This window comes from Salvelinus sp. IW2-2015, linkage group LG14 (genome assembly GCF_002910315.2).
Source record: "Salvelinus sp. IW2-2015 linkage group LG14, ASM291031v2, whole genome shotgun sequence".
NCBI lineage: Eukaryota > Metazoa > Chordata > Actinopteri > Salmoniformes > Salmonidae > Salvelinus > Salvelinus sp. IW2-2015.
The window spans coordinates 19,391,146-19,455,323 of record NC_036854.1 but is presented as its reverse complement, the minus strand read 5'-3'; the positions used below and the strand labels follow the sequence as shown (position 1 = coordinate 19,455,323).

Genomic DNA, 64,178 nt, shown 5'->3' with positions numbered 1-64,178 from the left:
ACTCTGTCCAGGCGCTCAAACACCTGTCTGCAGCCAGCAATGTTTCCAGCATCTCCTCCATAGTAACTGTACTTGTACAGAAACGAGGGGAAACAAAAACATAAACAGATGAGGCCGCACAAATTTTTACCACCACGTGCACACTCTCATGCTTTAAGTCATTATTCTGCAAAAAGTCTGCATTCATTGAGGATGAATACACAATCATGTGACCACATCAATCAAGATAAAAAAAAAAGGTTTTAAACAGATATAACAGTTTTAGGAGGTGAAGTTGTTTCAGTACCAGAACTGGTTGACACGAGGCAAGAATGGTGATGGGCCCTGTCCCAGATGTTGGGCGGGCGTGGGTTCACTTGCCGTTCTTCCATCTCCATCTCGCATACTTCAGCCATAGAGCATGTTCGCGGTGGTCTACATCCAGTGCCCGCTCGTAAAAAGAAGCGAGCCTGGGGGGGGGAGGGTTAGACAACAAGTATGCCAAGTCCAAAATCCATCTGTAACATTCACACAGATTTCAAAAGGTATGGTTCACAAATCACTCACCTTCACAAAGTGAAAATGACAAGCATTAGCTACACTCTGGACTTCTTTCAGGCTCTCCTCCCATTGTGCGTATTTTACCAGTTGCTGATAACAGTACGATTCTTTCTGATGTTGTCTTCAAATCCCTATGAAAGGAGAGTCCAATATGCATCTAATTAAGATCAATGTATTTACTGTATTCTTCACAGGATTCGCAGACAATCGGAAATGATGAAATTGGCAGGTTGGCAGACCAACAGAATATCAACAGTAAAAGTGAAGTTTGAAGTGTAACCTATGTGTCCACTGTCACGGGGTTTACCTTCCGCTTCTTCAACTTGTAATCGTTCAACTCTTCTTCATCAGTGATTTTCTGTTTGGGCGGCGGTGGCAAAAAGCTCGAGCTCTCTCTCTTTGCCTCCCTGAGCAATTGCTCAGCTGTGATTTGTACCTCTGCTGGAAGCTTTGTTTTCACCTAACACCAAAACAAATTAAGACGTTAACTTTAAGAATGGGTGAAATTATTTGGAGACAATACTAGCTAGCTACATAGTACATGTTCCAAAAGGAAACCGTTCGAACTCGCAAGCTAATTACGTAACTAGCTAACTTCCTCACAGACATGACTTGGGTCAGAGTATCTAGCTTAGTTACGTTAGCTTGCTAAAATACAATTATTTGCTGTGCTTAGTTACCTTCGTTCGTCTCAAGTAGCTAAAAGTACTTGAACTACATTCGTACCAAAACGAAGGACAGGTCTTGTTGGGTTAGCAGCTTGAACCTGGCTAGGCCCATATAGACAATGGCTAACCAATAACTTACAAGTTCGCTAACGTTAGATAGCTAACTGTTTTTAAATGTTTTGTTACCTTAGCCACTTTCGGTATCCTCTGTTTCCTGCTGCAGTGGATGCCATTTTGCTCGGTACTATGGCAGAGTCAATGAGAAACTACTATTACAATTGAATCTATAAAACACAACGAACAGATAATAGTTTAGAATATTTTACAGCCGCCGTGGGCTCCGCCATGACACCTTCAAAACGTGCGTCAAACGTAACCTATGAACTGTAACCTTTCACCCCAAGACGTCACTGACGGTCTGTTTCTATGGTTACACACACAACCCCATCAGCACAGTGCCTTTACTTTCTTTGTTCGTTTATTACAGGAGGACAAAATATGTATTGACACTTTATGTTTCAATAATTAGCTAACCGTTAAGAGAGGACACCCTGATTGCATCCTTGATGTAAATTCAGAAGAATACATAGAGCTTGAAAAGGTTTCCATGATGCACATTTTACAAGAACGCTGGAGTTCTTCAAACGTAAACACTTGTTGATATTATACCCCATAGCTATTGGATTGTTAACTATTACAGAAATGCATTTGTTATGTTTTGTTAAATTTCCCAACTTGTACACCCTGTATCCTGTGCACGTGACCAAATAAACGTTGATTTGATGATAATTTAGTTGGTTTGCTTCTCATTTGCTTTCTCTCCAAAATCAGAAAAAGATGAGGACCATAAACTTCCTCAGATGGCAAAGTTAAGACTGTGACTGTGAGGAGAACAGTGTCATGGATGCACATGAGATCAATAGCCTGATTAGATCTGCCACAGTACCAGTATTTGAAGAGTAAACGTCATTCATCTACTGTGAGTATGCCTTAACCTTACTCAAAATGCATGCAACAGATATTGACACTCAAGGTGGACAGATTTTTCGATACATCATTCGTTTACTTTTATCATATCAGAATGCATGAACTTGCACGCGTCATCCATTACATTAGCCACAATAATTTATCCTGGCCTCAATGTCTGTATGTTGGTATCCTCAGAGAAGAAGGCTAATCTGGCAGTGACCCTGAACAATGCAAAGAATGAGGTGCTGGCCCATACTGCCTTCTCTGTTCACCCCATTGGAGACATTGTGGATCAAGCTTTTTGGAACCATTCGACAGCCACACTCTTCCTGCACCTCTTTTACAGCCCAGTTGATCCTCTCCATCGGAGTGCACAAAGAGATTTGTAAGGTATTGGAGATGATGAATGTTTCAATGTATGGTATGAAATCAGCAAAAAAACTGAGTGGCAGAGTGAGCAAGCACTAATAAGTGTTGGCATGGCATTGCTCAATAATCATGTAACAAGCCCTTTCATAAAATAGGCTCAAAATATAACATGAAAAATGTTATATTTAATAATAAGACTGTTTGAATCCTGTTTGTGATACAGCAGTCTGACATTCCTATACAAAAATGCTTTTCCAATTTGATTCCACAGCCATTCCATCAAATTTCAGCATCAATAATTAGATTCTCATGATGTATATTGCATGCATTTCAGGTTCTTGACAGGGTGATGGATTGTGCAAAAAGGAAAGTAAACATCTTCTTCCAGAACTGTGTTTAATGATATCATTGAGCTGCAATACATCTGTTTGGTCACCCCAACCAGTGGATGTCTAGGTAAGAAGTGGAGGGTGGAGGAGAGTCTCATGTATTCAAAAATATAGGATTCTGAAGGATTCACAGTATGCCCACTCCCACTGTGTTTTCAGAGCCTGTCCTGGTGGAGATCTTTGAGCCTATGAAGAGTCTAAAGCAATGGTCACCAACCAGTCGATCGCAATGAATCAAGTGCACCAAGTGTATGTCCAAGGCATTCCTAGTCGATCACCAAACATTTATGTAAAAAAAAAAATGATAAAGCCTAAGTTCCTATTTTTTTTATTTGTTTCGTGCTGTTGGCGGTAGGTGCTCTTGATTCAGCAGCCCTAGAGCCGGAAGGCAAAGTGTTCCATTTTGAACCATTTCATATGTGTGAGTAGAACTCCCGCCTACCCGGCAGGCCCAGAGAGCAAATCAAGTGCACCTATAGTTCTACTGCTGGCCAATCAGATAGGTCAGATCCCCATGTCTGCAGTTTCCTTGAGCCGTAGACTGTAAAAAGGAGCCTATATAAAGGTGAAATATATATATATTTTTTTTTCATGTCCACCGAGTCAGGTCCTCATAGTCATTTTAACACACCTATGTTCTGTACCCTTTTGCTTTTAATGAAGGAGTACTTTAGCAATAGATTTACTCTCAAATTTGATTTGCAGTTCTCTGGTATGATAAATTACTTTTTGGAATTGAGGAATTTGTTTATTTCAACATGTCACACGTTTTTCTATTCTAATTTTGGTGAGTGATGAACGATCCTGGGATGCTCGTGGCGTTCAGCAAATGATTGAGGCTTCTGTTACAAGGTGGAGGATCATGACAACCTCGCACACATCTCACGGAGCGGAACAAAGGTCCTCACAGGATCCTATGGACCTTATCTCTGGTGAGCTCATCGAGGCTCAGGATGAGGAGAATTATTCAGCTGTTTGTAAGGTTAGCTATGTTTAAAGTTGTATTTCTTTGTTGTCATGAGAATATCTTTGTTTTCTCTTAATACAACTTCAGCCAAAACCACAGGCGAGAAGAAAAAAACATCATCCCTTATGATTATAAGCTCAGATCAAGTCAGCCATGTTGTTGTTTCTGACGTTCTCTGTTTGTTTTATCACTGGCATCAGTAATCTCTGATCCACTGTCAGAGCGGTAAGGCCATTTAAAATGTAATAGCGGCTGTGCAGATGCTATTGCCTGTTCACAGAAATCCTGCTGGGTGCATTCCCACAGGACTTGAAGATGGCAGATCTTTCCTCCCCTCCCTTCAACTCAAGCTGACATGTGTTCACGGCAGCATATGGCAGATGAGAGTTGACACTCTGCCAAGACATGCTCTCACTAAACATATTGTGTTCAGACATCTAGCATTTTTTTTTTCAGGATGTGTTCTCCATTCAGAGAACAAACAGCACAACATTGCCCAAGAGGGTTGTCCTATTCAGCCCTCTCCTTCCTCTTAGGAACATCGTACATTATTTACTTTAATTTGCACACCCCGTGGTACCATCAGTTTATAAAGGTCTAATTTGGACGCCAGTCATCTTTAATGTGCCACAGCTCAAATGAAAGTTGTAGCCTAGGAACAAAATATTGATCAACTTTAATAATATGCATATGTATATTACTAGTGTTCAAACTTACAGAGGAAATATACTATCTATTTAATTACAAATGGCATTACAGTATAATGACTGTGTCTGTCTGTGCAATGTCTTCACAGAATGAGGAACTGCAGTGGGTTTCATCAGTGTGAATGGTGACGTAAACTTGAAGCTGCTCAAGGAGTGCTTTGAGCTTGGGCCCTTCAACGGTCTGTATAAGCCCAGCCCAGAGACCTGATTGAGACGGCCCCTGAGCCAGAGGTAAAGGGGCCTCAGGGAACACCAATACCACCAGCCCACAGGGATGAATACGACCCAGGAGGATCCATGTGTCCAACCTACTGTAAGCTATAACACAATACTGCAATACTGTAAGTCTATAACACATACTGTAAGGCTATAACACAATACTGCAATACTGTAAGGTTATAATGGATATGCCATTGTCAGGCACAATGTAACATATTGGTTTGATTACGTGAAAATTGCAAGGTGTAATCACATGATGTAAACCAGAGAATGGATTTGAGGTAAATCAATTATGACGTCCTTACGGTATACCTTCATGTCCACCTAGCTCTGTGCCTCCTTCATCTCCTATTGATATATTACACCGTGATGCTCTCATTGAACGGGGGACACCAGGCTTGTGCTGCAGAGCTTCGGATTCAGAAGTGACTCTGCAACCAGAGTCTCAGAAACACCTAATGTTTTCTGCATTCAGTTAGTTGTTATCAATAAGACGTTTGAAATGAGGTAAGTTCAGGGGAAGATCACAAGCGTAATTTGATTACTAAATAATTCATTGATGAATTAATTACCTAGTCATTACAGAAGGGTTACTATTTCGAAAAATAAAGAGGAAATACATTCCCATTAATCAAAGGTGATCAGATTTAATTGTCTTTCTCCATTTTATGAATATGTGGAAACTTTCACTTATCATGGCAGCCCTCCAGTGTGTATCAGTCTTGTGCTGTGTGAAGGAGAGCGAGGGAATTGTTAGTTGGCTCCCGCTGGGTCCCTCTCTCTGTCGCCTTGCTGCCCAGCTGTTCAGGAATATGAAAGCCAGTCACTCCCCACCGAGAATGAGCATGTAATTAATGAGTATGGCGTTAAATGACAGTGACTTGAAGGAGAGAAGTTGAGCCGAGACCAACAGGCATTGTACTGAGACGGGCAGCTTGCTTGGCCAGTTGTTCCACCGGCTATGATCTCCATATTGGCTCTGATTAGAGCTTTGGCAAAGACACACAGTTTCACTTAACTTCCCTCATTCAGCTACAGATCGGTGGACTTCCTGCCCAATATATTAAAACCTTTCCCTGTAAGTACCCTCTATAAGTCTTATTACTAAACCCAATTTATGACTGACTTCCTATACTCAGTTGATTGCCTTATTGTGGAGGGTCTTTGAAACTGAGGTTATGTGATAAGCATGAAGCCAATCTCCTTGTCTCATCCAGGACCTGCATCATCTCTGTGCCCAAGCTGCCCCCTGAGTTCTCCCTCCTCCAGGTGGTACCACACCACACCAGCAGCCTGCCCCAGGAGCTCTACATCTTCCACTGCTCTGGTCTGCTTAAGTGGGTGTAATATAAAAACGTGATTGGGTACAAAGTGCATTGTCTTAGCATGCATCTAATTGTTTATCTTAGGATCAAACCGAGATGGATGTTAATGGGAATTGAAGAGAGACATCCCCAGATCAGTGGTCACCAAACCTTTTGAGTCCAGATCACTTTCTGGAGTTGAAATGCAAGGCGAGATCTACCGCTCTGATAAAAAAAAAACATGACTTATAAAATTTAAGCACATGCAAAATTAACCAATTAAAAACAGTTATGTAGCAATGAGGTTTGTGCAGTAGGCTATAGGCCCAATACATTACCACTACATTTGGCCATGATTGAATTGCCCCTGCAAAGTTGTTCTTCTAAGACCATTTTATAATTATTGAAAAAAATGTAGGTACATGATCACACTGGTAATAGATAATTTGTTGTATAACTTGTGAGGCACAGCTGAGTGAGCATAATAATGTGCTTTTAAAAAAAACTGAACTGATGGCCAGTAAAAGAGGAGGAGCAGCAGTGAGGCTGCCTCTCACTCGACTCACCATTCCTCCACTCTCCGTCCCTCGCTGACAAAAAGGGACACAGATGGCGAAAATCAAGTCGCACTGGCGTTATTTCTGCCTCATGTACTAATCATGTTGTTACTCCTATGACAGAAGAGAAGTGAAATATTCCTCGATATTAAAAAAGACACGAGCCGCTAATAATAACAACGCAAGCTTATCGGAAGACTTTGCGATACTCATTCATTGCAGCTGCAGTGCTGGTTGAAGCATGAGTGGAAGTAGGGAGAACGCACATTTAATGGATTATAAAAGTGCTGAGTAACAACTTAAACATGAACTTACTCATCAAAACAGCAACTCTTGCTGTATTGATTGAGTCTCTCTCTAGTCTTGGTTTTAAAAGTTTTGAAATCTCACAGTATCAACAAGGTTTCTTTTTACAGTCTATGGCTCGAGGAAACTGTGCAGACATGGTGATCTGAGCTATCTGATTGGCCAGCGGTAGACCTATAGGTGCACTTGGTTTGCTCTCTGGGCCTGCTGGGTAGGCGGAGTTCTACCTTCGGACACATGAAATGGTTCAAAATGGAAACTTTGCCTTCCCGGCTCTGGGCTGCTGAATCAAGTGCACCTACCGCAACAGCGCAATTTTTTTTTTAAATAGGAATGTTTTTTTCCCCAAAATGTTTGTTGATCGACTAGAAATGTCTTGAGAATCGACCAGTTGGTGACCACTGCCCCAGATGTACTGTATATTGCTTGTGTAATGTCAATCATGGTCTTGTTGTCTTCTCAGGACATTTGACATGAGGCTGGCAGTGTCTGCAGATAGGCCTGCTGTCTGTGACATGGTGAAGAGACTCAGTCTGCATGTAGCCCTGCTGGAGGACGTGGACATGTTCTTCAAGGCCAACAGAGACATGGTCAGTGACAGACACATAGGGAATACTACTGCAAATAGGACAAAGGATAGTACAATAGCCACTAGCTCCATTTACCTTAGCTAGTCTCCGTTTATCAATCAGTCACACAAAACTGTTCCAGTGATTACAATTGTTATGTTGGAAGACTTGGAGTATCACTGATTGATTGATGGTTTTTGCAAGGAACCAACTAATTACCATGTAAACCACATTACCATGGTGATACCCCAGATGTCAAACATGCTATGGCAGAGCTCCAACACAGATAATTACTTTGGAAATGAAAATGGAACCACATCTCATCTCCCAACCTATCTTTCTCTTGGTCTGTCTTCCAGGATGGAACACCCTTGCAGGTGTTTGTGGCCCAAGTTCCAAACCAACTAGTTGGGATTTTAATTATTAGAAATTAGGAAGCAATTTTATTTTTTTATCTTCACTAGACAGACTTCAATGGTATTTTGCGTTCATAGATTTAGTCTCTCTCTCTCTCTCTCTCTCTCTCTCTCAGCACTACGCCGAACACTTCCCGAAGGAGGCGCTGCAGCTCGCCCACAAATCTTGCCTCTACCACCCAGTCTACCCCTCCTACCACAGCCAGAGGGTGAGAGAAACAGCCTAAGGACCGTAAAGCTTACATTGAGTGACTCCTCAATGTGCTCATTCCAGAGTGTGTGCGTGCGTTCAGTACCAGATAGCGCCTGCCCAGCCACCAGCTCTCTCCAGGGTTAGGGCAGCAGGTGCTGATATAAGACTGCCAGCTCCAGCTCTCTGGACTGTGAGAAGACATTTCCTCAGTGTGTAGAGGCCTCCTCCTCCTGCTAATTACCTTCTACAAACATGCACCAGATTGGGAGATGAGGTGTAAATAGAATTATGGAATTATGGAAATCATCATTTGTAAGGAATCCTCATTTGGGCAGTGGATGGTGGAGCATTGGGTTGGCCAGCCATGAAGGGGTTTATTTCTATTCAAGAGCACGTTGAAGGACGTGTAAATCGTGTAACCCAACTTGTTCATCTGAACTAATTATGTCTGCTTCCAAAATGGCACCGTATCCCTTTACAGACCTTTTATGGGTCCTGGTGAAAGGTAGTGCACTATATAGAGAAAAGTGTGGCATTGGGATGCATCCTATATCACCTTAGACTTGGCACCTGTTAGTCACCACCCGCCCTTGCCTCCATCAATAGTATAGCTCATAGGTATCACCTCAGCTGACCTTTGCCCCTTTTCTTCTCCCCTCAGAACTCCTGTGCCCATTACCTGACCTCTGTCCTGAACTGCATGGTCCCGGTGCGCCCACGACGCCAGATTGTTTACCCTCTGGACGAGCTGGGCGTCAACACCCCGTCCAAGCAGATCACCAAGGACCAGGTGGGCACAGCAGCAGCTGGTGGACATGTTTTAACATGTCAGGGAATGCAAAATGGGAAATACCCACTGTCTCCAGGTTAACAGAATGAGCGTTAGAGTGATGATATGAGACAGAGCTAGAGTAGGGAGAAAGACAGGAAGCATCTTTAGTGTGAGTAATTTACATGCCCACAAGAGGGTGCTGCTTTAAAATCGATGGATTCCCCACTTAGCATGGAGTGTTTATAACTGATATTTGTGTCAAACAGTAAAATATTGTGATGGATAATATGATTTTATGTGACTGATAATTATTTAATCAAGAGTAAGGCGTGCCATGTACAAACAGCATTGCAGTTTTGAACATTGCATATAATGAGTTGTAGAGTTTTTTCAGTGGTATTGTATATGCACAGCTTTTCTTTAATAGTCTTTCCAACCCAACCTTCACAGGTTATTTTTAAAGGGCTTATATTTATATAGATGAGGGCAGCAGATGGTTGCTCTGACAGACGGTTGGGGATGTTTGCCTCTGCTGTTTAACAAGGTAAAGCAGCATAGTCCACTTATCACACTGTCATAAACCAGTGTCTGCCGCACCTGGGCTATATCTCAATAGTTGTAACTAGCTTCCTCTCCTTGTGTCCTTTTTCCTCCATGATCACTGATCCGGCCGGACAGAACAGGTGGAAGCAAAATAGTCGAAAGTAAACCTAACCAGTCTGTTCACCTATAAAAAGGTAGGTCATGGAAAAAAGGAGACAAGGAAAGGAAGCCATTTCAGACTAACAAAACATAGCCCTGGACTGGTCTTTATCCTCTTAATGAAACACTCGTGTTGGATATGCTGCCAATGTAACGTTATTCTAAATCAGAACTTTATAAAAGGTAATACTTTCACCATTGGACTTTTGCTAAATCACGGCACATTCTTCTTTTACATCAGTCTATATTCTCAACATTTTGTCAAATATAATGTCAATGGAGCTTTAGTCCACAGCATGTTCTGAACCATAAGATGGAAGCAGCACAGTTATGCAACATGTTGCTGTGCTTTTTAATCTTAGATTTAAATCGGAGGCTAATTGTTCCTATGTGTCACGTCTATCACGCATCACTCCCCTCTCCCTCAGTGCATTTGCAGATACACCTGCATTCGCCCATTCCAGCCCATCCAATTTAAAATCTCTATTTAGTAACACGGCAACCATCATATCCAGGCTGCCATGTAGATAAGAGGAGAGCAGAGCGCTGCCCCGCAGCTTTGTCTGTCAGGGTGCATCGCAAATGCCACCCTATTCCCCATACTTTTGACCAGAGCTCTGTGGGCCCCGGTCAAAAGTAGTGCACTATGGGAATAGGGTGCCATTTAGGACGCAGCCTCCGCTTTGTGATGTAAGCCTGGTGTCTAGCACAGATGTATTAATCAGATTTAAAGCACCTGTTCCCTCTCTATCAATACGGGATCATATTACACAGTGCCATGGTCACAGCACCCGGCCATTATGTTAGAGAAAAGGTTAGGCAGCATCTCCACAGGGATAGGAAATAGGGACAGCTGCACCTGCCCCACGCTATACCTACCTGCACATGACAAATCACAAATCAGACCTGCCCTGTGTTTGGTTGTCTGGAGTATTTCAGGTGATTCTATTTGAGGGTGTTCTTTACAAAGCTAAATAAAGATGTCAATAGCTGAACTGACAATGTTCCTTGCACTTTAATTACATAGGTTTGATAACATTTGCTAATTTTCACATTAAGAGTTTGCATTTACGTTTTGTTTACATGTGTTCTTTTAAAGAACAGAGCAGGCACTGCCGGAAGTAACATAAATATTACTCAAAGGTTAATTCCACCCCCGTTTCCCCTTCCTTTGTGGTGTGCTGCCATTTTCCATCCAACAAGGTGTGCAGGGAAACCAATCTAGCTAATTCTGAATGCTCAAGGACCAGTTAGCACTCTAAGATCACTGTGTGGTTATTAGTGATCCATGGAAGCGTTTGGAGAAATGGACAATTCTGTGGATAACACAATGTTCTCTGCAACCATTCTCACTCTGTACCTTGTCAGAGCATTCAACACATTTGGACATTTATTTTCAATAGAGCCAGTACCCATAATAAATGTGTTAGTATTTAAGTAGGAGCACTTGCACTTATGTTTCACTCAGTGCTTCCAGTGGCGCCATCTAATACTAAGAAATGTCCATATTGTTTGGTATGAACACTGCTAAAATAATAATAGAATGTTTGAGCTGAAAGCTGGTACTCTCTTTTAGGTGGTTTAGTGCTCAGGGAAATCACTGCAGAATGCTGTGGTAGCCATGCTGGTTAAGTGTGCCTTGAATTCTAAATAAATCACAGACAGTGTCACCAGCAAAGCACCCCCACACCATCACACCTCCTCCTCCATGCTTCACGGTGGGAACCACACATGCAGAAATCATCCGTTCACCTTATTTGGTTCCAATCGGTTGGAACCAAAAATCTCAAATTTGGACCAATCAGACCAAGGGACAGATTTCCACCGGTCTAATGTCCATTGCTCGTGTTTCTTGGCCCAAGCAAGTCTCGTCTTCTTATTGGTGTCCATTAGTAGTGGTTTCTTTGCAGCAATTCGACCATGAAGGCCTGATTCACGTAGTCTCCTCTGAACAGTTGATGTTGAGATGTGTCTGTTACTTGAACTTTGTGAAGCATTTATTTGGTCTGCAATCTGATGTGCAGTTAACTCTAATGAACTTATCCTCTGCAGCAGAGTTAACTGGTTCTTCCTTTCCTGTGGCGGTCCTCATGAGAGCCAGTTTCATCATAGCGCTTGATGGTTTTTGCGACTGCACTTGAAGAAACTTTCAAAGTTCTTGACATTTTTCAGATTGACTGACCTTCATGTCTTAAAGTAATGATGGACTGTTGTTTCTCTTTGCTTATTTGAGTTGTTCTTGCTATAATATGGACTTGGTCTTTTACCAAATAGGGCTATCTTCTGTATTCTGTATCTTCTGTATTCTAGAAAATAGTAAAAATAAAGAAAAACCCTTGAATGAGTAGGTGTGTCCCAACTTTTGACTGGTACTGTATATTGGTTAAAAATACTGACTGAAATATTAACATTTTAGGAGAGTCATTTTTTGAGGTAATCAAACAAATGATTATTTTACTTTTACGGACACTCTCTGCCACGTCGCCTCAGGCAGCATATGCACTCAACCACATCAACCGAAAACTAACCATGGAACCAAACGTCACCATTATTGTGGTAGTGGGGTCATCAGACACTGGCTTCACTTTTTTTTTGAAGTATTGAGAAACTCTATACAAGCATTCATGTGTGTTTTGGTACAGTTGAGAGGTGCTTAGATTTTAACCCATCTCTGAAGGGCACAATCGCCAGATTATATGATTTAATACAGAACATTAATCTGCCTTCCTGGGCAAATACAAAAACTGCATGGGAGCAAGACATGGGTGCCGACCTACCCGATGACATATGGCAACAGAGTATTGGGCGTATTCACACCTCATAATTTTGCACACCGTCTCCATTCTCGAATGACAGATTTGCAAACATATATCCAAATGTTGACCTCAAGTGTTTGAGATACCATCAGAGTCAAGTGATTGGTGGACAAATGTTTTGGTCGTGCCAGTCTTTGAGTGGCTTCTGGGACCCCATTTTTTTTAGCCATTCTCACACGTGTAACAAAACTATTAGCCCCAACCCATTCACTGCTATTTTTGGAGTACTTCCCCTAAATCAGAATGGCATGCGACAGCTTTTGCCTCGCTACTAGCTCGCCACCTTGTCCTCTTTCACTGGAAGACTGCAAAGCCGCCTTCCTTTATGCAGTGGGTTAAGGAGGTGATGTCATCCCTGCCTCTGGAAAAGGTTAGGTACACTGTGCATGGGTCGCCAGTCATACAATATGTGGAAAGCCTGTCTTTTACATAGTGCACCGTGTATATTTTAGTAAGCAGTCATGTCTGATCTAGTGGCCATATATTGTGCTGATAAGATTCAACTATAATTACGATACCGATTTTTGTATTTTATATACTTTTTTCCATTGGTTTAGGTTATGTTTCTATCATTGTCTATTTTTTGTCGTATTACATTTTCTGTGATATATTTGTATGACGCCTTGGTGGGGTGGATGGGTGGAGGGATGGGTGGATGGGATGGGTGGATGGGAGGGAAAGGTGGGTGGTTGGGGAATAAGGGGTTGTACGGTTATTGTACAGGGTTTCTTTCTTTTCTCATATCTGAAAATCGATAAATAAAGTGCACAAAAAAAGAAATGTGTGTTTTAGAGGAAGCTCAATGACATCCAGATTCTCTCCGCAAGGCAATCAAACAGGCCAAGTCTCAGTACAGAGACAAAATCGAGTCGAAATTCAACAGCTCAGACACAAGAGGTATGTGGCAGGGTCTACAGTCAATCACGGATTACAAAAAGAAAACCAGCCCCGCCGAGGACCAGGATGTCTTGCTCCCAGACAGGCTAAACAACTTTTTTGCCCGCTTTGAGGACAATACAGTGCCACTGACACGGCCCCCTACCAAAACCTGCGGGCTCTCCTTCACTGCAGGCCGAGGTAGTAAAACATTTAAACGGTTTAACCCTCGCAAGGCTGCAGGCCCAGACGGCATTCCCAGCCGCGTGCTCAGAGATGCGCAGACAGCTGGCTGGTGTGTTTACGGACATATTCAATCAATCCTTATCCCAGTCTGCTGTTCCACATGCTTCAAGAGGGCCACCATTGTTCCTGTTCCCAAGAAAGCTAAGGTAACTGAGCTAAACGACTACCGCCCCGTAGCACTCACTTCCGTCATCATGAAGTGCTTTGAGAGACTAGTCAAGGACCATAGGTAGGGCGCAGCACGCCTCTTCAACCTCAGGAGGCTGAAGAAATTCGGCTTGTCACCAAAAGCACTCACAAACTTCTACAGATGCACAATCGAGAGCATCCTGTCGGGCTGTATCGCCGCCTGGTACGGCAACTGCTCCGCCCAAACCGTAAGGCCTCCAGAGGGTAGTGAGGTCTGCAGAACGCATCACCAGGGGCAAACTACCTGCCCTCCAGGACACCTACACCACCCGATGTCACAGGAAGGCCATAAAGATCATCAAGGACAACAACCACCCAAGCCACTGCCGTTCACCCCGCTATCATCCAGAAGCGAGGTCAGTACAGGTGCATCAAAGCAGGGACCGAGAGACTGAAAAACAGCTTCTTCTATTCAAGGCCATCAGACTGTTAAACAGCCACCACTAACATTTAGCGGCCGCTGCCAACATACTGACTCAACTCCAGCCACTTTAAAAATGGGAATTGATGGAAATTATGTAAAAATGTACCACTAGCCACTTTAAGCAATGCCACTTAATACAATGTTTACATACCCTACATTACCCATCTCATATGTATATATACTGATACTCTATATCATCTACTGCATCTTGCCATCTTTATGCAATACATGTACCACTAGCCACTTTAAACTATGCCACTTTATGTTTACATACCCTACAGTACTCATCTCATATGTATATACCGTACTCTATACCATCTACTGCATCTGCCATGTCCGTTCTGTACCACCACTCATTCATATATCTTTATGTACATATTCTTTATCCCTTTACACTTGTGTGTGTGTGTAAGGTAGTATGTGTGGAATTGTTAGGTTAGATTACTGTTGGTTATTACTGCATTGTCGGAACTAGAAGCACACAGCATTTCGCTACACTCGCATTAACATCTGCTAACCATGTGTATGTGACTAATAAAATTTGATTTGATTTGATTTGAGATGATTGTAATTAGGGAGTGACTGGTCGGTATTAGAGCAGCAGCTTGTGCGGCTTTAACAGCAGTGATTAGTAGAATATGAGTAGAGAGGCTAATACTATACCCACCCAGAGCAACATGTGTGAACACACACCATCCCCTTTCCACCAAGCAATTTACACAACCAGCGTACTATCAGTATTACTCTGAATTCATGGTTACCTTCAAACAAACACCAATACAACACCTTTTGTTAGTACAGTCTTTTTTGCATAGTCATAAAAAGCCGTTTAAAAAAAAAAAACTCTTCTTAATCTATCTGCACATGCAGTGTGTGCAGATTCTTGCTTCTCAAAGTCTTGGTGTTTAGTTGATTGGATAAATGAGGCTTTTGTAGTATTTAGCTTGGGTGAAAGCCTGAACACACACGACAACGCTCCATGGCCACGGGTAAAAACACTTGTCTAAAGTGTATGTCAACAGCATTCACTTGCAGAAGAGCTGTCCAGCATTTGTCTTTTATTCCAGGAATCCAATCTCTGGAAATGTCACCAGACCTTTGATTGGTTAGAAAGTGGAGCGCTGTTATGTTGCATTCATCCCATCTTTGAGATTAACCGTTCCTCCAAACAATTTGCCGTTTAGGCCTGCTCATTCACCATGGCCGATAACTGCCAGGCAACGGGTCATTGTGTGTGGATGTAAAGCAGCGCGGAGGGAGGGAGTGTGCATAACGCAGGGAGGTTGGCAGGCAGGAGCGGCGGAGCGATGGGCACACAGCTGCCTGGGGCTGGCATTCAGGAGGCCGAGCGCTGGCCCTTTATTAGCCACTCCACTGTTCTCCTGTCAGGATCTTCTGGCGATCTGTGTTTGCTGTCACTAATGACTTGACTAATGAGGCAGTTAGTGTCCACTAAAATAATGGTGAGGCTCTGCTAGCAGTGGGCCTGGTGAGTGATGGATCAGTTTGGACCTGCTGGGCCCCCTATCAGGCCAACCCAAACGCTGGCCCTCCAGCTTTCCATCCTCCCCATCCAGCCCACCCCCCTCCTCCATTACTCAGTGCGACAGGGTCAGAGTTGGGGGGGGGGGACAGGGCAACAGATAAAGAGGTGGTGGGCTGCTCTGCCTCTCTGCCTGGGGTCAGTGGGTGGGTGAGGGTGGGGAGTGGGGCGCCGGGTCACAGCGGTCTCTGTCAGCGTCTGATAACAGACAGACAGAAAGCCAGGAGCTGTGATTTGGTCGTGTCCAGAGCCCAATCACAGGCCTTAATGCTTCAGTGCTGGGAGTAAACCCACCTTCTGTGCTCATATAACGGAAAGTTGGATTGAAATGACTCCGATTATTCTCTGTTCACCAGAAAAAGTAACTGTATGTACTAAACTACTGTTCCCTGAAGAAAAGGAAAACAATGTACAACATACTATGGGGGATCGCACTATCGCAATTTCGGTTGGAGAAGCTGGAAGCCCGCCTTCCACAGGTGATAAGCGTGAGGCGCGGATTCATTCCTTCAATTAAATACCGCTCTTCACCGAGCCCAGGAACGGGCAGCGCTGGGCCAAAGAGGTTTGTACCTTGTTTCCCTCTTCAGGAAACAGTAGTTATAGTCATAACGTTCCGTTCCCTTTCAGGCAGTCAACTAAAACCTGAACTAAATCTTGTAATAAATAATGTGGAAATTGAGCACGTTGAAATGACTAAACTGCTTGGAGTACCACTAGATTGTAAACTGTCATGTCAAAACATATTGATGCAGTAGTAGCTAAGACAAGGCAGGTCCTACAGGCCCTAGTTTTGTCGCACCTTGACTACTGTTCAGTCGTGTGGTCAGATGCCACAAAAATGACTTAAGAAAATTGCAATTGGTTCAGAACAGGGCAGCACGGCTAGCCCTTAGATGTACACAGAGAGCTAATATTAATATATATGCATGTCAATCTCTCCTGCGTGAAAGTGGAGTAGAAGATTGACTTCACATCACTTTTATTATGAGAGGTATTGACTTGTGAATGCACCGAGCTGTCTGTCTAAACTACTGGCACACAGCTCGAACACCCATGCATATGTAACGGATGTGAAATGGCTAGCTGTTAGCGGTACGCGCTAATAGCGTTTCAATCAGTTACGTCACTTGCTCTGAAACCTAGAAGTAGTGTTTCCCCTTGCTCTGCAAGGAGCGATGCTTTTGTGGAGCGATGGGTAACGATGCTTGTCGTGGTGACTGTTGTTGATGTGTGCAGAGGTCCCTATTCGTGCCCGTGTCGGGGCGAGGGGACGGTTTAAAGTTATACTGTTACATTGATGCTGTTGACCCGGGTCACTGGTTGCTGCGGAAAGGAGGAGGTAAGAAGGGGGGTGAGTGAACGGATGTGAAATGGCTAGCTATGTAGCGGGTACGCGCTAATAGCGTTTCAATCAGTTACGTCACTTGCTCTGAAACCTAGAAGTAGTGTTTCCCCTTGCTCTGCAAGGCCGCGGCTTGTGTGAGCGATGGGTACGACGCTTCGTGGGTGACAGTTGTTGATGTGTGCAGAGGGTCCTGGTTCGCGGCCCGGGTCGAGGGGACGGTTTAAAGTTATACTGTTACACATACCCCACAAGACATGCCACAAGAGGTCTCTTCACAGTCCCCAAGTCCAGAACAGACTATGGGAGGCACACAGTACTACATAGAGCCATGACTACATGGAACTCTATTCCAACATCAAGTAACCGATGCACAGTAAAATAGTATTAAAAAAAAAAAAAAAATAGATTTAAAAAACACCTTATGGAACAGCGGGGACTGTGAAGCAACACAAACATTGGCACAGACACACACACACACATGATAACATACCACTATACATACACATGGATTTAGTAATGTAGATATGTGTAGTGGTGGATAGGGGCTGGAGGCACACAGTGTGTTGTGAAATCTGTGAATGTATTGTAATGTTTTAAAATTGTATAAAGTGCCTTAATTTTGCTGGACCCCAGGAAGAGTATTGGCAGCAGCTAATGGGATCCATATAATAAATACAAGAAGCGACAGAAGTGTGTAGTGATGCCCAACTTGCCGCAGCACAAATTCCTATAGTCAACCCTTTAAACAATGCGCAAGACACTGCCAGACCCTGGTGGAATGGGGCACGTACACCGTTAGGTAACCCTGGTTTGGGATGAGTTTGGGATGAGTTGGACCGCAGAGTGAAGAAAAGCAGCCAGCAAGTGCTCAGCATATGTGGGAACTCCTTCAAGACTGTTGGAAAAGCATTCCAGGTGAAGCTGGTTGCTAGAATGCCAAGAGTATGCAAAGCTGTCATCAAGTCCAAGGGGCTACTTTGAAGAATCTCAAATGATTTGTTTCACACTTTTTTGGTTCCTACATGATCCATGTGTATTTTCATAGTTTTGATGTCTTCAATATTATTTAACAATGTAGAAAAATATAAATAATAGTAATTAAAATGGAATGAGTAGGTGTGTCCAAACTTTTGACTGTACTGTAGGTCTAGAATGGACCCAATGTTCCGTCCATTTCCGGGAACCAGGAAACACTGGCTGTACACGCGTCCTGGACCTTCGACATAGGAACCACACGGATTGCCTGTTTCTGTAAACGGGAGGATATTTACTACCTCAAACCGGGCGCTGATGCTCGAGAATAGTCAACCTGATGACACTGCAGAAGCGTGGGGGGGGGGGCGCACATAAATTGTAGCCTGTACCCTGGCATCACTGTTCACATGATCATGGGTGACACTGTTTACAATTGGCTCATTCATCCCCTCTCCTCTCCCCTGTAACTATTCCCCAAGGTCGTTGCTGCAAATGAGAACGTGTTCTCAGTCAACTTACCTGGTAAAATAACGGTAAAATAAAAATAAATAAATAAAAAATGGGTGACACTGCACATGCGCGCCACTGGACGGCGCAGACAGCGAGCCTCCCGATAAGTGCCATCTGAATGGACAGGACACCACTTTGTGGCCTGGGAGAGATTGGAAATGGAAGAAGAACCACCACTCTTGACAACCATCAAACTCACATGTGGAAGACAACACTTTTGACACCCATGAACACTGTGGATCTTCAAGGTTGTTAAAATTGTGCCAAGGTTACCCTAAAGCCCAGCCCACTCTGGGTACAAGGGCTACGGTGATCAGTGATGTCCCCGATTGGCAGTACTGTCACAATGAGCCTCACTCGTTTTAGGTGGTAAGATGCATTCCGGTAACTGGCTGGCTCCCAGCACTGGACCATTTCGAGGTTCATATGAATCCCAGAGACTGTGTGTTGGATAATAGCATTGTCGTGTCCAACCCTGCTTGTTCCCTCGACTTCGCTACCAACACCCAATCGCCTAACGGGCCCATAAACTGTATCACTAAACACCTCATAGGGAATAGTGAGCTACAGGCAGGAATCAGCAATGAATCCCAGTAGTGAGTCACCTATGGGGAGGGGTGCCCCCTTGTGGACAGAGAGCTTATTACTCCCACGCTGGGGAGATTGATATACACTTTGAACCCCGTGAACACCATGGGACACGAGAGGAGCATTAAACATAGACAAGCTTCCAACACGCGTTGTGTTTCCGTGAGATTGTATAGCCTGCATGAACCCCGGCCCCCTTGTGGGCACAGAGGACTGATGTAGCACCCAGTTTGACATAACAAAATGTGGGGAGGAACTGTCATCACAGCAATGTTTTTTTGTGGAGCAGCGCAGATTCCCCAATCCGAGGAACATGCAAGCCCTGCTCTCTCTACTTTCTCAAACTCCAGGAATTGAAAATAGGAATGGGGTTGCCATATTCCTGGGGGAACGCTAGTAAGTTTCATTCAGTGGGAGTTATGCATGCTAGCAGATGTAATGTTTTTTTATTTATTTCACCTTTATTTAACCAGGTAGGCCAGTTAAGAACAAGTTCTCATTTACAACTGCGACCTGGCCAAGATAAAGCAAAGCGACAAAAACAGCATCACAGAGTTACACAAACGTACAGTCAATAACACAATAAAAAACTCTATGTACAGTGTGTGCAAATGTAGAAGAGTAGGGAGGTAAGGCAATAAATAGGCCATAGAGGCAAAATAATTACAATTTAGCCTTAACACTGGAATGATAGATGTGCAGATGATGATGTGCAAGTAGAGATACTGGGGTGCAAGAGGGTAAGTAATAATATGGGGATGAGGTAGTTGGGTGTGCTATTTACAGATTGGCTGTGTACAGGTACAATGATCAGTAAGCTGCTCTGACAGCTGATGCTTAAAGTTAGAGAGGGAGATAAGTCTCCAGCATCAGTGATTTTTGCAATTCGTTACAGTCATTGGCAGCAGAGAACTGGAAGGAAAGGAGGCCAAAGGAAGTGTTGGCTTTGGGGATGACCAGTGAAATATACCTGCTGGAGCACGTGCTACGGGTGGATGTTCCTATGGTGACCAGTGAGCTGAGATAAGGTGGGGCTTTACCTAGCAAAGACATATAGATAACCTGGAGCCAGTGGGTTTGGCGTCGAATATGTAGTGAGGGCCAGCCAACTAGACCATACAGGTCGCAGTGGTGGGTAGTATATGGGGCTTTGGTGACAAAATCCAGGAGGCTCTTTAGTCTAAGCTAGGCTAGCCAGCCTCTTTGACCGCTTCACGGTACGTTTAGAATAACCAAGCGAATTAACACTACGTTAGTTAAACAAGAGAGTTACCCAAGCAACTCTACCGTGGGGAGGTACAAATAGCTAGTAGTAGCTAGCTTGCCTCGGTGATGCAGCACTTGTTAGCTAGCCTAGTCTCGAAAGTGTAGGTAGGATCAGTGACAGAGCGCACAGAAACCAGGAGACAATCGACTTGACCAACGACCCAAACCATCTCTGCGTCCCGCAACTCGGACGAGGTACGTGCATGCGGGAGAGGAAATCACTACCGAAACAAAGCCCCCTAAAGAATGTTACACTATTGTGAAGAGAAGCTGCGCCACGGACTAGTAGGGGAACATTGCCAGCCATCCCCTAGTCTTACACACAAACTGATTTGAGCGAGGGCAGCCTGAGCATGCACCGAGCCGAGACATACAAGACAATCAACGTGAGTATCTTTGAATTCCCTGGGACATGGTTGTTAATCATCCCCAGTTTACAATTGGCTCATTCATCCCCGCTCCTCTCCCCAGTAACTATTCCCCAGGTCGTTTCTGTAAATGAGAATTTGTTCTCAGACAACTTACCCCATAAAATAAGGGTTACATACAAATAAAAAACCGAAACCGGCTTGTTAGCTTTCGTCGTTTCAGGTACGTTAGCCATCTTACTTATTGCTATAGCCAGGCCAATCAATTACAAGAATAACTAATTGTTCATTATTAGGAAACTTTTGAGAACCATACAAACTTCAGCACACAACTTCCAGTCGGTGAGCACAGCAAGGGACAATTTAGTTGGCGCAACGTAAAACAGTCTCGTGTTCCAATTGTTTGTTTTAGTAGTGTGCACACTGAGGTGTAATGAATCCGAGCCTCACTGTTATCACCTGTGGAAGGCGGGGCTCACAGCGAGGCGCGGAATTCATTGACATTTGGCAGGCGTGACTGTAGATCCTTCAACCCGACGCCGCGAGAGTGCGAACCCCGCATAGTATGCGGGACCGAAGTTGACTGACTGAGAGGGAACACACTGGATTAGGCTGCCATTGTGAACAAAGACTATGGTCGAGTTATTTATTCTATACATCAAACCGAGTGTTAAAATCTATTGACATTAAAGGGTTGTAATAAGTATTGTGTTGACACGTCTGTTTGTGTTGCATGAAAAGGTGTTTTTTTTCCACTTCATTCACAAATGTGCAACTTAGACCAGATCTATGCTTTCCCTCCCAGAGAGAGGCAGCAGACTCGCAGGCGATCTAAAGCTTGACATGACATGACATGGCTCAGCTCAGTGTACATCTCCTTTTCACTCAGCACCATTGAGGCTTTCTCTGTTGTATTACCAATGGGAATAATGTCCATTTGGCATGGAACAAAGGAGGACATTTACATCACAAGAGACCTTGTACACTCCTGATAGTAAACGCATAAGAGGAACACTACAAGCTGGGGACAAAACCAGACAAAACAAAGGAAGGGCTTTTACTATGAGGCTTAGAAAAGAAAGGATTTTTAATGTATACTGATGTAGATGAAATGCAATAAGGGTATTAGATGGAGGCATTCAGTTGCATCTGCGCCCTCTCACTCAGCTCTCAGAGAATAACAACACACTGCAGATAGAGCCTTAGCTCATATCTCTGTGATCCCCTCTGTTCTTCCTGAACCAATGTACTGCATGTCTAGTATTAGATTATTCTGCTACTACAAAATGGAACAGGAACTCTGAGAACTGTTGCCGAAATACACCCATTTGATCATCAGGGCAAGACCATTTGTGTTTAGGTATGATGAGGTCATCATCTCTCAGAAAATACACGTTCTCGTATTCTGCACTGGACATTGTTCATCTATCTATGCATTATTCCTAGGCTGGCTGAAGGCCACTGAATTGTCAGAAGCAAGGTCATCTTCCCAGAAAGTGTTGTGTTTCTTTCCTGCTCGAGCCCACACCTGCAGGTTCAATAACATGACTCTGATCTCTACGCAAGGCTTCCCGGGCTACTACACAAATGAAAAGATGAGATTCCTGTCCACAAGATGCGATACCTGCAGCTTACCTTACTATCATTCAAGGTCTACATGGAAGACAGTCGTCATCAATGTCAATGGAAATCAGAGCTTGGGAATCATTTTGATCTCACGGACACAGAAATGGCCTGTACTACAAATGTACCCAGACACAGAATATATACTGCATCTGCCTATCAAACACACCTTTCAGAAGGCTCTATAAAAGCTTTAACATACTACATAATGAACATCTGTTGTAGACTGTGCCAAGCTGACTAACTCCACTCTCCCTGTCCACTACCCACAGCCATGGCTACTGTGACAGGGACAATACCCATCTGTCTCTCCGCTCCTGGATCAACGTCGTGACGGGCAAGATGGTGGGCATCGACAGGGCAGTCAGGCACGTGCTGATCTTCTATACAGGCCAGCAGTACCAGGTTAGAGGGAAATATAACACACTGGTCTACTACAGGGGTGAGAACAAATTCTGCCTCCGGAGCTGCATTCGGTCTTCAGTGAGGTCCGCAATGATAATTTCCTCGCTGTCAAAATTTGCAAAAAAATTGTCCTCTTAATATCAATATTTTTATTTATTTTCTATGCCCCCTGACTGTCTAGATTTAATTTAGGGGATTATTAGTGAGCTGAACACTGTTGGCTTTAGTTATTTTAAAGAATAGAAAGTTTGAATTGGACCCCCTCGCTGTCACGCCCTGACCTTAGAGCTTTTTATGTCTCTATTTTGGTTTGGTCAGGGTGTGATTTTGGGTGGGCCTTCTATGTTCTATTTTCTATGTTTTGGTATTTCTTTGTTTTGGCCGGGTATGGTTCTCAATCAGGGACAGCTGTCTATCGTTGTCTCTGATTGGGAACCATACTTAGGTATCCCTTTTTCCCTCCTTTCGTGGTGGGTAGTTAACTGTGTTAGAGGCTTCGTAGCCCTGTTAAGCTTCACGGTCGTTTTGTATTGTTTATTGTTTTGTTGGTGACATCCAAAATAAAATGAATATATACGCTCACCACGCTACACTTTGGTCTTCTTCCAGCATCGGCCGTGAGTCGCGGGCCGGGTGTTTGACACTTCTGGTCTACTAGGTAATAGTGTCAGGTGAAAAGCACACTGTGCTCTATTTTTAAAAAACGCAATGGTAAATCTTCATGCTGGTGGTAGCGTTATAGGGTTCAGAGGTGTGTCAGAAATATTTTTGCTATTTTCACAACCGTACAGTAATGATGGGCGCAATAGCTGGCGGTGGCGCTAAAGGACTAGATGTTGATGAATAAACAAGTTGTTGGTGTGTCGAGGCGTGGCCCCTGACTGGCCAATCAGAACGTGCTCCATGGCTAAATATGTGGTTGCTTCAAGTTGTGTATTTACCTTTTTTTATGTATTCAATTGTCATCAATTCCAATTCAAAAGTTAGTCCGTTATAACCTAGTTCGTTAAATAGCCTTCGCCATATTTGATCATGTTGAACATGTCTGTAGTCCACATTGATCTAATTGCATTGCTTCAATATGGAAATACATTGTTAAACAGGCTATAGCATTCACACTGACGTAGGGGCTAGGCCTACTGTAAATTGCCGTCTGGACATGGACATGGCAAAAGTAGTCAATCATCAAGATTAAATTATCTAAGCTATTGACGAAACAAGAACTTGCTTTAAATAGGCTAAATACAGTTACAGGCACCATAATTGCTCCGTGGGCGTATAATACAGACAAGGCAACTAAGACTATGGAGGGTTTTACGCACATCCCAACTTTTCATAGGAGCTGGATAAAGATCCAATATAAAGACAAATGGGGAATGTCCACTCTCCATTATACTGCTTGCAAATGTAATGTTTTACAAACCTCATGGAACCATCTTACAGATCGTATTTGCACTTCTCCAGAAATAGCAGACGAAGTTGCATTCCATTCGAGTAATGTACATACTCACCATAGACGGGTTGGCAGAAGGCCATGTGGTGTTGTGATTCTGAACGGTCAGATAGCTAGCAACAACGACAAGAAGCTGCCACGTGGGGAATCGTAGGTTGGCTCGTTTCTGCGCGTTGTATCATGTTATTGATACCGTGTCTTGTTTTGAGGTGTTTTGACTCATGTCAATGCTAATACGGCTAAAATGAGCTATCTCGATAACCAGCAACTTTAACGATGTATTGGAGAGACAACAAGTGGTCATGGTGCAAATGTATTTATGTTTTCAATAAACATTTGGAGAGAAAATAGTTTACATGACGGTCAACAGTCTAAGCCAACCCCGCCCGATAGTTGAGCATGCCTCGGTTTTGTTACTAAACAACCAACCCGTCTATAAACCCATAGACAGTGAATCTTTATATTAAGTGTGTTTTTTTTTATCAAATTAAATGAAAAAACAAATCTGTTTTTCAAACAAATAATATTTCTAAATAGGATTTGGTCAGAAACACGATATCATATACGGCTTCTCCCGTTCCATGGCACTGTAGGCTTACATTTCTTTATGTATAACATTCACATGTCTCTACGAAATACTAGCTCCTCTCACTTTGTATCATTGCCAATGTGCGAGGCAGATTCTCAAAAAAGTCTGCCGTTGATATGGCATTATAGGTTGAATAGTTTGGAGGAGCTTGTCTTTGCTAATCAGACGAGGGGCACTCTTTGAAAATGGGGATGGATAGCCTACTTCAACAAGCAAAATGCAGTTATGTGAATAATAAAAAAGGGGGAAAAAATCCCAAATACTTCAAAGCACTCTCAGTAATACCCCTCTATTCATAGGCTACTTAGCTAATGGACAAGATAAAAAAGACAAACCAATGCTGCTAAACCAGCCTTAAATGAGGGAAGGGTAGGCTATGCTTCATTATTTGTAATTTCTTTTTATTAAACAAAATGGGAAACAAATACTTATTTTATGTTTCTAAATATGAGATTCACCGGCACAAAAGGCACATCATTCCTTCAATGGGCACTGTGTGTCAAGGCTGGCTAGGCTGCACTTCCGCTCTTAAAATCCATGATACCATTATCAACTGCTTTACCGTTAAGACCTGCTTTTTGTGGTTCTTAAAACTCCCCATTAGCACTGCATGAAATTGTCACGTTTGCGTTTGTTAAGGACAAACCTCAAATATTGGCACCCCTCCCACCTCAGCTCAAGTGAGCTGATGATACACAGGTAAGTTTCCAAACCTGGTGTTTGGATGGGAAATGCCAAAAGCGGCAGCTTTTACATGACAAAAAAACGAACGTGCGTTTAACACTGCCACTTCCTTAGCGCCAGACGAAAATAGAGCCCTCTGTTTCTATAGGTAGAGCAAGTTATTTCGTCATAATTTCTTAACCCCCTGATGCTGTACTGATGACATACCCTTCTTTTTCTGTTTACGTGCACAATGTTGAATGATTGCTGTGAGGATTTCTAGATTCATCCCTGCTAGGTTCCCTGTGCCGCTGGTGTGGACATAAGCCAACTTCTTCGCAACAGCCAGCTCCTAGCCCCGCCGTAGATAGACCGGGCCCGTCCCATCCAACCTCTTCACCCTCAACAACCACCACGACTGTGTGACAGTCTACCAGTGGCTGCTGATGAACTCTGTAGAGCTGGAGGGTATGAATGTAGCCTGGGTACCAGTCTGTTTGTGCCATCATTCCAGTCCTTGCCACTCCTTGTCATGCCAAGCAAATGTTGAGGAGTGGCACAAACAGACTAGTAACCAGGCTAGCTCCTGAGAGTATTCAGACCCCTTGACTTTTTCCACATTTTGTTACGTTACGGTCTTATACAGAAATGGATGAAATAAAAAATGGTCCTCATCAATCTACACACTATACCCCATAATGAAAAAGTGAACAGGTTTTTATACATTTGTAAAAAAATAAATAAACAGAAATACCTTATTTACATAAGTATACAGACCCTTTGCTATGAGACTCGAAATTGAGCTCAGGTGCATCCTGTTTCCATTGATCATCCTTGAGATATTTCTACAACTTGATTGATTGGAGTCCACCTGTGGTAAATTCAATTGATTGGACATGATTTGGAAAGGCACACACCTGTGTGTGTATATATAAGGTCCCACAGTGGACAGTGCATGTCAGAGCAAAAACAAAGCCAGGAGGTCGAAGAAATTGTCCGTAGAGCTCCGAGACAGGATTGTGTCGAGGCACAAATCTGGGGAAGGGTACTAAAACATTTCTGCAGCATTGAAGGTCCCCCAAGAACACAGTTGCCTCCATCATTCTGAAATTGAAGAAGTTTGGGCCCACCAAGACTCTTCCTAGACCTGGCCACCTGGCCAAACAGCAATCGGGGGAGAAGGGCCTTGGTCAGGGAGGTGACCAAGAACTAATGGTCACTCTGACAAAGCTCCAGAGTTCATCTGTGGAGATGGGAGAACTTTCCAGAAGGACAACCATCTCTGCAGCACTCCACCAATCAGGCCTTTCTGGTAGAGCGGCCAGACGGAAGCCACTCCTCAGTAAAAGGCACATGACAGGCCGCTTGGAGTTTGCCAAAAGACACCTAAAGGACTCTCAGACCATGAGAAACAAGATTCTCTGGTCTGATGAAACCAAAATGTAACACTTTGGCCTGAATGCCAAGTGTCACGTCTGGAGGAAACCTGGCACCATCCCTACGGTGAAGCATGGTGGTGGCAGCATCATGCTGTGGGGTTGTTTTTCAGCGGCAGGGATTGGGAGACTAGTCAGGATCGAGGGAAAGATGAACGGCGCAAAGTACAGAGAGACTCTTGATGAAAACCTGCTCCAGAGTGCTCAGAACCTCAGACTAGGGCGAAGGTTCACCTTCCAACAGGACAACGACCCTAAGCACACAGCCAAGACAACGCAAGAGTGGCTTCGGGACAAGTCTCTGAATGTCCTTGAGTGGCCCAGCCAAACCTCGGACTTGAACCCGATCTAACATCTCTGGAGAGACCTTAAAATAGCTGTGCAGCGACGCTCCCCATCCAACCTGACAGAGCTTGAGAGGATCTGCAGAGAAGAATGGGAGAAACTTCTCTAACACAGGTGTACCTAGCTTGTCGCGTCATACCTAAGAAGATTCGAGGCTGTAATCGCTGCTATAGGTGCTTCAACAATGTACTGAGTAAAGGGTCTGACTACTTATGTAAATGTTATATTTCAGTGTTTTTACTTTTAATACATTTGCTAAAACCTGTTTTTGCTTTGTCATTATGGGGTATTGTGTGTAGATTAATGAGGGGGGAAAACTATGTACTCCATTTTAGAATAAGGCTGTAACGTAACAAAATGTGGAAAAAGTCAAGGCGTCTGAATACTTTCCGAATGTACTGTATGTAGGAAGTGCCAAAGGCATGATAACCCCCTTACATTAATTCCCACTGATGTGCCATTATTCAATAGGATATGAATAATAACGGTAATTAGTGAGAAGGGGGAAATCTTTCATCTCTCTCAACCAGCTCTGCCTCCTCCATCTCCCTTCATTTACAGGGTGATATTAATTTCTGAGAGGTTGTGTCCCAAATGGTAATCTATTCCTTAAATAGTGCACTACTTTTGACCAGAGCCTATGGGCCCTGGTCAAAAGTAGTGCACTATAAAGGGAATAGGGTGCCATTTGGAACGTAGGCAGAGAAAAGGTTTTCTGTTTTCTGCTGATGAAAAGACTGATGTCATTAAGTGGAATTAATCTTTTTCCTCTGAAGGAATATGAGATGTGCAGTGATCCAGATTAAGCCTATTATATTCACTAATTAGGGGATCTGTTCATTATGGAGGATATCATTACAAAATGCAAATGACTGTTACTACGAATTGAATGTTGTAGACAGAATGAAAATGTGTTGGAAATGGCTGTATTTTATTTGTTCCTTATTCCCCCTCGAAAAATTTGAAAGGAATGGAAGAATAAGAAAGAGGAAGGAGGAATAATAACGAATATAAATCATAGAAATATAGCACGCATTTAAAGTGCAGTATTGTACTCTGCAGTGGCTTTGCTGTAGCTATCCACTTCAGCACCATGGACAGGGGCACAGAAAATAACTGGAAAACAGTGAGGGCCTTCAATAAACTGCTTTCTGTTTCTACAAAAGTGATTTTAAATAAATTACTTTATTCAGGCACAAGCTCTAATCAACTGGGACGCAACCATTGTTGTTCCTCCCTTTTAGGATAATACGCCCATGGGTAGGGATGCCTACCTCGAGCAGAAAGCTGTCACTTCCGAAGCCTGTGCATCAAAGGACCCATTCACTGAGGCTAAACTCATTTAGATCCTCCTTTTGCTGTCATTATTAGCATAATTGTGTTTTCATCACCAAGGCATGTCTTACATACAGAGGCTGAGCTGTAAGAATTCAGAGGTCACTGGGATAGCTGCTCTCATCTCGTCCCCCCCCGTCCCCCCCACAGCTCTTCACTGACAAGGAGAAGATTAGGCAGTCTTTGTTTGGTTGCCTTGCCCCCTTGTTGGCAAGTGACCTGATCTTCCCCATCCACGTAGCGTCTGAGTAATTTGGTTGGCTGTAGTATATTTCAACCAATCCTCTTTTTGTGATTGTAAATTGCATCAAGCTCACTATTCATTCAATCTCTGTTCTTTGTTTGAATGTCTAGTTTTTATGTTGGCGCGACAGGTAATACCATCATCACAGCAACACCATCGATGTGTACACCCGTGTGGGGATTCTGTAAAGCCTGGGTGTTGAAGGCTTTCGTATCCACTTGCCCACTGATGAGGCTCTAGCTGCAGCCTCAGCTCCTGCTTCAGTAACCACACGTGGGAGAAGGCCTTGGAGAACAGTGGGGTCCATGTTCACCACAACTGCTTTCTGGCCCAGATGAATGACGGACAGCACCCTGAGTCAATCACCTTCGTATCGTTCACCAGTGACAGTCAACCTCTCAGGCTGGAGTGCTCTTTAAGTCCAACTCAACAGCTCTGAGAGAACTAGGGTACAGTACTAGGGTACAGTAACCTTATACTTGATTCAGTGAATTGTTGAAGAGATCTCTAAAAGGGATTGTACAAAAGTGGTTTTGTGGTCTATTTTTCTCCAAAGTGCTTCAATCGTTGTTGTTTTCTTATTGCCCATTTTTATTGTCGATTTCATCCTCTTATGAGCAGTGTAAAATAGCTGGTAGAAAAGGGTTTTGATACAAATTTAGTAAAACTGTTCACATCCTTGATTTCTTGTGGGTTTTCATGAACCTCTCCTCCAATGGGGTGGACTACGATGCCTTTCAGGCCAACAACAATGCTTGTCTGGTGTACAATGGTCGACTGGTCATAGACACCACCTACCATGCCAGCGACTCCACCATCCGTGCCGTTGGGCCTCTGACCAAGTTTCCCCGGCACTACCACTCAGACCAGTGGTCCCACTCCAGATTCAACTCCAGGGAGGTGGTCCAGGAGCTGGCTGCCCTTCTTCGACCTCACCCTGGAACCGGCCATCAACCCTCCAGCCGACCTGGACCGCCTCATCACCAACTACACACAGGCCAAGATTTAAGGCCTGATGCCGTCCAACAAGTGCCTTATGATGCTTATCCAAAAATAATGCATTAAATCACAGATTGGGCACATGTTGGACAGTACAGCAGATTGGATAGAACAGCAGCCTCTGGTAAGACACGGGGCGGGGGACAATGCATTTATGTAAACAACAGCTGGTGCACGATATCTAAGGGAGTCTCAAGGTTTTGCTCGTGTGAGGTAGAGTACCTCATGATAAGCTGTAGACCACACTATCTACCTAGAGAGTTTTCATCTGTATTTTCCGTAGCTGTCTACATACCACCACAGTTCGATGCTGGCACTAAAACCGCACTCAATGAGCTGTATACCGCCGTGAGCAAACAGGAAAACGCTCATCCAGAAGCAGCACTCCTAGTGGCCAGGGATTCTAATGCAGGGAAACTTAAATCAGTTTTACCTAATTTCTATCAGCATGTTAAATGTGCAACCAGAGGGGAAAACTATTCTAGACCACCATTACTCCACACAAAGAGACGCGTACAAAGCTCTCCCTCACCCACCATTTGGCAAATCTGATCATAATTCTATCCTCCTGATTCCTGCTTACAAGCTAAAATGTAATCAGGAAGCACCAGTGACTCGGTCTATAAAAAAGTGGTCGGATGAAGCAGATGCTAAACTACAGGACTGTTTTGCTAGCACAGACTGGAATATGTTCCGCGATTCTTCCGATGGCATTGAGAAGTACACCACGTCAGTCACTGACGATGCACTTCAATAAGTGCATCGAGGACGTCATCCCCACAGTGACTGTACGTACATACCCCAACCAGAAGCCATGGATTACAGGCAACATTCGCACTGAGCTAATGGGTAGAGCTGCCGCTCTAACCGGGAGCTTATAAAGAACTCCCTCTATCCCGATGAGCTAAATAACTTCTATGCTCGCTTCGAGGCTAGTAACCCTGAAACATGCATGAGAGCATCGGCTGTTCCAGACGACTGTGTGATCACGGTCTCCACAGCCGACGTAAGACCTTTAAACAGGTCAACATTCACAAGACCGCAGGGCCTGACGGATTACCAGGACGTGTACTCCGAGCATGCGCTGACCAACTGGCAAGTGTCTTCACTGACATTTTCAACCTTTCCCTGTCTGAGTCTGTAATACCAATATATTTCAAGCAGACCACCATAGTCCCTGTGCCCAAGAACACAAAGGTAACCTGCCTGTATGACTACCAACCCGTAGCACTCATGTCTGTAGCCATGAAATGCTTTGAATGGCTGGTCATGGCTCACATCAACACCATTATCCCAGAAACCCTAGAAACCCACTCCAATTTGCATACCGCACCAACAGATCCACAGATAATGCAATCTCTATTGCACTCCACACTGCCCTTTCACACCTGGACAAAAGGAACACCTATGTGAGAATGCTATTTATTTACTACAGCTCAGCGTTCAACACCATAATGCCCTCAAATCACTAAGCTAAGGACCCTGGGACTCCCTCTGCAACTGGATCCTGGACTTCCTGATGGGCCACCCCCACATGGTAAGTGTAGGTAACGACACATCCGCCATGCTGATCCTCAACACGGGGGCCCCTCCTGTACTCCCTGTTCACTCATGATTGCACGGCCAGGCACGACTCCAACACCATCATTAAGTTTGCTGATGACACAACAGTGGTAGGCCTGGTCACTGACAACGATGAGACAGCCTATAGGGAGGAGGTCAGAGACCTGACCGTGTGGTGCAAGGACAACAACCTCTCCCTCAACGTGATCAAGACAAAGGAGATGATTGTGGACTACAGGAAAAGGAGGGCCGAGCACGCCCCCATTCTCATCGACGGGGCTGTAGTGGAGCAGGTTGAGAGCTGTGTCCACATCACCAACAAACTAATATGGTCCAAGCACACCAAGACAGTCGTGAAAAGGGCACAACAAAACCTATTCCCCCTCAGGAGACTGAAAAGATTTGGCATGGGTCCTCAGATCCTCAAAATGTTCTACAGCTGCACCATCGAGAGCATCCTGATGGGTTGCATCACTGCCTAGTATGGTAACTGCTCGGCCTCTGACCGCAAGGCACTACTGAGGGTAGTGCGTACGGCCCAGTACATCACGGGGGCCAAGCTTCCTGCCATCCAGGACCTCTATACCAGGCGGTGTCAGGCCCTAAAAATTGTCAAAGACTCCAGCCACCCTAGTCATAGACTGTTCTCTCTGCTACCGCACGGCAAGTGGTACCGGAGCGCCAAGTCTAGGTGCAAGAGTCTCCTAAATAGCTTCTACCCCCAAGCCAAAAGACTCCTGAACAGCTAATCAAATGGCTACCCAGACTATTTGCTACTCTGTTTATTATCTATGCATAGTCACTTTATTAACTCTTCCTACATGTACATATTAACTCAATTACCTCGACACCGGTGCCCCTGCACAGTGACTCTGTACCGGTACCCCCTGTATATAGCCCCGCTAATTGTTATTTACTGCTGCTCTTTAATAATTTGTTAATCTTATCTCTTACTTTTTGAGGTATTTTCCTAGAACTGCATTGTTGGTTAATGGCTTGGAAGTAAGCATTTCCCTGAAAGGTCTACATCTGATGTATTCGGCGCATGTGACATAAGATTTGATTTGTCTCATATCATGAAACACATTTGAGAGAACTATTAGAGACAGCCTAGACGCAAAATAGAACTCAATTGATTGAACATGAAATTGATTTCAATATGATTCAAAGAGCTGATATAGGCCCATGTAGCCCATGTATCTTTTAATACAGTCATCTCAGTTTTCATTTGAAGAATAATTTTATCCTTCACTTGTTTGTAACAGTTTCAAATACTTTAGCAACTTTGTATTTTTGGTTGTGTAATTTATCGGCAGTCACTGTCAGACGGATAGAATCAAGATGTTTAGGCTATGTTTAGAGGATATCTGTGACTAATGTGACGAGGAAGGGCAAAAAACATCTAACGATGCTCTATGAGTGGTCAAGATGAAAGTTTTTAAGAGCCACGTTACTAACAAAGGCTCTAGGAAACCCTTCAGCTACTGAAGATACATCGTAAGAAGGTTCTAACAATTGTCTTAATGCTACAAAGGCTCTGGGAAACGAGGCCCTGATTGAGTCATAATTCTGATTAGAACTAATTGTACTTTTTTCTATCACTGTGTTGATGTATTGAAAACCACACATTAGCACATTGTCTATCCTGTTATGCAACGTCTGTTCAGGAGACCGTACTCCACATTTTTATGCAATGTTCCATTGTTCCCTGGTAATGGAATCTCTGAGCTACTCAGTTCTTTGTCATTATACTGTGTTTGATAATCAAACAACATTGACCTATTCTGTATTAGGTTAGTCACATGGTAAACAAGGTTATGTCAAGCAGTGTGTTTACAATACAATCACTTCTCTTTGTCCTTTTTTCGAACGAATGAAATAGCTTTTTACATTTTTTAGTGGTAGAAATTCAATATCATCACCAGGCATTTCACTGCTCATTCTAAAGCATTTTCTGTTCCGCAGTGGTAGTCATCCACACATACACAATTCTGTTCATTTGAAAATGCATACTGTAACTATTTATTGCTCGTCAAGTTACTAAGTTCCAAGTTATTATTATTTGTTTTATTATTATTACTAATATTATTAGCAATTATTACCATTTGTTTTGGAAATATTAAACTAATTAGGTACACTACATGGCCATAAGTATGTGGACACCTGCTCGTCAAACATCTCATTCCAAAATCATGGGCATTAATATGGAGTTGGTCCCCCCTTTGCTGCTATAACAGCTTCCACTCTTCTAGGAAGGCTTTCCACTAGATGTTGGAACATTGCTGCTGGGACTTCAATTGAGCCACTCAACCATTTCTGTATGGACCTCGCTTTGTGCACGGGTGCATTGTCATGCTGAAACAGGGAAGGGCATTCCCCAAACTGTTGCCACAAAGTTGGAAGCACAGAATCGTCTAGAATGTCATTGTATGCTGTAGCGTTAAGATTTCCCTTCACTGGAACTAAGGGGCCTTTCCCAAACCATGAAAAACAACCCCAGACCATTATTCCTCCTCCACCAAACTTTACAGTTGGTACTATGCATTCGGGCAGGTAGCGTTCTCCTGGCATTCGCCAAACCCAGATTTGTTCGTTGGACTGCCAGATGGTGAAGCGTGATTCATCACTCCAGAGAATGCGTTTCCTCTGCTCCAGAGTCCAATGATGGCGAGCTTTACACCACTCCGGCTGACACTTGGCATTGCGCATGGGGATCTTAGGCTTGGTGCGGCTGCTCGGCCATGGAAACCCATTTCATAAAGCTCCCGACGAACAGTTCTTGTGCTGACGTTGCTTCCAAAGGCAGATTGGAACTCGGTAGTGTGGTTTTTTCCCCCAGTTTTTTTTCCAGCTGAGCCAGGGCAGAAATTTGACTAACTGACTTCTTATGACGGTGCCACGTTGAAGGTCACTGAGCTCTTCAGTAAGACCATTCTACTGACAATGTTTGTCTATGGAGATTGCATGGCTGGGTGGCCGATTTTATACACCTGTCAGCAACAGGTGTGGCCGAATAGGCCGAATCCACTAATTTGAAGGGCATCCATATACTTTTGTATATATAGTGTATTTCACACCATCCTACATTTCTTAACATGGAAGCATTATTTTCAAGCCCACTGTAAGCAAGATACTGTATGTCTGTATTGGACCCATGCCTGGGTTTTCATTGTCTATTGGCATTAGTAAACACATAAACCTCTGTTTAGCTGTACTATCTGCTTTTAATATCTGTACACCAAGAGACTGCCAGGAAGATACAGTTATCTCCATGCTACCAAACCAGACATCGAGCAAAGGCCATCTTGACCCTGTAGAGGTAAGTACTATTTTAAATGCTCACTAGAAAGTGTATGGCTTGATCATTTTTTTCCACATCGTTATGCATTTTTCTTTGTGACGTAAGTCAACTGCTCATTTTGCAAAGTAAGATCTAGGATTTCTCTCTCAATTACTTTGATCATTAGAACATTTTAGTAAGAGATATGAAAAGGATAGGGATCATTTTTTGAAGTTCTCGTACAAGTTGTGCTGTTAACAGCAACACTGGAATCTATCTGATCCGTCCTATTTTCCCCAGGGCCGAGAGATCCTGACTGGCCGCATAGAGACTGGCAACTACTTCCACCTGCACCTGAACCAGTATGACATGGTGGAGACCATCACCTGTTTGTCACTCAAGCCTCTCCCAGTGTCCAACTACATGTGTCTCTATGGGAAACATGAGCTGTTGCTCAACCACCTGTGTTCCCGGTATGATGAAGGCCTGGTTCACGACCTCTACAGGTAGCTGCTCTGGCTGTTTACATTACAGAGAGGAGAGGGAGGAAGTGGGGATGTTCAGGTCACTGGAAAGATATAGTTACATTTCAAATGTTTACAGACAAGTATGGTATAGCGAGTAGTAAAGCAATGCTTGTCTTTATTAGTTGTATAAATCAGCCTCTTGAAGTAGGCAGCTCTCTCAGATATTATCCCCTGTCAGTGTTTCCTGGTTGGCTATAATTTGAAGATCTGTGTGTGAATGACCTCATTTCTGATGTTTCAACACAAGCGACCCCCAGATATAGGAGCCATTGTCCCTGGGTCTAATCTGTTTATGCAGGTCCCTAATCTGCTTTTCTGCTCTATGGAGGAGACAATGGCTTAGCCACCCTGCAGTGGTCATAAGGCTCTGTAACACATATTAAATCTGGATTTTTCACTGGACCTTGTCATGGCTCTGAATAAGGCCACTCTCAATGTCATTATTGAAGCTGACTGAACACATCATGAACCGGTAAAATAATTGATTGACAATGTTGCTGCTGCTGTTGTTGGGGGTTATTAGATGAACGCACTAACTGTGTGTGTGTGTGTGTGTGTGGACGTGTTTAGCTATACTTGTGGGGACCAGAAAAATTTGACCAACTGGTGACATGTTGTTAGTCGTCACAAGGAAAAATACTATTTCTAAGGGGTTAAGGGTTAGAATTATTGTTAGGATTAGGGGTTAAGGTTAGGTTTTGGTGTTAAGGTTAGTGTGTGTGGGTATGCGTACGTGCGTGGTTTTGTAGTTATTTCAAGGAGAAATGGTGCTTGCCAATATATCATGATCACTTTGCGGACTTTGAGCAGGAAATGCACCCACTCATGGAATCAAGTGCAGGTTTGATTTCTCGCATCTTTCTCGACTCATATTAATAAGGATAATGTGTAATACGTTTTAGTGTTTGCTTGTCATTTAGATGACTATTTGTCTACCAATATTATTTGTTATATTTAGGGGCTTTTTTGAACTGGTAAGTAAAATAGAAAGGACACTTTTAATGGAGCCTTTCTCCTTTTCTCCGGGACCACAATGATGTGTCCATTCCAGAGCGGATTCAGAGAATGGTGGATGAAGCTGGACATTATTGAGCCAAACATGTTTCTCAAGAAGGTGTTTGAGGAAAGTGGAGGTCTGTCTTCCCTGAAGACCAGCTCTCTGAATTACCTAAGGTACAACAGATACCATGTATTACCAGCCTGGACTACTGTAATGGGTCCTCAATGTTATCTTGCCTCAACCCACTTTTCCAATTAAATATTTCTCACATGGAAATGTTGCATCTTTTTTATTTAATTAAAATGTTCTGGAATCAACTGTAGTGAAAACATTGACATTAAAATGAGTTAATTGAACTGAAAATACAATAGCCAATGTTCTAAATAAGTCTGGCCTCAAAGACTAGAAGTAACGTAGTAAATGTAAATCTGTGACACTCAAATTAGTATGATATGTTTGGTATCATTACATAACACAGAAGGTTACCAAAAACTAAATGTGGGATGTTTGTCGGGGGGATGGTTGGGTGTATAACGCGAACGTTTAGCAACCCAAAGGTTGTGTGTTCAAATCACATCAAGGACAACTACTTGGCATGTTAGCTAACCCTAACTCCTAACCTTAACCCCTATATAATGTCCACCTTGCCAACGTTAGCCACAAAAAAAAAATGAATTTGTAACATGTCATACATATTGCAAATTGGTAACATATTGTAGTAATTGCAATTCGTAACATATCATTCAAATCGTAATTAGTAACATCTCATATGAAATGGATGATGGATATCCATAAATTAATAGATACCATACAAACACAACATTTCATACTAACTTGAGGGAGACAGATTTGCGTTTTCTATTTATATCTACCCCAGAGAAAACAAAACAGAATCCTAAAATAAATATTATCTTTAAGTAAAAAAAAAAGTGACAAGGAATTGTCAAATTCAGCTTTCTCACAACAAGTCAACAGTTTTTTTCTTCTTCTGAAATTCGCCTTGAATAGGCTAGGCCTGCTCGAAGTTGTGACTGTAAAGGTAATTGGAATGACTGATAAGGACCTGACCTAGGCCTGGAGATGAAAGTGTGAGGGCAAGGAGGGGGTTCTATATTCTACAGCTGTATGGTAATGTGCCCAAAATCTTCACTGCCTCTCTTTGCGCAGCACACGCCACCAAACAAATAGCCGCACACGCGCCTCAGTGTATGGGGTCGCTCACGCGTTTATCACATAGCTCGGTAAGATCAACGTTAATGGGGAGAACGAGAATATATGAATTTATAAAATGACACGGCTCAATGACATCCAATGAATTGTGTCGTATCTTGACTCGCCAGTTTTAATGCAAACAATTTTACGGAGGAAGGCAATGTAGACCTATAGGTCATGTAAGAATAAACATTTTCCAAACACTTTAAGAGTTTTCCCAATGAAAAAAATCTTTGCATCATATGGTCCTAGGCTAATTACCCTTTTCCTAACTAAATGAAATCTTCCAGATGTGTGTGATTTGTTTTAATTCGTAGCTTATTTGTGTGATTTCATTAGGCCTATTTGATAATTATGTTGCCGAAGGCCTACACTTAATACTCAAAGGCGCTTTTGCCTCGACATATTTGCTTTTTCTGAATTGATCATAAATCATTTCACGTAGCCCCATTTCAGATTACTTTGACCAACTTTTTTGTTGTTGTAGCCTATACATATTTAGGCCTATTAACAACTGGTGAAGTCTAGGCCATTCCAATAACCAATTCCATTGCATACAAAAATATATTATTGGGTGAAATTCTGTCAACAGTGTGTCATCGCAGTAGACACAAAAACACTTGCAAGACATGTGGTTTATGGCACAGTGGAATTAAATCTTGCCGCATTAACCAAACTAGACAAATCTTCTCATTCATCGCCATGGTGGTGGGTAGCCTAAGCTATATTTTAGAGATGGGATATGATTTGACCCTGAAGGAATTGGGTTTGACTGTTTTAACGGAGAGATAATCATGGTTTGGCCCATTTAGAGACCGTCCGCTTTGTCCAAACTGCACTGATTACGCACAGCACGCGCCGACAGTATCTCTTGGCCAGATTGCTTTTGGGGCCCATTTTACCGTGCAATTTCCTTTTCAATCACAAGCGGTATAGGCCTACAGCTTGCACAAGCGCGGCCATTGTAATGCAAAACAGGAAACCCCTTTTATTAATTATGTATGCGTAAAATGACTGCTTCATATGTCCAGAGTTCAACTGTCGTATCCAACACATGTCGCTATGAATGCCTTAAAATGTTTATTTTGTCGCTGCTTAATATATTTGCTTGTTTGGGCTTTTAAAATTGTGTGTTTTTATGGGATAGCCTATGCTATACAACTTGTTTGAATATAGGTTACCAATAAATAATTTGCCGAAATGGTTTAGCCTCGAATAAGGTTGAATATGTATGCAATTGAAGCAGACTAAAACATGCTACTCAACATTGTGTGTGTGCGTGTGTCTGCACTGAACATAATATTTTGAGTAGGGCCTACTAATAAACAACACCAACCTCAGAATCTTTGTCATTGTCCGTTAATCAGGCACCCCTACCTAATTTAGATTTTAGATTCTGATGGTTGTTGTGTAGTGATGGACGTCTCCTTTTTGGCACATCAGAGCCCCCCCCCCCCCAAAAAAAGGAGACACAAAGCCGAGGCACGTGTGCATTTCTATATAAACTCATCAGACCGTAAAAAAAGAGGGTCCCGGCGTGTGCCTTTAACGGGATAGGGAGGGGGGCAATGAGCGCCTAGTAATATAATACAAACTCAGGTACATCTGTTTAGAAATCTGCAAATCCTCCTACATTTCCACCCGAAACCAAGCCCACCTCTCCACCCTCCCCACCCACTCGCAAATCCATAGGGATCTTGGTTCCATCTGATTGGTTGGGGATGAGGCAACAAGGGGCGAGAACAATGTCATCATGTCTCCTTAAAAAGAGTGCAGCTATGTCGTGGTAAAAGCATCTCGGGAAGAGAACGAATCAATAGCAGGGGACGGTGAAAATCAAAGTGTCCGATGTGTCTGTAATAATAACCTGAACCTGGATTTTATTTCAACATCATCTGTGGGTCCAAAGTGCCTTATTCGTTCCGTCCATCGCAAAAATGCCAAGAGGCTTTTTAGTGAAAAGGAACAAGAAAGCGAACCCTGTGTCTTACAGGGTGCGCTCTGACGAAGAGGAGCAGGGACAACAAATACACGCTTTACAGAGTCCAAAAGACGCACTACAGTCGGAGGCTCTTGCATCCTTCCCTGAGCGCGCAGCAGCAGCATCCGTGTTCTGCGAGGCATCAGCCACAGCAGCGGCACCCGGACATGACGCTAAACCCGTTCAGTTTGGGAACCCGGAGGCATTGTACCAGGCGCTCTACAGCCCCACCCGGCCCGTCAGTAAGGACCATGAACGGGCATATTTTGAGAGAAGTTTAAATCTAGGCTCACCTGTGTCTGCTGAATCCTTTCCCACACCTGCAGCGCTTACCACTTTAGATAATCTCTTTGCCCCAGTGGACCTAAAAATCGGTACCAGTAACAGCAACCGGACCGGGACAACCACGAACCCAATCCCACCCGCTGTCACCGGGAATGGCACCAAAAGGCCTTCGAGCGACACCGAGCGTAAAAACAAGCCTCCATCKAAAAYAAACAAAGCTATCAYGAAACTACARTTCGAAGACGAGATGACCACATCACCCGTGCTTGGSCTKAAAATTAAAGAGGCMCRRYTCGACCAAAAACCCAGACCACAGCCGGCAGCAGGTGACAAYCCRCTCGGTGAGTTCGTCTGTCAACTGTGCAGAGAAGCATATGGCYACCCSTTCGCGCTGGCCCAGCARAAGTGRTCCAGGATWGTGAGYYTTGAYTACAGATGCCCTGAATGRGATAAGGTMTTCAGCTGCCCGGCYAACCTAGCCTCCCACAGGCGCTGGCACAAACCAAAYCCWCAYAATAKKGCGTCAATYTCTGGRGCYCAAKATATTAAATCKSAGYGTGATAAGATGRSCYCGKTRGARAAGGCTGTYTCTGAWGAAATAAAGSMCCGGAGRGAWAGAGACACACCCAGCCCCGGGCTGTCAGAGTCGGGATCAGTTGGATCAGAGGAGGGTCTCTATGATTGTCATCACTGTGGGAAAAAGTTTAAACGCCAGGCATACCTGAGAAAGCACATCCTATCTCAACATGCCACATCCTCCCACAACACCAGCAGCGAGGACCAGGATGCCTATCCATCATCCCAAAGCGAGGGAAAGCCCAGTGACCAAACTCCAAGCCACGCACCATTGAATCTGAGTTCCTCAGGGTGCCACCTGTGCCCTGTTTGTGGAGAGAACTTCCCCAACAGAGTCAACCAGGAAAGGCATATCCGTCTCCTCCATTCCTCGCAGGTCTACCCATGCAAATATTGCCCTGCCATGTTCTACAGTTCCCCGGGACTTACACGGCACATCAACAAATGTCATCCCTCAGAAAACAGGCAGGTGATCCTCCTTCAGATGCCTGTGCGCCCAGCCTGTTGAACCTGTGCCTTTACGCATGGAAGTCATGTGCGTGAAGTTCGACTCCATCATCAGCCTGTGCATTTAATAAAGGTGGATTTTAAATCCTGTTTGGAGCTTGAATTCTATATTTTTCAGACTCATCTTAGTTGATCTAAAGAAAGTAAAGCATTAGACTGTTAACTTATTTTTCTAGTATCTCTGCACAAGTGCTTTTGCATTAGCTTCTAGACCTAAGAAAGGGATATCCTAGCTGTACCGTTGTCATAAAATTGCCTTTTAATTCACAGGCTGGAAATGTATCTATTAGCTTTATTATAGCTTGTGAATCTGTGGACATTCCATTTTAGCTTTGTCTCTGAACATAATACAATTTGAAAGGTTTTCCCTATCCATCAATGCCTTGGATTAGAGCTCTTGTACACACCTGCTGTAAAACTGCCTTAATTTATGTGTCGAATAATGATTGTTTTTAATGTCTTATTTATCATTGGCCAGATATTGTATCATTACTGTTATTTACATACTGTATTGCCAATATACTACAAGTAAACCATCATGATTTTTATTTATTTATTTATTGAACTTGTCTTACGTAAATGATTGTTTTGTGTGATTTATGTGTGACTCATTAATGTATTTCTTCATGACATAGCAAAAGTATCCTTTTTACTTATTTATATCAAGTTTACATAGATACCGAGAATGGTGTATGAGTGAATTAGGCTACAATCTAATGACCTTGAGCTTATAAAACATTCTCTTCAATGCTCTTAAATGCAATCATATTTTTTCCCCTCTGATTGTTTTGTATCTATAAGCTCTTACCGCGTTTGTATGTTTCTGCAGTATTTGCTAAATGTCCAAATAATAAAAGCAAAAAAATCCATATTGTTTGACTAACTTGGACTAATTTATGTTTTCTGACCTGAGCTTAGGTAGGACCTTGCAGCCATAGTGCTGGTGTCAACACCATATTGTAGTGCATGTCACTATTGTCAGTAAGTAAATGGACACAGCCTCGACTTGGCACTGCATGGTCGGTCAGTGAGGGAGCACAGGGCAGTGCAGGTGTTTAGCAGATGGCCAGACAGACACTTGACTGAGTTTGAAAGGCTCCCCCTCACTACACTGACTTTGTGTCTCAGGCTATCGTCTTCACACAAGAGGCAGCCTCCATTAGCGACATCCCATCGCAGCCTAGCAGCACAGAGCAGACCAACAGGGAGCAGAGATGGCACTACTGCACCAGATAGTGGGGGCGTGTATGTTTAGTCACTGCATCCCATCAGCACAGCAGAGGATAGTTAGAGAGGATACTGTGCTACTGTAGGTCCTGTCACTACTAGGGCTACTTAGAAGTCACATACATGTTTTAGATATTATCAGACATTTAATTACAATCCACATAATAAACTATAAAAGTACATTTCCTAAAGAAAATATGTGTGCTTGCTAGCTTGTCTTAAGGTATTTACGGTTGTGAAATAAGTTCTAGCAGTGGTAGCGACTACTGTAGTATTAGTAGTGACCTTTTATAGTTGAAAAAGTAGGTCGATGGAAAGATTGATTGATTGCTTGATTGACTGATAGATAGCATGCCCGGAACAAGTGAAAGTTGGTTTGGTGTCTGTAGCTTGAATGGTTTAAGCGTTACTATAACTGTGGGTTATTATTTTATGCTCATGTTAATAGTTATAATTGATCTAGTTTAGAACATGTTAAAGTTGATTTAATGTTTGAAGCTGAAATGGTTAAAGAGTAGTAGCATTTAAAATGTCTACCACTGTCTTCTTGTGGTGGGCATCAATGTTATTATAGTAAACTAAAGCTGAAATCAAAACTAACACTAATCGTGAAAAAACGATGTAGTAAACTGAAATAAAATAATAAACAAACCTGCTTGAAAAACTACAACTATATTAAACTATTATCCTTGACTCCAAAACGAACTAAAATCTGGTGGGTAAATGTGGCCAGGATTCAAATTGGCCTAGTTTGTGAATCACTATCACTGGCTTAACGGAAAACATTTTCTAGGTAACTAACTTGATTCTTCTTGCATGTACTACTAAAATTAAAAAGCATTGGATTGGTGTAAACATGGGCGAGAGAGATTTTCCTTACACCATGTTTTTTTTGCACCAGTCTCTGCGCTATTCCTTTTAAATCCAAGTCACATTGAGATTGGGTATGTTCCTGACGCATGCCAGAGCTTTCTATGCCTGGATAGGTATTTTAGAAATCAGCTAACCACATCATATGTTATAGCAATCTGGTGCCAAACTGCACATTAGATGACATAGCATGCAACCATTGGTTGATGCATGCAACGTCTGAGCAAGGGACCATTACCATTATAATTTAAACCTAACCTATGACCTGACCTATGACCTGACACATCACCTTATGTATTACTGTTTCCTAGTTGCAAAAAGTGACATCCCGAAAAACACACAACAGACACGAATGGCTTCTAGCCTCCCAGTCATGCTTTCTGTCCCTAACACTACAGTTAAAACTGAAACCAAATAATAAAATACAAATATTTTTATACAACTGAAACTAAATAAAACTAGCAAATCAGGTCTGAAAACAAACTGAAAGTAAACAGAATTTCAAATAAAACTAATAGAAATAAAAACGAATATAAAAACAAAAAACTAGAATAACCTTGCTTGGCATTGAATCTATGAAGTTGTATGCTAATTTATGCAAATTACAATTAGTAATAGTTTATAGAAGTGTTCGAGAATTTGAGCCGGGATGTTTTAAAATCGTGTAGCTTAATTGGCAGGGGCATTTTGAATAGCTACCATTGTACTCCTATGGTTCTCAATCAAACCCATGTTAATTTATGCAAATTTCAAATGGTTTTATTTTAAAAAGGATAAATAGCATAACAATTCTGAATCCAAGCACACTAAGTTGAGTCAGTCTGCACATTTCAACTTTGGTTTGGAGTTGATTGCTTAAAACGGAGGAAATAGGTCTATATTTGTTTTTACCATTTAAGTATGGCTGTAGCATAAAAATTATAAAAGTATCACTTTTCAGAAAGCACATTAATAATCATGCAATGACATTGTATTTGGCTTAGTGATACTGAGTATAGTGTTTAAAAAAAGGAAATAAGGGACCTTTTTAACATTGCAACTAAGGGGGTAAGAAAAATGGAGAAAATGGCCCCCTGGTTCTTAATAGCTGAGCACGTCTGCACAGCTCACACTACGCTTCACACCTGGGCTGCACCTGGTTCTCCATGGCAACCAGATCTCTGGAGGAGTAGAAAGGTGTGATGGCTGGGCCAGCTACACCCTCACACAGTACCTGCTGCCTGTGATAGAGGCTTACAAGCTGTCAATCTGTCACGTTCCTGACCTGTTTTCCTTTGTTTTGTATTTGTTTTAGTTGGTCAGGGCGTGAGTTGGGTGGGTGTCATAGATTTGATGTTCTAACTGTTGGATTTTGTGTTCGGCCTGGTATGATCTCAATCAGAGACAGCTGTCAATCGTTGTCCCTGATTGAGAATCATACTAAGGCAGCCTGGGTTTCACTTGTGTTTTGTGGGTGTTTGTTCCTGTGTCAGCATTTGGCCACACAGGACTGTTCGGGTTAGTCACTTTGTTGGTTTTTGTATTTTGTAGTGTTTGTTTTTTTCCATTAAATAATGAACTCTTACCAATCCGCATCTTGGTCCGATCCATGCTCCTCCTCGTCTGAGGAGGAGAACGACTACGACAGCCGTTACACAATACACACATATGGTCATTGCCACTGGGAGTGGCATGGGTCAGGAACTTAAGGCATGGCCCTATTATGGTTGTCTAACCTCAGATTATAAAATGAAGACAAAAAAACTTGCGCTGGATGATAAAAACAGAAAATGTATACATTAAGATCAGGCACCACACTCTAATAGGATTTTTTAAAACTTAATCTCACAATCAACTTTTACCCAGCTGATGTAGACACAAATATAATCCGTTTTTGTATTTACATTTTCTGAATTTTTTATGATCGGATATGCAAATCAGTTTATATTGGTCCCGTGTGGCTCAGTGGTAGAGCATGGCGCTTGCAACGCCAGGGTTGTGGGTTCATTCCCACGGGGACCAGGATGAATATGTATGAACTTTCCAAATTGTAAGTCGCTCTGGATAAGAGCGTCAGCTAAATGACTAAATGTAATGTAAATGTAATTAAATATGTACATATTTGCATATACAGTTGGCCTAAAACATACATGCTAAGACATGTACGTAAAATGCATTTTGGGAAGAGAATTTGGTCTAGAATAATAAATTGACAACATATCAACAATTCCCTCTAAGCCTGGAGAATGTTTCTAAGGATGCAGTGTTGAAGGATAGCCACACGAACTTTGGTGAATGACGATGCTTCCGAAGCTGAGAATAATGAGTGGCATGTGGGAAGAGCCTCACTATCGGGAAGTGGCAGTTAAAGACAAGTCTATTGAATTTAGCAATAGCCAAATGCCTATTTTGACCCAATCACCATCTCTTCAAAGTAATTTCCTACATGTAGTCCAGTTTGCAAAATTCTCTATGAAATGGACATATGAGTAATCACTGAATTTGAAATTTGGATACCAATCAAAGTTGGATAAACACCTACTCATTCAAGGGTTTTTCTTTATTTTTACATTGTAGAATAATAGCGAAGACATCAAAACTATGAAATAACACATCTATGGAATCAGGTAGTAACCAAAAAAAGTGTTAAACAAATCAAAATATATTTTACATTTGAGATTCTTCAAAGTAGCATATTAAAGTAAATATGCTGGCACTTGTTGGCTGCTTTTCCTTCCACCTGCGGTCAACTCATCCAAAACCATCTCAATGAAGGTTGAGGTCGGGTGATTGTGGAGCAAGGACACCTCCTGGTCAAATATCCCTTACACAGCCTGGCGGTGTGTTTTGTGTCATTGTCCTGTTGAAGAACAAATAATAGTCCACTAAGCACAAACGCAGAGTGGATCAAATCAAATCAAATTTATTGGTCACATACACATGGTTAGCAGATTTTAATGTGAGTGAAGCGAAATGCTTGTGCTTCTAGTTAACTGCACAGAATGCCAGTAAAAATATCTAACAAGTAATCTAACAATTCCACAACAACTACCTAATACACACAAATCTAAAGGGTTGGAATAAGAATATGTACATATAAATATATTGATGAGGGATGACCGAGCGGCATAGGCAAGATACTGTATATACATATGAGATGAATAATGTAAGATATGTAAACATTATTAAAGTGGCATTATTTAAAGTGACTAGTGATCTATTTATTAAAGTGGCCAATGATTCAAGTCTGAATGTAGGCAGCAGCCTCTCTGTGTTAGTCATGGCTGTTTAACAGTCTCGCTGCTAAAACAGGGATGGCGTATCGCTGCAGAATGCTGTGTTAACCATGCTGGTTAAGTGTGCCTTGAATTCTAAATACATCACAGACAGTGTCACCAGCAAAGCACCCCCACACCTCCTCCTCCATGCTTCACAGTGGGAACCACACATGTGAGATCATCCGTTCACCTACTCTGCGTCCTCACAAAAAAACTGCGGTTGGAACCAAAAATCTCAAAATTGGACCAATCAGACCAAGGGACAGATTTCCACCGGTCTAATGTCCATTGCTCGTGTTTCTTGGCCCAAGCAAGTCTCTTCTTCTTATTGGTGTCCCTCAGTAGTGGTTTCATTGCAGCAATTCGACCATGAAGGCCTGATTCACGCAGTCTCCTCTGAACAGTGAATGTTGAGATGTGTCTGTTACTTGAACTCTGTGAAGCATTTATTTGGGCTGCAATCTGATGTGCAGTTAACTCTAATAAACTTACCAGTTTCATCATAGCGCTTGATGGCTTTTGAGACTGCACTTGAAGAAACTTTCGAAGATCTTGACATTTTCCTGATTGACTGACCTTCATGTCTTAAAGACAAAGGTTGGCTACTTTGAAGAATCTCAAATATAAAATATACACGTATTTTGATTTGTTCAACACTTTTTTGGTTTCTACATAATTCCATATGTGTTATTACATAGTTTTGATGTCTTCACTATTATTCTACAATGTAGAAAACAAGAAGAAGGTCGTGGCAAAACGTCACATAATCATACTTAAAATTCTTGGACTCTCTTTAAAAAAAAATAAACACTGACGAGGAAATGTCCTCAACTGCACTTCACAAGCGCCCTGCGGTGACCACAAAGTATGTCCTCACTAAATCACAACACATTCCTTCAGTTCCCCCTGAACCCCAAACCCCACTCCCTAGCACAAATTATTGTTACAAGAAACAGCGAGGCCTGCAACGAGCCCCCCCCCCCCCGCCCCCCCCCCCCCCCGCCACACACACACATACCCTCCTCTCCTGACAGACAGACAGGTGTAGGGAGGCAGCTGGGAGCGGCAAAGATAAGGAGCTCCAGAATAAGATTTCACACACCATTACAGACCGCTGCTGCACTATAATAGAGGCTGTGTCGGAGTCTACATCTACACAGAAGAGAGAAAAACACTTTGGGGAAAGATAAAACTGTAGCGTTTACAATAGTTACACGTCTACTATTCAATAGGAACAGCTATCTGATCTCCATTGAAAGGAGAGAGGAGGAGCTGTTTAATAAACAGGGACATGGAGTATGTGTATCCTGGCACGACTGACTCTGTAATTAAGGAAGGGTTATGTGTCACGGAGCTGAAACCCAGTTCTTGTTTACAATTGCATTGTGTGTTGTCTTTAAGTGTGCATAGAAGAGGCTTCACAGTCCGCATCCAAAGGCAGTTCTACCCCTCTCTGGTCCTGTTCAAGACACCTTATTTTTCTCCTGTGAGCTGACTTGATATCTCACATGAAGCAACACCGAGTTATTTCATTTAGCTGATGTAATCAGACATCCATCGCGGTGTAATGCGTTAGCCAGACCTGGGGAGTAGTGTTACATGGTAGGAGTTGTTACTGTGTGGAGGGCATACATGTGGGTGTGTGTGTGTATGTGTGGGTGTTTTTTTAACCTAACACACACACACACACAACGGTGGTGGAAGTTACACCTGCCTTTGCTTGTCAGCCACACCCCCAATTTCCTCTCCTCTCTTTTCGATTCACATCCTCTCTACTTATCGTCCATCCCTCCATCCCTCTGAGAAAAAGGAAAAGTGAACAGACAGTCTTTCAGCTATGTCCGCAGCAGAGCGCGTGCCTCTTTCTTCACGTTCTGGAAAAAAGACAAAGAAAAAGTAAACACACTCTCATCCACTCCCCCGGCTGCCCATGGCAAGTCAAACAAACCTCAGGCATTTTCCAGTATGGCAGTGTTGGTGTCAGGTCCAGGCAACCCAAGGAGAGTCACAACAAACACACACACCAACACACACACACACACACACACACACACACACACCACACACAACACACACACACACACACACACACACACCACAACAGAAACATTGTTATGACTACAACTGCATTGCTTGTTTTGGGGGCTGGTAACTCGTGTGTCATTAACAGCCTGCCTCCTTTTTTTACAATCACATTTTAATATTTCAATTTCCATCGTGAAAAATGTCCTATAATGTTTCAAGTGTTCTGTATTCTTTTTATGTCGCGCATTATGTGTTATGTATTTTAAATGAGTGTTTTGTAATTATCAGTGTTGTAAATTCTGCATTTCTTCAGTTTTACCTGTGAGCAAGAATAAATAAAAAAAATCTAACTCAGCATAATCTGGCTGTAATGAATGTGTATCTGACCCTGTTAAATGACATTATATACAGTATGTGGTGGCAAAATTGGAGTGAGCTGTTGTAACTTCTCAAGGTTTGTGCTCTGTTCTGTGTTGAATTGTGACGAACTGCATCTCATACAGTCCGACGCCTGTTACATGTCTGCACCCTAACACAAGGCCATTGTTGTCTGTTAATGTTGCCTGTATAACAAAAGCTATTATCACCTCCCTCTATATGAGTGACATGCAACCATCTCCCCTGTGAGTTCTTCCCTGACTGTAAATCAGAGACAGATCTCCCTGCAGCTGCTTCTATTAAAGATTCACTATTGTACCTTAAATAGTCTCTGCGTAGATCTTTGGATCAAGTTTTCCACAACATATAGAACAGGTGTAGGAAGAGGCTCCTTGTTTTTGCTGTTTCGATAGGACATGTATCTCTACATTATTTACTTGTCCATAGTTTTATAAGGTGAGTTGTGAGAGCTTGCTCCTGCCTATATAACTCTAGCATGTCATTTGGATGTTACGGAGAGTGGAACATCAACCACAGGAAAATTAAGACACCATAGAGGAGCTCACGAAACTTGAATGACTGTTGCTCCTAAAGAATTAAGTCCAATTTCCACTCTTACATATTCATGTCTATGCCCATCCCCCCACGGCCCTTCCTGTCCTAGATCCCTGACACAGCTCAAGGCTGTTGGAGTCTAGTCCTGCAGATGGCTACTGATCCTCTTTGAAGCGTTCAGGATACAGGTGGCTCTGATACCCATCTTTCTCTTTGGGACTAGCACGGCTCAAACAATAAGCTCTAATCACCCTGTTGACCTGACATACTCTCAAAGTGAAAGGCTAATTATTTCAACCAAGAGACCAACGAGGAGAGAACAGTCTGTTTGGATCCTAATGACAAGAAAGATAGGCCTCCAGGCAATTGTTGTGACACTGTCATCGGGTGATGTGAAGGTATACTGTCTCAAACCGTCACGACTTTTAAGTATTTTATAGTTTTAAATATCTCCATATATTAAAAAATCCCGACATCCTCCCCCAACCACCGTTCAACCCTCCAATCTCAAGCGCATCGCCCGCATTTATTTGTACATGCACATGAGTCTGTAGCCTACGTGTTAACAGCTTGCTTGTTTAGAGCGAGACACAGTCTAAAGCTGGCACATGTCTACTTGGTGATTCCTGAAAACACCGCAACACATTTCTCTGTTGTGTTCCTCCGAGCAGACGGCTTTTGTGGAGGGGACAGCTGATTCCAACCCCAGCACACACAAAAGACCCCGGACGTCCTCCACACATGCCCCTCACAATGCCCCGGCCCTAATGCTTGTAAATCTATTCACACACATCCAGAGGCCAAGATAATAACAAGCTATTCAGAATGAATTTTCAATAAGGCAGGAGAGGCCTCTCACATTAGAGCCTGATTATGTTGCAGACGTGGTCCTGTTTTATGGAGGGATGAGAGATACAAATCCTCCATTTACCATCAATGCAGATAAATGTGTATTCTTAGACTAACCAATGGCTGGGTGATCGTCCTGACAGCCAATAGTGGCTTGACTACAAAGGAATCCTACCTGAATTAAAGACGCAGAGATAACATCCATGAAACACCTAGGCAACACATACCGTAACTAGCCTAAACAAACTGACGCACACACACACACACACACACACACACACACACACACAAATACAACTGAATAATACCGATTTTTGGTAACCTCTCTTTATTTCCCTCTTTCTCTCCCTCTGTCTCTGTGCTGTTCAGTATTCCAGTTCATGAAAGGTCGATAGAGGTTAGAGAAGTGTTTCTCATTGCCTCTCCAGGAAGCAGGGGCATAATTATGCAAATAGCCCTGGCTCCCCTCTGCTCCTGCCAGTCTGCTGTTCTGGCCTGCCCTCTGCTCTGTGAGCCTGTACAGATGATCCACTGACATGCACACACACTAATAAACACACACACACACACACACACACACAGATATGGCACGTGCACATACACACTTACAGAAACAAATGTGTCATATTATATGAAAAAGCACCCAAGTGTACAAAGACTGATTTTATTAGTGGTTGATTGAATCTGTGCAAATTCAATAACTCAATAACAAATAGCTTTTATGGCATTGATGTACGTTTTTGGTAATGTGATGTGAGCGTACATGGGGAATGTAAGCAGGTGACTGACAATGTCCAATGTCAGGATGGTGGCAGAGTGGAATGGACCAGACCAGAGCAGAACAAAGACCATGTATGCGTACCACATGGCACGCTATTCCCTATTTTGTGCACTACTTTTGACCAGGCCCTGATTGAAAGTAGTGCACTATATAGGAAATAGGGTGCATTTGGGACATACCACACATTATAGAGTGCTACATTTTAGTATAGAATTCCGTTGTAAACTGTAGTATACTGTAGAATACTATACTACACTGTAGTGTCCCCCGATCATGTGTAGTGCTACTATAGCATGTTGTAGTATACTGTAGAATACTAGGGTAAATACTACAGTATACTGCAGTCCACAAAAACACTGCAGTAAACACTACAGTAATGTCAGCAAAAACACTGCAGTAAATACTACAGTAATGTCAGCAAAAACACTACAGTCCACAAAAACACTACAGTAATTACTATAGTATATACTGTACTACAGTATTTAATTTGCATATACCCTGCTCATTCCCCTCCCCAATATGCGCCACCCATAAGTGAGAAACCTACATGCCAAGTATAGACCATATATTGTGTTCACTACAGGTTATAGTTAACACTTAACTATCTGTTCAGGCCTATCCATGGCTGTAACCAGTGGCAATTTTAGCATGTAAGTCTTGGTGGGGCATGCATGGCAGCAAAGCCACTACACAACACAACACTAAACAATACATAATTACACTATAACTGTGACAAACCGTGTCCATACACTGTTAGGGCCTACATAAAGCTGTCCCAACAGCAGAGTCCCAACACCTTACCACTGCTACACCTGGCTATCAGGGGAGCCTTGTCTGGCAGCAAAACAGTTCATTCAGCCTCATTTACTGCCTTATAAAAAAACATAGCTGATATGGCTGACTTGCTTAAACAAATGTGGTTTCTACTGACAATTGAGATGTACAAACTATGGCATAAGGGGACAACAAGCGGATAAGAGGCAATCTGTAGTTTCGATTAAGACATTAATGAGCAAGCTAGGACAGACATAGTCAATATAACTATTTGTTCAGCACTTTTGAAATGTACAGCGACAGAATTCTAAAACAGGCTATAGGCTACATGTGCACCACCAAGTCAGAACAGTAGGTGAAATTATGAGGGGAAAAGTGTCCAAATTATTCGGATGTGCTGCTAACAGCTTACTACACAACATACACCCAGTATTACTTTCTTAGCCACAGACAGTGTACATATCTCCCTGGCATATTACATCAGTTATGCAGCAGCATACAAGACATTTTCGGACTCACCTTGTTGTGCTGTGCTCACTTGAACAGGAAGGTGGCGCGGCGGTCCTTCGTGGGAAAATGTTGTCATCAAAAGTCTGGTATTCTCTGGATTTATGGTGCTTTCAAGACAACTGGGAACTCGGAAAAAAACAAGGTTGAATCATGATAACATTAGTGATCTTCAGGTCAGAGCTCTAGAAAGAGGCCTGAGTTACATACTTGCAATTCCGAATTGGATGACCGTTTAAAACATATTTTTCCAGTCAGAGCTCGTTTTTTCAGAGTTCCCAGTTGTCTTGAACTCACTGAAGTCAGATTTCCTAGTTCCGAGTTGTTTTGAGCGCGGCAGAAGACATGCTGGATTGACAGCATGGCCAATGTTGAATTCTGTTGACCCTTTTAAGCTTGGAAAAGAGAACTTTAAACCCAGACTTGGGACCACACATCCACTCCACTGAATAGCAGGCTAGTGATTACTTTGCAATGCTTGCAGTTAGCCACTGATTCCTTCCAAACCACTCATTGTTGAATTTGCGATTTCCAACTTGTTGTGTGAGGTTTATGTCCAATGGCCGATGAGCACCGATACGTTTTATCTATAATTTCTCTTCATTATTTCTCTTCACATGACAAGGAGTAAAAAGGATTTGCCAGTAGATTGTCGACGTGATTCATGATGATGACTGCTAGCTTGCTAGCTAAGATTTTGAAAGTATGATGCTGACATGTCCAATCAAAGCTACTGTAGAAATAATATGATTTGACGTCATTTTATCTGTGGCCAATGACCTTGAGCCTTCTTGGATGGGAACTTTTAATCTAACTCAATTTCTCAGTACAAGAATAGACTGACAAGTTTCACAAGAAAGTTATTTGTTTCTGGCCATTTTGAGCCTGTAATCAAACCCACAAATGCTGATGCTCCAGATACTCAACAAGTCTAAAGTTGTATTGCTTCTTTAAATCAGAACTACAGTTTTCAGCTGTGCTAACATAATTGCAAAAGGGTTTTCTAATGATCAATTAGCCTTTTAAAATGATAAACTTGGATTAGCTAACACAAAGTGCCATTGGAACACAGGAGTGATGGTTGCTGATAATGGGCCTCTGTACGCCTATGTAGATATTCCATCAAGATCAGCCATTTCCAGCTACAATAGTCATTTACAACATTAACAATGTCCACACTGTATTTCTGATCAATTTGATGTTATTTTAATGGACAACATTTTTGCTTTTCTTGAAAAAATAAGGACATTTCTAAGTGACCCCAAACTTTTGAACGGTTGTGTGTATACCTGTTTTTTTACTACAGTATTTATACTATAGTAAACTGTAAATACTACAGTATACTACATCCATGTCCACGACACTACAGTAAAGTCCACAAAAACACTACAGTGAATATTATAGTATTTCTACCATAGTATATTTTAGTCTTTTTTTATGTGGGACCCCATGAAGGGTCTGATGATGTTATGCATACAGCCAGACGGACAGGGGGGGGCGGGCATCGACACCATGAGGGGACCAGCTGGGCACCCCATGCCACCTCATGCCACAGGCTTCACACCAGACCCAGTTCAGCCAAGAGTCATATCTCTCTATAAACGGTAAATTAATGCATTTGTACATTTTTATCATTGTAAAATTGTTGTTGTTGGTTGTTGATGTTGGTTGTTTCAGAATTTGCTTTCTTGAAAAAAATGATGCAATATTATTATTTATTGAACGAAACAGATTGTAGAATCCTTATATTTCCTCCTTTAAAAGACAAGCTATAATCCACCTGATATGACAGCAGACAGGATTTGACAGACCTTGTCCTCATCGACTCTGATGTTCTGAACCACCTCAGTGTTCTATTCATATAGCTGTGTTCATCACCCCAGCAGAGTGACCTGTGACTGTAGCCGTGACCTTTCTGACAGAGATAGCTGTTAATCACCACAGAGCAGCGAACCCAGTTAAACACTCCCTCTCCGCTATGTTCCTCGCACAGCTCCGATTCTAACAGCCACTGTCTGTCTGCTCTCTCTGCAGTGTGCATTTGGTTCCCTCCACTTGTCCTTGTCTCATTCAGACACTGAACTCCTGATGACTCGGGCTAATGAATAGCCTGCCGAGCTGCAGGGGAGAATAGAGGCCCTTCACCTCCTCCTTCTCCTCCTCTTCTTCCAGAGGGGACCCTCCATGCCCTTCGGGGCTCTGCCTATTCTTGTCCTGGGGTTGGGCGGGGCAGTGGTGGGGTGGTGAGGCTGCCGGGCCGGGCGGTTGCCAGGGTCCCTGTGTGTGACTCCTGGCTAAAGTCTGGCACGTGCCGGCGCAGCAGGCCTGGCCCAAGGCATAACGAATCGCTGAAAGAGGTTGCTGCAACTCTGAGCCAAGGAGCACCTGAGCCTGGGGTCTGGACCGCCACAGAGGAGGCCACAGAGGGAGCCACAATGGGTGCCACAGAGGGGGGCCCTTCGGTCTGTCAGATCAAGATGGTCCACTAGAGAACAAGCGTTTCACAGTCCACTTCCAGAACGACCTTCCTGCTGTTTAAGAGAATCCCTCAAATGCATGACACCACTGTCCGAGGCTAACTTGTCCCCTGCACAGTGCACACTTTGCGTTTGTAAGAAATGGTAAAAGTAAAGTAAAGGGTTTTAGGTACAAAGGGTACAAACAGACAGGTTTGTTCATAAGCAATACTAACAGAGCAAAAGATAGCTCTACTCACTCCATTGTTTGGTTATCATTATATGAAATACAGGACAGATTTAAAAAGCACTAAGTGGCAATACGGAACAATAGAGTTGAAAGCACCTGCGGAGAGGCTTTTTATCCTGAGGGTTTTGTACAGGGCTCAGTGGTTTCATAATCTGGCCACTCTGGATTTCACAGGGTGAATTAGGACACCAAAAGAGCATCACAGGTTTAGCTGCCATGGTAACCAGGGCCATATCACAACAGCAGGTTTTCTGCAAAAATATTTCCTGATGAAATTAAATGGTCTTCATTCTAAAAATGAACTGCAGTTTTGCTCATGATTTGTCATTTGATATTGTAAGCTATGAGGCAATGAGAAGATTCAGTTCAACAACAGAAGTTGGATCTTATCTTTGACAAGCAGCCTGCCTATCCATTACCTGGAGTAAGGAGGAAACCAGCAAACCTGTTAATCACACTCCCTTGGGCAAATATTGATCCCGGACAGACGCATGCTTTCAAGTCACATCAGATGAAATATGAAACAAACATCAAATCACTCATTCGAGTTATCAACACTGGTTCCTTTATTCGGTCCTGTGGTCGTAGGACACCATATCCTAACTGTCCTGTCTGAAAAACCCTACTTTGGGCGGATGCCGGATGGACCACAAAAGGTACCACTCAGCAATTAGAGATGGATCTCCCCTGTCACGGCCAGACAATGAAAGGGTTCAGTAATTGAAACATTACGGCACCCCATTGTTGTAGCCCGAGGGGCAGGGCTCTTTGGTGACTGCAGGGGGCTGTTTGGTGCCGGCCACAATCAATAAAGGTCAGCGGAGGGGGTCTGGAATCTCCATAAACTGACAGAGGTTGTCAAAGGGCCGGGATGGTGGCAGCTGATGCTTTTTGAAGAGATGCTGACGGCTCAACCCCCTTTAGCCCCACAGTGGGACGACTGTTTTCATTGCCTAATGGAGTCACTGAGTGTGGACCCCATGCACCAGGACAGACATTCTGTCTTTCTACTCAGAATATAGAATATAGAATTAAAAGGAGTCATTCTTGATTGCTAACACAGTTCACTCAAGGTTACTTCTTTTGTATTCAGGTTTTGAAGGCCCTCAAGATTCATCCTTGGTCATTTTAGATTTCTTTCCAGGAAATTTCTGGAAATTCCCTCACTACCTTAGTATACCTCAATGTTGTCCTCAGTCGATGTGCAATTCAAATAAAATCCAATTTTATTTGTCACATGCTTCGTGAACAACAGGTGTAAACTAACAGTGAAATGGTTACTTACGGCCCCTTCCAAACAATGTAGAGAGAAAGAAAATAGCGAAATAATAAATACACAATGAGTAACAATAATGCCTGGTTGATTACTCATACCAGGTAAAAACCGAAGGTTGCCCAAAAATGACAAACAGGAAGCCATTTATTTCTGTAAGAAGCAGTTCATTCCTTGAATGGCAGAAATGAGAAATTCCCCTGATGGCAGAGGGGTTGGGGCTGGGGACAGAGGCTGCTCACACTCGACCGTCTCTTGAGCTACGGTTGGTTAATTAACCCCCGTCAATCGCATTGACCTTCCCTGCGACGCGCTCAAGAGGCCCACGACCACGCCGACCCTCACCGAGAGGGATAATTGGCTTATAAAAGTGCAGCCAATCATAGACAGGGGCCAGAGACGGTAGCTAGCTAGCTATCGGCACATCGACACAGACTGTGCCCCAAATAGCACCCTATTCCCTATATAGTGCACTACTTTTGACCATGGGCCCTGGTCAAAAGTAGTGCACTATATAGGGAATAGGGTGCCATTTGGGGTGCAGACACAGTCAGCCATAGAGCACACTTGCCCTTCTTCCTGAGAGAAACCTCTGAATGTCATTAAGGAGGCTGAAAGCATCCAATTAACCTCATCAGCTCCCGGCTACTAACGAGGTGCTAAAAGGGACTTGGGTAACGAGGCAAAGCCTGAGTCAGCCCGCCGCCATGGAGAGTACTGGAGACAGCCAGGCGAAGAGAGAAAAGCGTAATCCAATTTCATCGCCATTACCCAAATAAGTGAGCTGATTACATTTTCATATGCGTTTTGGGATGTGCTGTAAAGCGAGATGAGACTTGATCACTGCTGAAAAACAGTTTCGGTACTAGTTGCATCATTAGTGTAATTCCTGTGTAGTGTAAACAAAACACAATCCATTTTTGGTAATCATATCCCAAATAATTGCAATGCATGGACAAAGGACAAAAAAGAGGTGAGAAGTAGTCCCACAGAAAATGAATATCGTTATCAACCTTTCCTCCCTTTGCAGCATGCTTAGACTACATAATGAAATGCTAAAACCACCAAGCTACCAAAACCACCCAAAACCAGAATACGTCCCAAATGGCACCACATGTCCTACATAGTGCACTTCTTTTGACCAGAACCATATGGACCCTTGTCAAAAGTAGTGCACTATTAAGGGAATAGGGTGACATTTGGTAAGCACACCCAGTCTTGATTGGTCTGTTCAGCACTGACCCTGTCTGTACACGCCAAGGCCCAGGCGTCTCGTTAGCTGGCTTGTTCCCTGGGTGTGGCCGGCAGTGAGACACCACATGCTGGGCAAGCAGGAAGAGGGAGGGCCTGACAAGCAAGCACCTCCCTGCGGTACAACTGAGTCTGCGTCTCAAATGGCACCCTACTCCCTAGCGCACTACTTTTGACCAGGGCACATAGGGTTCTGGTTAAAATTAGTGCACTATTTAGGTTATAGGGTGCCATTTTGGGATGTAGCCTGAATAACAGCACAGAACAACACCTCTCTATTGCCAGAGAAGTGTAGCTCGATCAGTAGGGACTGAGGGAGAGAAGGCACGGGCTTTGAGTCTTAGCGTAACCACCTCCCAGAGGTTTAACAGCCCAATACAACAGCCCAACAGTTCTTCCAAGGTGTGTCTGCTACTACACCAGTCATCTAATGATTACATGCGGGACCTGTGGTGACTAGCTAATTGAGCCTCGGGGACATTCTCTCACTCTACATCAGCATTCACTCTCTTACTAATGTTTATGTTTAACGGCATGCCGTTTCAAACGACAGTTTCGAACATTCAGATTGTCAAATTACTATTTATTCCCATCGTCTGTATTCACATTTGATATTGCTGTCTAATCATTTAAATCACTATCTGAGAGCTGCTACCTGTAGTAAAATGTACAGGATACAGTATATTTGTTTCCTTCTGTTTCTGCTATAAAGTCATGTTCCGCACGTCATGGAGTCATGGCTGTAGACCACATTTGGGGTGATAGACAGAACCAAAGATCAAGGTCCTTGAAGAGTGCTGTGACCAACCAACCCTCTGTCCTCTCTTGGATGGCCTGGTGGTGGTGGTGGGTATGATGCCATCTCAACTTGGCACTGCCTAAGAGAGATGACCAGGAGAGATTCGCCCATGTGTGTCACACAGATGGCCCACCCGGCTCCCATGCGTCCGGTGGCCAGGCCAGTCCAGGCTAGTCTGCCCTGGTCTCTGCTAGCCTCAATGGAGGTCCATGCCATGAGATGCCAATGTGCCCCCCTTGCCACCCTTGATCCTGGCACGGGGCAACACTAACTCCCCTCACTCATCTCATCCGACTGGTTTCGTGAATAAATAACAACAACAAATAGCAACAAGAGAGGTGACACCCGGCAGACCCTGTCGGCCATATGGGACCTGCTAGTTTCAGGCGTCGCACGATGATACACAGACCCCAGATGGCGACACAGTGCCCTGTCTCACTTTGCGGGACTATCAAAGGGCCACCGTGGCTGTGTATTCAAATTAGTCCACTCCCAATATTACAAAGCCTCCCCTTTCAACTTCCATTCAATTGTTGACTGCTGATGCGGGCTCAGATGTGTAAAACACAATGGCCAACAATTAACCAAGCTAGCCTTAGTAAAAAGGTTTGAATCAAGGTGAAAGTTATTAGAAGACGGTCGGTTGGTGGATGACTCATTGTACACTAGGCTTTGAAGATGTCCCTGGTGGCTGGTGCTGGGTTGATTTAACAGTAAAAGCCTGACCGTCTTAGTACCTTGTTCATGGGTAGAAGCAGTGGATTGATCTCTACTGCATTAGTGCTAAGCCTTTGTTCTCCTGAGGACTGTCAAATGGACTGACAGACCACTTCCTGAAACATTTCTAGTGAGTTCCAAATGGCACCCTGTTCCATATGTGCACTACTTTTAACCAGGGGCTCTGGTAAAAATGTGTGCACTATATATGGAATAGGGTGCCACTTGGAATACAACCATCACCTCTGATACAACCTTATCACAGCTGAGGGGCTGACCAAGGTTATTATAGTAAAAGAGTGGTGTAAAGTAAATAAGTAAAAATACTTTAAAGTACTACTTAAGTCGTTTTTTGTGGTATCTGTACTTCACATGTAATGTTGGGTGTCAGGGAAAATGTATGGAGTAAAAAGTACATTATTTTCTTTAGGAATGTAGTAAAGTGCTTAGCAGGACAGGAAAATTGTAAAATTCACACACTTATTAAGAGAACACGTGGTCATCCCTACTGCCTCTGATCTGGTAGACTCACTAAACACAAATGCATCGTTTGTAAATGATGTCTGAGTGTTGGACTGTACCCCTGGCTATCCGTACATTTTAAAAACAAGAAAATGGTACCATCTGCTTTGCAGATGAATTTGAAAATAAGGAATTTGAAATAATTTACACTTTTACTTTTGGTACTTAAGTATATGTGAGCAATTACATTTACGTTTGATACTTAAGTATATTTAAAACCAAATACCTTTATACTTTTACTGAAGTAGTATTTTACTGGGTGATTTTCACTTTCACTTGAGTAACTTTCTCTTAAGGTATCTATATTTTTACTCAAGTATAACAATTGGGTACTTTTTCCACTGTAGTAAACTTAAACTACAACGAAAGCGAATCATTTAAAAACTATTTTGTAAACTGAAATAAAACAATTAGCAAACCCGTTAGAAGGTATTGTCTTTTACTCCAAAACAAACTAAAATAAAAAACACATATGAATTATGTTCCGTGTTCGTTTTTTACCTCTAAACTTTTGGCAAAAATCGCATGGGGGTTTCAAGCTTCTTTTTTTCTTGTGGGGTTTTCAAGCTTCTGAATCTGGCAGGTAAATGCTGCCAGGAGACAAACCCTTTATCATTTAGCATTTTTCCTTACTATTACCATTCAATTACTTATGTGAACATAAACATTAGTTAAAGCTATTTTGATTCGATTGGCTTCTAAAGAATCGGCTTTTAATAATAGTGTCCTTTATTATTTAGGATTTCATGAGTATTCTTCTGGAATGAGATCAGCAGGATACCTGAGCTCATCTACAGTCTCCAGTAATTGCCCTGTTCTCGTTCCTCAGAGAGATAGAGAATGGTGGCTCCGTGGGCTTGTTACCACAGCAGAGGGTACATGAGGGAGGCCAGCCTGATGCTGTGAAAGCTGAGGACAGCTCCCAGAACACAACACATAGCAGCTCACTCTACTCTCTCAGAGCGGTGTTTCACTCTGTGGACCCTACCTACTTCAGTATTCTGCACAGCACTGTTGCGACAGGCAGTCTTAGATTGTACTCTGCACAATAAGGAAACCAAACAAATCAAGTAAGGTTTACAGTATCAGCACCATTATCACCACAATGCAGGGTAGTCAGTGTGATCAATTTTAAACAAAACTCACACCACAATGCACACAATAGGCTATTCTCTTAGAATTTACTCATTATTGTACATCCAAGTTCAAATATCAGCAGCAGACATACAGTACAAGCTTCTTAGTTGATATACTTTGTTCTTGAACTAGCATTGTTACCAGAATCCACACCATCATTTTTCTTTTCTTTTTTATAATAACAAGTTGAGTGTACTTTTTGCCTTCACTATTGTAAGGCTGCTGCAGGCATGGGTACAGGCAGGAGAGAGTGTTGTAACTTTAATGGGTTACAGTTAATTAATTGCGATGTATCTCAAGATATTTTTCTTTTAAAGTTATTTACATATGTACAATAGTAAATGTATTAGAATTCATGTGATGGAGATTGAGAGAACTATGTACATACAGTGTATTTCTGTTTTATTGGTTAGTATTGGGTTACGCTACTGTCTGCAAGTACCAGAATGCCTTGCGACAAAAAAACGAAAGAGAACGCTCCAGTTATTACAAGTGATTATCCTGGCTTTCGCTAACAACGTTAGAATCTAAAGTGGTAAAAATGTAACGTGAACGAGTATTATAACTAAACAGAAGCTTTCATCTTATAACCGACATCCCGAGTCATTACTTTGAAGATAGTTATTCTATATCTTTGGTGCGAAACCCGGGAGTATGAGCTGCGACGAAGATTAGAAGGATGAAGCGGCTGAAATGGCTGAGGAGGAACGTCAGCATGAAGCAGAAAGAATGAGACGAACGTGGGGTACTGTGCGAGGTGCCACAACACAGATTTTGAATCAGTTTGATGTGGAAATAACCCAGTCAAATCCGGATACCGATCACTTGAGAACCTTGTTGGAATTACTGTCAGCTAAGGAGGACAGCTTGTTTGAACTTGATTTTGGAATTGAACAGTTAACTCCGCTGGACGGATTGGAGGCGGAGATTGCATGCACGGAGGAACTCAATCCACTACCAAAGCAAAAACAGGACCTCAATCCACTATCCTCTGACATAAATGCATTGAGGCAGCTATATGATGAATTTGAAATCCAGATTAGGAGCTTGGAATCACTCGGTGTAGTGTCAGAAACCTACAGAAGCCTACAATGCCCACATTTACTGCAGATGATTCCAGAGGATATACAGTTGAAGTCGGAAGTTTACATACAACTTAGCCACAACTTAGCCACATTTAAACAGAGTTTTTCACAATTCCTGACATTTAATCCTAGTACAAATTCCCTGTTTTAGGTCAGTTAGGATCACCACTTTATTTTAGGAAAGGAAAATAATTTATTTCAGCTTTTATTTCTTTCATCACATTTCCAGTGGGTCAGAAGTTTACATACACTCAATTAGTATTTGGTAGCATTGCCTTTAAATTGTTTAACTTGGGTCAAACATTTCGGGTAGCCTTCCACAAGCTTCCCACAATAAGTTGGGTGAATTTTGGCCCATTCCTCCTGACATAGCTGGTGTAACTGAGTCAGGTTTGTAGGCCTCCTTGCTTCGCAGACACTTTTTCAGTTCTGCCCACAAATCTTCTATGGGATTGAGGTCAGGGCTTTGTGATGGCCACTCCAATACCTTGACTTTGTTGTCCTATGCTGCCACCCCGTGCTTCACGGTTGGGATGGTGTTCTTCTGCTTGCAAGCCTCCCCCTTTTTCCTCCAAACATAACGGTGGTCATTATGGTCAAATAGTTATAGTTTTGTTTCATCAGACCAGAGGACATTTCTCCAAAAAGTACGATCTTTGTCCCAGAATGTGCAGTTGCAAACCGTAGTCTTGCTTTTATATGGCGGTTTTGGAGCTTAGGCTTCTTCCTTGCTGAGCGGCCTTTCAGGTTATGTCGATATAGGACTTGTTTTACTGTGGATATAGATACTTGTGTACCTGTTTCCTCCAGCATCTTCACAGGGTCCTTTGCTGTTGTTCTGTGATTGATTTTCACTTTTCGCACCAAAGTACGTTCATCTCTATGAGACATCTCTATGCGTCTCCTTCCTGAGCGGTATGACGACTGCGTGGCCCATGGTGTTTATACTTGCGTACTATTGTTTGTACAGATAAACGTGGTACCTTCAGGCGTTTGGAAATTGCTCCCAAGGATGAACCAGACTTGTGGAGGTCTACAATTTTTTTTCTGAGGTCTTGGCTGATTTCTTTTGATTTTCCCATGATGTCAAGCAAAGAGGCACTGAGTTTGAAGGTAGGCCTTGAAATACATCCACAGGTACACCTCCAATTGACTCAAATGATGTTCAATGAGCCTAGTCAGAAGCTTCTAAAGCCATGACATAATTTTCGGGAATTTTCCAATCTTTTAAAAGGCACAGTCAACTAAGTGTTTGTAAACTTCTGACCCACTGGAATTGTGATACAGTGAAATATAAGTGAAATAATCTGTCTGTAAACAATTGTTGGAAAAATTACTTGTGTCATGCACAAAGTATATGTCCTAAGCGACTGGCCAAAACTATAGTTTCTTAACAAGAAATTTGTGGAGTGGTTGATAAACAAGTTTTAATGACTCCAATCTAAGTGTATGTAAACTTCCGACTTCAGCTGTAGCTCTTGACTATAGTCATCAGAGGAGAGGAGATGATGAATGGAAAATGCCTGAGATAGTCCGTTTCTAACAGAAGGAGGTTCAGAGCAGGGAGAGAGCACTACAAATGACAAGATCATGCAACCAACAGAAAGAGAGAAAACCATGGAACAAGTCATTCTCCTCCAATGAAATGAAAACAAAAAGACCCAACATGCCATCTGCTGTGGCACTGCTCACAGCCAGCCAGAAGGAACAAAACTGTCTATTCTGTGACAGGGCAGACCACAATATTGCTGCACGCAAAGAGAAACTAAAGAAGATGGGAAGATGCTTTGTATGTTTAGGACAGAAACACATAGCAAAGTTCTGTAAAGTCAAAGGTGTATCATGTGCAACATGTGGAAGCAGACATCACATTGCTGTGTGTACCGGTAAGAGGAGTGAGCTGCAACCCCCTACTGTTTCTGCAGATGCAGTTGTTTCCTCAGTTATTCCCCATTCAGTGAAGATGAAACCAGACGGACAGAACACTGTGTTGCTACAAACGGCAAAGGCATGGGTAGAAGGCCCATAGGGCAGGAAGATAGCTTGTTGCTTACTAGATGGAGGCAGTCAGAGAAGCTTCGTACATAAAAACATTGTGAAGGGCCTGAAGCTACCAGTAATCAGACAAGAGGCACTCACTCTTCACACATTTGGCTCCTCTGCTCAAGCAACGTCCCAACGCAACACAATGAAAGTCATCTTGGAGAATGTCTGGTACAAACAGCAGAGAATTTAAATAGAGGCAAATGAAACCCCACAAGTGTGCCCAGCTGTGATGAAAGTTCCTGGTGAGCAGATTCAACATGAGCTCAATAGAAAAGGGACTGCAGCTCGCAGACATTCCAGGAGATGACAACGATCGTGAACTCTCAGACTACTACTGACAGATAGTATCAGGCCGAGTGGAGCGACAGACAGAGATGCTGGTTGCTTTAGAGAGCACCTTTGGATGGTCGGTGCAGGGACCAGTGTCCATGTCAAGTGTCGCTGAGGCAACATGCAGGCAACTAGTCTCCAAGCAACTGCATGCATTCTGGGAGCTTGAGTCTCTGGGTATCACAACCAAGAAAACACAGAACCCAGAGGAAGAGGAGGCTCTACAGAGGTTTGAGAGAGCAACCACCTTCAAAGATGGACGATACCACG

General features: G+C 42.9%; 1 long non-coding RNA gene and 2 pseudogenes across 1 annotated transcript; 2 read left to right on the top strand and 1 right to left on the bottom strand.

Annotated features, from left to right (window-relative positions):
• Positions 1-579: 579 nt before the first annotated feature.
• Positions 580-1,600, bottom strand: LOC111973417 (uncharacterized). Its single transcript, XR_002878575.2, has 3 exons — positions 1,395-1,600; positions 848-1,000; positions 580-671 (listed from the first exon to the last, which is right to left on the bottom strand). It is a non-coding gene; the product is annotated as an uncharacterized lncRNA (long non-coding RNA).
• A 4,374-nt stretch (positions 1,601-5,974) lies between these two features.
• Positions 5,975-36,472, top strand: LOC111972958 (cilia- and flagella-associated protein 61-like; annotated as a pseudogene).
• Positions 36,473-39,074: 2,602 nt separating this feature from the next.
• Positions 39,075-41,688, top strand: LOC111973420 (insulinoma-associated protein 1a pseudogene; annotated as a pseudogene).
• Positions 41,689-64,178: the final 22,490 nt, after the last annotated feature.